At 45.0% G+C, this 72,089-nt stretch overlaps 1 protein-coding gene and 1 non-coding gene across 2 annotated transcripts; one reads left to right on the top strand and one right to left on the bottom strand.

Moving 5' to 3' along the window:
- Positions 1–30,459: 30,459 nt before the first annotated feature.
- On the top strand, positions 30,460–46,110 carry LOC149346463 (uncharacterized). Its single transcript, XM_089541342.1, has 5 exons — positions 30,460–30,573; positions 34,178–34,317; positions 34,467–34,528; positions 44,438–44,521; positions 45,962–46,110. The coding sequence occupies exons 1-5, from the start codon at positions 30,460–30,462 to the stop codon at positions 46,108–46,110; spliced, it is 549 nt and encodes a 182-aa protein (XP_089397468.1).
- On the bottom strand, positions 43,146–43,217 carry TRNAT-GGU (transfer RNA threonine (anticodon GGU)). The gene has a single exon. It is a non-coding gene; the product is annotated as a tRNA-Thr (tRNA).
- Positions 46,111–72,089: the final 25,979 nt, after the last annotated feature.

Genomic DNA, 72,089 nt, shown 5'->3' with positions numbered 1-72,089 from the left:
GATGTAGGATTTGTCGAGATGCTTACCCAGCACAAGCTTTGGTGTATAGAGCAAGTCACGAGTCAGTTCCTCCACGTCCACTTCAAGCGACCGCAACCTCTCCGGAGACGATACTCCTTCAAGAAAAAGAAAATCGGTATGCCAAACGAGCACCTCTCCCACCGTGTGGCACCTACCCCCCTGGCGTCCTTGCGCGAAGGGAACAGGTCTTGTTTCGAAGATCGCGCCTCCGTATCGCCCTCACCCCCTTTATCGCCTGTATCGCCCTCATGCCCCTTTCGGTGACTCCTGCCCCTTCTGTCCCGCTGATGTCTGCTAGGCGGACACTAAACACTTGCTTCGGTCCTGCCTCTCTTTTTGTGCTATCGGGCAGAAACAGCTGTTCCGGTGCGGACCACCCCAGACCGTTCACCGGATGTAGAATGAATTTTTGGTTCGCACTACCGGACTTCCATCGAGAGTCCAGCGTGTATCTGTATTTGCAAATAACACTTTATGCCAGCAGGCGCACTATAGCAATAAAAAAAAATATAGCCTCCAAAAGATTGAATACCGTCGTGATCCGCGCACGCATAGCGGCAGCTTTCAAATGAGGACATTTTCGAAAGAAACCCTTCGGCGATCAATAGCGCGAGCCATCCATATAGACAGGGGTCTGGTGGCAAGAATTCTTTTTCGCTGTGCGTACCATCATAGGGTCGCGCATTTCCGTCTTCTCAGTGATAATGCCACCAAACCTGTGTTTTTACCTCGTGCGTGTCGCACCGAATTGACACACCAATTTTGGCTTAAAATCATCGCAAAATGCCACCAGAAGAGGTCGAGACACCCAGTCAAGATATCAAGTAATTTGTAATAAGGGAGTAATTACTCACTGGCATCCACCCGAGCGCAGCCATACGGCTACAAAGGAAAGCTATACAGCTTTCTCAGAAACTTCGTAGTTAAAGAAAAATTCGTCCTGGTCCGGGGTTCGAACCCAGGACCACCGCTACACCGGAGCAGTCGCTCTACCAATTGAGCTAACCAGGACGGCAAGCTTATGGCAGGGCAAGAGCGAATTGATCAATAACTCGAAGTTGGAACAGTGTTGGTCAAATGTTTTAGGGGAATCCCCCAAGGTGGAGTAGATTTGTAATAAGGGAGTAATTACTCTCGCCCTGCCATAAGCTTGCCGTCCTGGTTAGCTCAATTGGTAGAGCGACTGCTCCGGTGTAGCGGTGGTCCTGGGTTCGAACCCCGGACCCGGACGAATTTTTTTTTAACTACGAAGTTTCTGAGAAAGCTGTGCTGCGCTCGGGTAGATGCCAAGGAGTAATTACTCCGTTATTACAAATCTACTCCATCTTGGGGGATTCCCCTAAAACATTTGACCATCAAGCAATTTGTGTACTACTAATGCTTGGTTCTAAAAAAAAAGATAAGAACAAACAATTTTAGGCACGTGATTTCGACTCAACTTCACGTGTTCAAAGTACAGGAACGATTTATTGCGCAGAAAACACATGAGAACTGTAGTTTTAGAGAGATGTGTTGTCTAATAGACTAAATGTTTTCGACTAGCAGCCACCAGGTGTCGTTTAACCTCTAGCTGTGGGATTTTACCTTTAGGTGAACGGAACACGCTTTAGCTTAAGAGCAGGTCACAGCCTATAGGCCCCAGCACTGAAGGCACTGCGTTATTTCCCTACAAGCTTTATTTTTTTTGAAATTATCTTTTTTCTCCTTCTCTTTACGCGGTGTCTCAACTGTCTAAATATGTATTTTCTGGACGCAGAAGACGACTTCGAGTGGGAAGAAATGTTATTTCAAAGTGATGACAACAACTGTGCAGTTATTAAAGTGAATCTAATCTATGAAGGTATGTGAATTCATTCAGTCAATGAATGTTTGTTTTGCTTTTTTGTGCAGATAAAAAAAAGCTGCTCTGAGGCGAACTTGACTGGGTCCCCACCCCCTTCACATTGCGCTGTTCGACGCCGCACTAGATAAATAGCTTACAAAAGTACAAATTAATCCCACCAGATGCGATTTCTACGTAAATGATAGATAATGATTCATGCAACAATGTTAAAAGTACACCAAACACACACTCACGTAAATGTGTCATCCGGGATAAGAAGAAACGCGAAGACAAATGAAAATCATAACCACAGTCCTAGTTGATGACTTCTTGCATACTACTTAGTACAGTTATTAACAAGTTCGACAGTTTTGAACGCTATGAAACTGGTTGATGAAGTAATGTTTCACATTAGATTTCGTCGCTTTTTGTGGGTCTATTTCTTTTGCGTCAGTTCATTCAGAAATCTCGGAAGGCGATTTTCTACGGTATCGAACCCACGTTTTATTCTGAGGATTGGCACGTGCCATGTCCCGTAATTTCTCAGTGCATGCGCCCCTATCAAGGAGGCTTCTCAACTTACATACAGGTAAGAATGCAGTATTATTGATTTTGAACTACGCTTCCATCTCATGGAAAGGTTCAAGTCACATAACTTTAGGTCATCAGAGGGTTCCGCTTAAGTTAAGTACAACTTAGCGAGCTATGGCAAGAAAAGTAACAGGTGTAACGTTAAGAGGTTGGCAGCGGGCGGAGTGGGTGAGGGAACAAACGCGAGTTAAGGACATCCTGTCCGAAATCACATGGAAGAAATGGGCTTGGGCAGAGCATGTGATGGTAAGTCAAGATAACTGATGGTCCTTAAGGGTAACGGACTGTATTCGAAGAGAAGGCAAGCGTAGCAGGGGGCGGCAGCAAATTAGTTGAGCGGATGAGATTAAGAAGGCTGCTGGGATAGGGGGGGGGGGGCTTCAGTGATCACAGGACAGGGTTAATTGCAGAGGCATGGAAAGACCTTTGCCTTTTAATGGGTAAAAGTGTTTCTGTACTTTATTTCTTGCGTTGTTTTCTCCCGAGTCGCGCTGTTTTGCTCTCGTATTCTGGTTCAATGTGAACTGAAGATAAAAGAGGGGAGTCGATGCGACCAGTGAGCCTGTGCGCCCTCGGTAGGGCTTAACAGCGGTAGCAGATCTCAGAAAAAAAACATGATCGTTGTCGCTGTGCTAGTAGCAAGCGTGAAGCATTTTCTTGGTTTGAAAAAAAAGCGCTACGGGAATTGCGCTCGTTATTGTCAGACACTCTACTGGAATAAAGAAAATCCTACACCGCAAAAGTTCCCTGACAGGCTAAGGTAAAATTTAGTAAATTCTTTACTGTCAGTTTTCTCTCAACTGTTTACTCACAAATAAACTGCATTGCCCAGGGCGCATTATGAAGGAGTATTGAAACCTCTGAAAAAAACACATCGCTGCTGCAACACACTTGATCATTGTAGAGTCGTTACCCCTCTCCTACGATTCCCACAAACAATGAATTAGCAGAAAGGCTCGTCTGGCCCTGAACTCTTGAATTTTGCAGGCTTGTTGGAGTGGATTAGTAAAGGGGCTGTTTTAAGTAAATATCTTTGTTATTCTCCTCGAGTTAGTTCACTCTCGTCGAGTTATGGAATTCCGCCAACATTCTCTCACGGAGTTCTCTTCGACGAGAGAACACCGCTTGCCATTTCAGTTCACTTTTCATTTTAGTGCAGTTTTATACTCGTTGGTACCGTCACATCGCTAACATTATTTGGCCTTTTAAAATTAGACTTATGATATTTTTTTAATGTGATTCTCATCAAATAAGAAGCACAGCGGAAAGTTGGGAGAGTTTTTGTACGTTCATGATGATGAAAATAGCGCAAAGAAAACGCGAAGGAATACAGCTCTTCTCTGCGCTCTTCTTTCCGTCCTTCGCCTTTCTTTCGCGCTAGTTTTTCATCATGATGAAATAATAACTCTGAAACTGGAACAAAATACATCGAAGCATTAAACGCCCCAGAATTGTTCTCACTATTCATTCACCAATGAGGTTTGAGCCGACACAGCTTATTTGCACAATTTTCCTATTTATTCATTCAACCATAAAACGTATGGGACACCCTTCACTACCGACGCCGTTATTTATTGTAGTGCGTGTCGTCCACATCGGCGCCTGTCCATGTCTTTTGTGTCATCTTCCTCCCACGAACTTTTGTATGTTGGCTCCTGCAAGGCCTCTGTGATTACAGCTAACCGCTTGTGGCGTCCGTGCCGAAGAAAGAGACCGAAGAGATCTTTCCTGCATACCATCGAAGACAGACGTGGCCGTGCCCCCTGTTCTTCCCGAGGCCGTGACGGTGCGGCGATCAATGTTACTTGAAAGTTCCATAACAAATTAGAAAACTCGATGAAAGATGCACAGCTTTATGCGGGCTCAAGTACGGCTTCCAATTTCCTATAGGCCTACCGATGTGAAATCAAGGGGCCGACATACATGGTTTATTCCCTTTCTTCAAATGCTTTTTCTATAGCTCCGTCATCAATCAAAGTGTACGAATCACGTGTACACACTTTCGGTCAAGCAACCCTACCCGCAAAGCCTGTCGAAAACTGTACGTTCGGTGACATAGCTAGGCTATCATAATAACGGCGTTATCAAGGCGAGATATCAAGTTTGAACAATTCTTTCAGAGTATTGGATGCTTATTCACGGCAGCGTAACTACTTTCGATATTACAGCGCTGGTCGCAGCTGTCTTCCTGCGCACACTTTTTCTTTCACGACCGCCAGCCGCATGTCTAGAGAACTGCGACTATTACGCGCGTAAAATACAGCTCCATTATATACGCATGGTGACACCTGATAGGTCGGCAGAAAAAATTTCAACTTAGCGCTTTCGTAACCACGCCAAATTTTGCGTCGTGATGACAAAGTCCACGCCAATTGTGGCGACGGAGGCGGCCCGCCAAGCTGTCACCTCCGCGTTCTCAGTACTACTCTTGAACGCAGCGACCACTCGTGTCGCCCTGAGCTTTAATCGCTGAAACGACGCCACTCCGCCCGCGTAAGGCACATTTCTCAGTTCTAGAACACTATAAGTGGCGTAGTCTGGCTGATGACAATTTTAAGCGGGCACTAGTGGGATGTCTCTTTGTGTTGCAGGAGGGAAAGGTATCGTACGATTAATAATCACACGGCATGAAGGTCAGGGTGGGCACGAAACTTCCACTGAACAGTTTTCACGTTCCTTCACACTTTTTTTCTTTTTCTTATTTTTGTACAAAGCGTGCCAGTTTGGTCGTTTTTACACTTACTCTACTCTTGTTTTACTCGACTTTCAATCTACTTTCGTCTACTGTACTTACTCTACTTTTATTCCTCTTATAGGCATTCTAGCGGCAAACTGTCTTCCTCCACTGGCTATGAAGAACCCTGAAATAGCTTAGGCAGGCCGCTAAAACGCAATTCATCTTTTTAAAGCTACACCGATGCATAAAATGTAACTTTGTGTTGTGCATTCTAAACATGGTTCACTGATGGCTTCCTTGCAGATTTACATTGGTACGAACTTCGCATGAAGAATGCATCCATATCAAAAAAAGAAGTGGACGGGAAGTGTTTGCGTGATTTCATCTCTCGTGCTGAAAAATTCAGAATAGTCTACGAGAGCCCATGCCAAGAATTATTGGAGCCGAAAGAGAAGTTTTTACTTTTAAACATATCAAGCTCAATTCCCATTCAGTTTAAGATCCAAATATCAAAATACATTTGACTTCAGTCTTCTTCATTTATTTTTTCAAGTTTGGTGCCCTGTAATTAGGAAATAAGCCTGGTTGAGGTTTCGTTATTAAGTTAAGGTACGAGTAACGTTCCTGGATCTAAGAATGTATTTTTTGCTGAAACATTGAAACCACACAGTGGTACTTAAGTTGGAATTCTTCCATTGAAACTCAGAACCCTGCTAAAGCAATAACCAGTACAGATTACACATGTAGTTTTCTCCTACAACAAAATGTGTTAATATCGATGCGTGCGTATGACTTGTTATTGCCTGTATGCCTTAAAATAGTTCAAGGTTTGAGGGCCTTATTTGAGGAGAAGTTGCGCACATATAGTAAATAATTTAAAATTTTTGGGATTGCATCTGCTGAGGTTCACGAGGCAAAAGGCGTCTATATAGCGCCTGACATGGCGACACGACGTTCGCGCATGCAGAGCAGCAAAGAGAATAAACTAGAGATCCTGAAACAAGATAAATGTTAAACATCAAACATAAAACTACAGACAGCCGAACAGGCACAATCTCCGAATCAAAGAAGAAAGAACAAAAACAAACACAGCAGCAGTGCAAGCTAAATAGATAGAGAACGTACAAGTGATCAAGGTGTGACTCAGCAATAAAACTTCAAGTGAAAGCCGGTTATGATAACTTGCGATGTCAGCCAACTCGTTTTGGTTTCTCGTTTTGGCTTTCGGTACCACGATTAACGCTGTCAAGACATAGTTGTGCAAGCAGACTTGAAGTTATTATGCAGCTTTTAACAAAAGAGCTTCTTTCATTCGCCTTTTAAAAGAGTAGCGTGTTTTACATTCTTTGGCGATCGCAAATATTTCTGGAGACATTTTCACAAATAATGGTAGCTGGTAGTCTGTTGACTGCTCTCATTACCTTTTTATAGCCCTTTTATTCAGGTGTGTATTAATGAGTTGCGAGGTCGACCTCGTCAACTGCGTGTGAACAAAATAAACGCATTATAATTGTGAAAACAGGAAATCATTCTCAGTTTAACGCAGTCATCCATGTCCTCATCTCACAGTTTACTCATGTAATGGCATCCCAGTGTTTCTTCTCCTAAAATATTACTAGGGAGCAATGATATAACAAGATCTTTCACAATGGGACATAGTGCATCCCTGTCCTTCCTAAAAATCCGCCTTCCATGACGCTCTCTGTTGGCAAGGGGAGATTTTTTTCACGTAGCTGTTGGGGTCATATTTCTGGGAATGTTTCTGAATTGATCGCACAACATCCGTCTTTGTATTCAGTCTGATATCGCTTACCCTTGTATGGTGCTGTGCCGCAATATGTTCTTTTTGGATATACTACAGTTAAATCTTGGAAAGGCTATTGTCGCGACACCTTACACAAATATTCATGTGGAGTATGAACCCTACGTTGCACTGAGTTATATTTACATTGGTGTAACTCTCCAGTGGTAGTGAAGCGATGGCGTAGGCAGTGCATCCGCCTCGCATGCAAGAAGATCGGGGTTCGAAACCCAGTGCCACGCAGTTCCCCACTAGATTACAAAACTCCCAGTGTCGGTGGAATTGAGAGAGAGAGGGAAAGGAATTTTAATAAGGAAAAGTTGGAGAGCTCGGCTGATGGTGGCATAGCCCTGGCCTGCTACTCCACAGAGGTGAAAGGGAAGGGGTGGAAAAGGAAAGTGCGAATGAAGGTTGATGATGGCATAATACAATGAGTTTCATGGGTGATGTCTACAAACACACACACAGACACAGACACACACACACACACACGCACGCACGCACGCACGCACGCACACACACACACACGCACGCACGCACGCACGCACACGCACGCACGCACACACACACACACACGCACGCACACGCACACACGCGCACACGCGCACACGCGCGCACGCACAACACTGGCTGACACTCATCGCGGTTAGTAGACGCACATAAAACTGGTGTCTGCAACACAAACACCGACACATGTCATTAACCATGTTGGTAGTGCACAGGCGGTCATAGACGAGTATCCAGGCCTGTTTTACACAATAAGTTGAGCACGGCCTTTGTCACACGCCACCAATCAGAACGTCTCGCCCTGGCGCCCAGAAGAGTTTCCTCAGAGAGAGGGTGAGAGTCCAGTTGTGTCACGGTCGCCTCCAATGTTCTTCTTTCAGCAGTATAGTTCGAGCACTCGCAAAGAAGGTGTCCAATAGTCTCTGGAGTGTGGCACTGTACGCAATTTGGGTTACTTTCGATGCCGATGTTGTGAAGATAGTGTTTGGTGTAGGCAACGCCAAGCCGTAACCGGTGGAGTAGCATAACCAAGCCTGGGATGCGGCCTGACCTCAGTGACCAGCACTGACAAGGCATTCTCTCAACAGAGCAGGATTTGGCCACCTGGTGAAGTGCCTGGCCACAACCTTCTATGAACAGACCAATTAACCCGAGGCCCTCAGTCACGAGCTGCTGACGCACCAAAGCGGCGGTCAGACCTGTGACGTAGCGGAGACTGCTACGAATCTCTAGCTCCAGACAGGCCGCCATTGGAAACTAAATCTAGCAACGTTTAATGCTAGAAGCTTATCCAGTGAGGCTAGCCTGGAAGTGCTATTCGGGGAACTAGAGGGCATTAAATGTGCTATCATAGGGCTTAGTGAGGATAGGATGAAAGATTTGGCGTATACAGTGCTAAGGGGCATGCACGTATTGGAATATCTCGGATTTGCGAACAGACCAGACATACGTGTGAGATTTCTCATCAATGAGGATATAGCTGGCATTGTAACGGAGTTGTAAAGTATTAAACAGAGGCTGTCAGCTATGGTAATTAAGCTTAATAAGAACTACAAACTGAAGGTGCTGCCGACTTAGGCGGCCTACATCCAGCCATGAAGACCAGACCTTAGAAAACTTCTGTGAAGACGTCAAATTGGCAGTGAAGCAAAATCGCAGTCCACTGTACTGATGAGCGACTTCAACACGAAGGAAGACAAGAAACAATCTGGAGACACGGCGCTAGGCGTCTGTGACATAGATTTTATGAATAGCAGGGTGTAGTTATTAGCATAGTTCGCAGAGCGAAATAATTTACGGATAATTAATACCTTCTTCCACGAAGAGAGAACAGAAAGTGGACAAGGAACGGTCCCAGTGCTGGCACCATGAATAAAACAGACGTCATGCTATGCGCTCACCCTGGCATCGTGCAGGATGTGGAGGTCCTCGAAAAGGTACATTGTAGTGGCCACAGGTATTTACTAAGGTAATGGCTAATAGAGTCAAGACAACCTTAGACTTCAATCAACCAAACGATCAGGCAGGCTTTTGTAAAGGATACTCTACAATAGAATATGTTCACACTATCAATCAGGTTCTAGAGAAATGCGCATATTATATCCAATTCCTATATCTAGCATTCGCTTATTGCGAGAACGCATTTGACTCAGTGGAAACTTCAGCAGTCGTGCAGGCATTGAGGAATCAGGGTGTGGAAGAGCGTTATGTGAAAGTATTGGAAGATATCTATAACCACAGCTGAGCCACCATAGTCCTTCATAATGACGGCAATGTATTTAAAATAATGAAGGGTGTGAGGCAGGGCGAACGCCAATCCTAATTATCGTATGTTTACAGGAGGTACTCAAAAGCCTAGATTGGGAAAACTTGCCTCGATCCAAGAAATCACTATTCCGAGAGTAGTCAGCTCTACTGCACGCTCCGAAGTTGCGCAGAAAAAATCCTCTAACAATCCTGTGTCTGTTTTCTGCCGCAATTCAGTGAGTTCTAAAATTTTGATGTGATATCACATGTTTGAAGGATAGGTGGCACTTTTTTTGTGCAATATAAAGAAGTGATAGTGACTAAATGTTTGAAGTGCAGCACTCACACACGGCTGTAAACTAAGGGCCTAACCTGTAAGTGCGTTGTTAACTATGTTATTTTAGTGCGTAGCCCTTAGGCGCCCGCTTCTGCGTTTCGCGGCGTCGCCGTTCCCGTCGCCGTAGCGGCTGTCCATTGTAACCAGCAGTAGAAACCCTTTAAGCTGCGAAAGCAATGGAGCGGGAGCTTGGAAATGAGAAAGTAAAAGCGCAACCTCCTCCCCTTCTCAGCAACCGGCACGCCAGTGGGGATCGCAGCTGTGCATAGCAACCGCAACATCACACAGTAGAGGCAGAACGAACGCGCGCGCGTGGGCGGTGGCAGCTGCACCACCGCTCTTTCGCCAGCCGTCTCGTTGCAGTCAAGTGAGTGAGACACATGGCTCCGAAGTGGCCCAGTGATTCCGCGCCAAGCGCTTCGGGGAAGCGGCAGTGGGTTGATCACAAGGCTTTTGCCAAGCACACTTTAGAATTTCCAAAGTTTCTTCGGTATTTTTATCGGGAAGGGAAGTGCGCAGTACCTGTCTCCCACAGCTGCGAAACCAATAGAGCGGGGGCTGGGAAAGCAGAGGGTAAAATTTGTAAATTGGTTTTTGAAGAAAAGAAATGCGCAGTATCTGTCTCAAACGTCTAGGTGGACACCTGAACCAGATAAAAGGCGCATAACTGCCCTCTTGGAACGGTGGGCACCTGAATCGTGCTTTAAGCTACGTGGTGGTAGTGAAAGATGTGCGCTGCATGCTTTGTGATTGACAACTTTGGGCCAGAAACGCTGCCACCTGGCAGGGTGGCAGGGAGAGTGGGGACTTTAATGCGGGTATAAAGACAAGCGGCAATTTCTTACCACTTATGCGGGAGATCAAGCCGTTCTTCTAGCTCGGAATGGCTCCCACAGCGGTGACAATCTAGCGAAAGGCTTGCGCAGACCTAGTATTTGAGAACCAGGCATTGGTGCAGCAAGTCGAGCATATATCCATTTATTTTTCCGTCCACAAAGCTTCCTTCATGACAATCAAGAACTGTTAGTGGAGTGTTTCTTAAAGAAGGAGTACGTGGGAAAAATAACAAGTTGTCTGTAATTGTACATATATGTCTTGCTCGAATTCTTTCCCTAAATCCATCGAAATGCTGAAACTCTTGATGAGCTGCGCTCAAACTTCGCATTAGGAAGCAACGTAATCATCAGCAATTTTGCTGTCACGCATCAACGCGCCACGGCTGCGCACTGCTCAGAGCAGTCCGATGATGAGTGCGTTAGAAAAGCCAGTGCAATAACTTAAGAAATCTCTGCCAGAGGAACATGCAAACGAAAAAAAAGAATAAATACCATTATTTCACCCACCCCAAACATGTGTCCTTGAACCTCGTGTTTCCCCGTAGTAACTGTCCTAGGACGTTTTTCGATATTTGTCGACATAGCTAGCGACCACGAAGCTGTTTCAAGTGGCTAACGATCCATCACGAGCCAAGCCACTTATGCTTATGAAACCGCTGTGTTCGCTCGCTGCTCAGCTCTCTCAGCTGGTCATGCTAACAGAAACGACATGAGAGCAGTATACTTTCACGCTCTCTGCACGTTCTCGGGGCGTGTACAATGGGGTGGATCGCATCTGTTGCTTGCAAAAAGAGGTATGCCATTTTCTGAATGTATATGCAAAGGCAGTCACATACGCCGCTATCGGTGCCATAGAAAACTCCAGCGGGAAAAGCACGATAGTTGAAAGGCGATTGAAACCCTAAGTGGCGCAGAGAGGGAGCTCTTTAGTTAAAAGCAAAGATTTTAGCCGGTGTCTATATTCGCTAGCATGCTACTCTGAGTAGGGGAGGGTAAATCTAAATACGTATTTTTAAACCCACAAGCGTTAGGGAGCAGAACCCTATTAGCATCAGATATGAAAGTAGCCTGTTCGAGGAGGTCACTGAGCAAATATTCTTGGGTGTATGGTTTAGCAGTGATCTGTAGTGGAGCGCCCATGGTAGTTGCCTTAAGTTCGACTTAGTACATGTCATTGGTTGTCTCCAGTTGGTTGTCATTGGTTGTCTCCAATCCAGCACTTGATTCCATCTTGGATGAAGCAGACACTATATTATTCTCTATTTTAGAATAAATTATGGTATTTAGTCTGGGGTACGAAAACTGCTTCTAATAAAAAAAAGTGATTACTTTACAGAAGAAAGTGTTACGAATATGCGAAAATTACCATGGCGAAAAAAGGGAACTAAGAACGCATCCACTTTTTTATAAAGTACAATATGCTGAGGGCAGATAAGGTATACTACTTTAAGTTGCTACAATGGATACATAAAAATAGTTTTTATGTCACATCCACAGGCAGAGTAAACTTGTACCCTATCAGAGACCCGAAAATAAAGATGCCGAGGGTAACTACAAATTATGGTCGTCAAGCACTGTCTTTTCAAGTTACGGAAATTCTCAACAGAGGAGATATAAATATAAATTAGAGTAAACCCTTTTCCGCTTTCAAAAATGAATGTAAGGGAGTTCTTCTCTGTAGCGATGTCGCCTATACCGATTAATAAAATTTCTGATGCAAGCATGTTGTAGTCCATTTGTTTTCGCAATTAGTGATTTTGTGTTCGCGCCTGTGTACTCTTATTTGTGCTTATATGTCCATAATGCCTTGTTTTTCAGTAGGCTAGAATAAGCCCTATGTAGAACTTCGTTATTTGATGTAGTTTCATGTATAAGTCTTGGTCTCTGTTTCTTATTTATATACTAATCGTATATTTACGATGCCAATTCTCGCCAAGCGCTTGTTTTTTTTTTTTTTTTTTTGCTGAGTGTGTATGTATTTTGCACTGTATAATGCTTACTTTTGTGGCTACTTTTCTTTGATTTCGTTTTATGTCCTTTTCAACGATACTGTTTTGTACGGGCCCACCGGACTTTTGTAATTTAATTGTTTGTTTGTCAAGTAGTACGGGGCTGAGGCGATGTTAGGCAACATTGTGTCTTTAGCCTCAGCCCCTTCTTAGACAAACGTCTAAGCAAGAAATAAAAGAAAGAAAGAAAGAAAGAAAGAAAGAAAGAAAGAAAGAAAGAAAGAAAGAAAGAAAGAAAGAAAGAAAGAAAGCCTAGAAGAGTAAAGATGGAAGAAGGGCGATAGAAAAGAGTGCGGCCATTGAAAAGGTTTGCAACGCAATAGTTCGCTGCATGATCGCTTCTTTGAACGAGACCGAAGTCAATTTATGAGCATGTACAGCAGGGTGATGGATCGTTCGGAAATTTATAGTTTGTCTAAAACACCAATAACGTTTGTGGAAGAGGGCAATGAATTATACCCAATGAAACATGAAACGAAAACGTCGTATCCTAGCCCTTTTTTGAATTTATTAGAGCCGTCGCTTTTTTGCTGGATATTTAGAAGGGACGTGTAAGACACTGGGAAAATGAACCTCATGAGATAACGAACATTTATTTTTTTTTGATAGTTTCTAACTAAAGCCTGAACAGTTTCTACGTGATTACCAGAATGTCAGCATTTATGGGGAGTCAGTATTATTTTCTACTTTTCCGCAAGCGTTGCCTTCATAATCTGTTTAGACTCCGTATTATCCACGCAGTTTCTCACTGGGCCATGATGGAAACATATGGAGGTAGTGCAATTGTCATATAGAATGTTCACTATTTTGTGTTTTCTTTGTTTCTTATACTCTAGCAGTCGTAAAGCATTGTGTCTACCAGCAGAGGTTCGAAATAATTTGCTTAAAAGGTTTTTTTAACATCAGAGTCAATGCAGACGAATCAAGGGATTTGATCACAATTTCCTCCACCTGGTCCCCTCTGACTTTTTTTCTCATAACTCAGCACGACAAGAGATCGCAAGCGAAATTTCCATTTCTTCTCTGTGTTTAGAAGGGGATGCGGAAAACTTTAGATGCCTACGTTATGGACCACCTGGCAAGATATTTTTTGCTTGCTTTTAGTTGCCACCTTAATAGGCTTGATTGTCCCTTCCGTGCTATCCCTGCGTGAATCTGTTCTCTATAGAGAGCTCGCGTTGTACTCCTAGGTACTCGTGAAACGCATTTCTCGCGTCGTACATGTCGTGTCTGTTATTTGATTTTTTTTCATTTTTTTTCGAGCAAGTACATACCTTCTTGAAGGAACGAAACAGCGCAACTAAAACGAAGGACCAAGAAAAAGAGAGACACGAAACGCGCTGGTCCTTGTTTTTCGCTTTTCGCTTTTCGAACACGCGCTTTTTCTTGGTCATTCGTTTTAGTTGCGCTGTTTCGTTCCTTAAGGATGCAATACCAACTCGCCCACTATGCTATGTTGCTACATACCTTCACCAGAAATGAACCAACTCGCCCACTAAACACAGACGAGATCCCGTTGGAAAATGGATCATTGGTAGGTTGCTTTAAAAAGTGACGATAGCACTGCCCAAACACTGGTTTTTCATCCCTGCGAGAAGAAGAGTTTCTAGGTAATCTAATGCATACTACTGAGACTCTTTCACCACGCTCAACCCCGATCAAATGTGTGTTCTTGTCTAGTGAGCAAAAAAAGCAGGGAAATTAGGGGCTCGTTATGGCTGAAAAAGAGAGGTTGACTGAAAAAGAGAGATGCTTATGGGAGGTTTAGGCTCAAAAGTTGATCAGAAAGCCTAAGAGAAAACAACTATATACCTTCAGTGGGATTCGATATCGTGGCCTGCGTACGTCGCGTACGGTCTCCAGCAATGTTCTCTGCCTCTCTACAGTCTCCATCTGGCTGTACAAACTGAGCTATGGCACATCTGTCCAATTTCTACTTTAGGGGCCATTTTGTTGCATGCAGGCTAACAATGAGAGGGTTCGCAGCATTAATAGCGCAACATACGATGTTAGCACTATTACTACCACCGAAAATACAAGATTAGCCGGCCGCGGGACAGACAGAAGTCATGTTGTAGACACTACGGCTTAATGCGCTTAATTTTATTCTTTTTTCTGTTATATTTCAAGCATTTAATGAGTACGCGAGAAATTTCTCACTGATAGGTACAAGCAATTAAAAAAAGACGGCAGGCTTAACTTGGTTAAGCCTGGAGAATGCGAAGCATCATCGTGTCGCGTAATTTGGAGGCGCACAACCACAGCGACGGCGCGAGGTGGGCCCCCGTTTCTCCACTGTCGTGACGTCATCAAGTCACGTGGTGTGACGTCATGTATCACGTGATTTGGAGGCGCACAAGCACAGCGACGGCGCGGGGTGGGCCCCCGTTTCTCCATTGTCGTGACGTCATCGTGTCACGTGGTGTGACGTCATGTATCACGTGATTTGGAGGCGCACAACCACAGCGACGGCGCGAGGTGGGCCCCCGTTTCTCCACTGCTGTGACGTAATCGTGTCACGTGGTGTGGCATCATCGTGTCACGTGATTTGGAGGCGCACAACCACAGCGACGGCGCGAGGTGGGCTCCCGTTTCTCCACTGTGGTGTGACGTCATGTATCACGTGATTTGGAGGCGCATAACCACGGTGAAGGGCTGAAGTGGTAGCTAAAGTAGTATGCTTCGCATAAAAAAATGCACACCAATAACTACAGCGCCTAGATGAAAGGAATACTCAGAGACACCATCAGCGCTCTTTTTTGTCCCGGCGTGCTTTTTCATTCTATGTCTGGCGCCGCGCTGTATCCATGGAATGTCGTCGCCAGCTCGCCATACAACTCAAAATTCCACTACGCTTTCCATGGTTGCGATGACACGTCACGCTTACTTTTGTATCTCAAAGAGCCCTTCATCTCAATACGAATATCTGCTGAAGAGCATAAAGACAGATTTGGTTCTCGCAGCTTTATGCCGCTGGTAGCGTCAGACTATTCTAGCAAAGCTGCAACTCTAAACGTTCAATTTCATACCACGTCGCATTTAAGGTAATACAAGTCGTTCTATGCCCGCCGCTAGGGACGAGGGCAGCGTGGGCTAATACTCTTAAGGTTACGTTACGCGAACAATAAACGCCCCCGAAAGTAGAAGATTGTAAAGCTTCCGCCAAAGCTCAGTTGCTTGAGCACACTGACAGTACTGAGGTTGTTGTTTCGGATGCCTAAGACGGCATGTAAATTTTCTTTATTCTACTTTTATTCATTTGTCTTTCAAGCATAAAATTATTCCACTGCGAATTTCTCCTTTATACACGACACAAATAAAAAAAATTGCCGACAATTACAATCCTTCCTAATGCGAAATTTTGGCGCAGCTCATCAGCGGTTTCAGCTTTTCAATATATTGAGGCAAAGAATTCGAGCAAGCCATGTATGTACAATTGCAGACTGCTTGTTATATTTAACACATTTTCTTTCTTGAAGAAACACTCCCCTAACCGTTCTCGGTTGTCATGAAGGAAGCTTTGTGGACGGAAAAACATGTGGATTTATGCTGGACTTGCTGCACAAAAGCCTGGTTCTCAAAGACGACGTCTATACAAGTATTTCGCGAGGTTGTCAATGCCGCGGAAATGATGTTCTTCAGCATACCTGGTAAGAAATTCCTGTTAGTCTTTATATGTAATCCGCACCCACCCTGACACCCTGGCAGGTGGCAGTTAATTGTTGATCGGGAGGGTTCGCTCACAGTTGTCAGCGCTAACGCATGCAGCACACATCTCTCTCTCATCACCCCGAGTACCCATAAGCGCGATTCAGACGTCCGCTGAGCCAAGGAGCCAGTTATGCACACTTCCTTTCCTTAAAATGATACATCGTTGTCAATGCCAACGCAAGCACCGCCCATCTGTCACTGCCGCGAGGCAGCTTAAAGTACGATTGAGGTGTCCACTGTTCCAAGAGGGCAGTTATGCGCAGTTCCTTTGCTTTCAAAGCCCCCGCTTCGTTGGTTTCGCAGCTTAAAGCGAGACTAAGGCGTCCACTGCTGGCTACAACGGGCAACGGCGACGGCCACGGCGATGCCGCGAAACGGAGAAAGGGGCGCAAAGAGCTGCACTGTAAAACAATTTCCGCACACTTTCTTCATTTCAGTGACTGCTGGCTGCTTTGTATATTCATTCCTGGATAAAGTCGAGATTCGGTTTGCGTTGTGTAGTTTCCGTAAGCCTAGCAAAGCATCTTAAGACGGTATAAAAGACTTCATTTAGGCGACTCTTCGAAATCAAAATGAAAGGATAAAACAAATCTGGAGACATCGATCCGCAGCTCTTAGGCGACCTTGTTTAGAAAAATAGGACGTCGTATGTTCGCATAAAAAGATTGAGGGAAATAGTCCGAGCTTTGTGACAAATATACTGCTGTACTACAATAGCACTAACAAACCGAACACCCGTAGATTAGATGATAAGGGAAAGCTCATCTAAAACGTGACATGTATACCGGCAAGATTTGTTCCTTTACTTATGCCGAAGGTAACGCTCGCTTCAAATATCAATCTTCAATTGTTCATTGGAGAATAAATGTCACATGCTACAAGCTTGGAACCTACGCCAACTGCTCTTGCTCCGCTTAAGTGAAGCTGGCAGGATCAAAACATATATCGTGTTCTATTAAAACTATTAACAAGTGGTTTCAGCGTCAACGCAGCAGGATGCACAGAAGGAGGCAGCAGAGAAAAACGCAGCGTTTGTGCAAAAGATGTATCGAAGTCAAGTGACACAAATTCCACGAAGAAGCTAAACGAGTATGACGCACAAGATGTTCAAATGCATTCGAAATCTCCTAAGGTGCCTTGTATGTACAGGCCCGTCGAATGTGCACATCTGTCACCGTGTATGAAACGCCCCGAGGCGTTTCATACACGGCGTTTCATTCCAAAATTCTTTTAGTGACTTTATGCAGAGCGTGCGTGAGGCAAATATGACGTCTTCTTCCCGCAATAACTTCTCGGAAGCCAGCTGTGGTTTTGAGCAATTGAATGAAAGAGAAAACAATGACGCTGAACTCGCTCACAAAATAAAGGCTCGGCAATATGTGCAATGTGCTTCTGAACGTATACGTTTTACTTGGCGTGCTTACACGGTGGCTCCAGATGTGAGATCACATACTTGAAACTAAGGTCTGCTCCGGGGAAAGATAACGATACGGAGGCGCCACAAGCCAATCACCTTGGGAATATTGAAATCGCATTCTGTACGCATGCCTGGCAAAAAGAGAGCGGCCTTGAGTCTATTTAAATGCGTTCCTATTTCTGCTCGGCTGCTCATCATGCGGCATTCGTCACAGTGCCTTGCACATGTCATGACATCCTTTTGGGCACACAACCAACCTCTTTCCAGCGCGATTTGTGCACGGACGCCTTAACGGACGAGACCGACTTCATGACAAGGTAGGAAAACTCAGCCTTTCGGCTAAACAAAGTTGACCCCAATAAAACAAGGCTTTCAATGCAGCGCTTCTATATGTTATACCACAGAAAATGTTCGTTCATCACTCGTTTTAAAAATGTCTATTTTACCCAAATTACATTTCCAATCATGAATTTCATGTCCAAATCAGAGACGATTTGAATGTGTGGGCAACGAGAGAGATAGCTGGAAGTCTTTTTTGATGCCGTTAAATTTGGGGTTTGAGAATTACTTGAAATTTTTATCATAAGCGTAGGGGATATTTTTCAATTCATTCCCTCAAGTAATCAAATGTGTATGTTAAACCTTATCGGAAACGTGTCCAATTTATTCTCAAGTTTTTGTACAGTTCTCCAATAACTGGAACGAAGCTCGAATAAGGGATGCCTTATTTTTTTTCGACGTCTGTTTCAAATATAAGGGCTCGCTCAAACACCGCACCTCATGATGGTATGATCGCTGTGGTCCGGAAGGAGAGCTCAGCACTGCGACGCGCTCGTTCAAGTTGCGCCGTTCATCCTTGTCACACATGTGGACTTCAACATTTGGCACGGAAAAGGGCACAGCCAGGTTCAGCAAACCCTGCCTTCGTGCCTCTTATCGGGCACCATGACTCAAGGTTTCAACCCTGTCGTAATTTGAAATTTCATCAGTCATCAACAGGGTCGAAGGTAATTTTCCTGTGCGTATGAATTATCGGTCTAGCATCGTGCCAATATTTTAATCATGTCCAACTTGTGAGAAGAATAAAAGAAGGGAACTGAGCATTTTCTGAGTACGGCCTATTTGTTGAACAACTTTCAGTATAGAATATTTCCGGACTGGACGTTTCTGTAGATATTTTATATGTTTCGCAAGTGCTGTCATGAGAAGGAGATGCGCATTCATATAGGCTTATAAAGAAGAATTAATAGAACAACAGTGAAGTTACCTACTCCTCGTACCATCCTGCACTCCTCCATTTAGCCTCGGCCAAGGCTGTTGCAGGTGGCTGAGCGTGATGAGTTCTGAAATTCGCCAAGACACAAAGGCAACAGCAAATTTGTGGACAACAAAGATCATAGCCGGAGCACTGCACATGCGCTTAGCCACTTGGTACATAGTAACGCTAATCCTGAAAACTTAAACCACAGACCTGTGGAAACGGCGGCTAATGGTAACGATGAAGCCAAAAATTTGTTAGAGCAAGAAAACGCTGTTAATTGTTTGCCAAATGTACTCAGGGCGTACTAATGCGACGGTCGCTCTGAGCAACCATTCCAGCTTCAACCGGCTACCGTTTGAATCTTCGCTCATGCCCACCGATTGCGAAAAGATCTGCAGCAGAGGGTGACATTTGTAGCTGAGGGTGTAGCACCGCTGGCCGAGCAGCATACGCGACCTAGGGAGGTCGTGGGTTCAGAACCCAATGGCTGTAGATGGTTGGTTTTTCTTGTTATGCTAGTTTTTCTTGTAATTTAAAATCAGCAAACTTGGAAGCAGCTATCACTTACGCTACTAATTTCTTGTTGCTAGCACCACCAATAAAACATCCCTCTAAGTATTCATTGCTTTCCGCCACTGATGGCCTCCTTCGCATATTCGGCACTAAGGAAAGTAAAAACTCGAGTCGCATTGCGCAACACCAACACGGTTGTGAAATTTGTGGGCATAGGCGTAACGAAAGTATATGCAAGACGTATTTTAAGCATGTTTTGTAGTCACAATAAGCGGCTAGGAGACAGCTGCAGAAATTCATTTTCACCTGCACATTGTATTGTGTCAGTCGCGCATGTGCTATTTTACACGGGTCCTGTCCAGCGTGATATCTGTAACCCGTGGCCGTTATCATGCAGCCGCTTGTAGGCTATTACATACCAGCAAGCAATCTCGAATAAACGTTCTTCTTCTTGTTTTTTCTACGTTGCGTGTTCGTTGTTGGACGCCGGAACACACACGTCCTTATTACGACCAGTTCGATAGACGCAGAACAACCCGTTTCCTCAAGTCGTGACAAAAATCTTCATTAAGCGATCCAGAATCGCCTTACCGATTAGGGAATTTTGCTTTTAAAATCGAGAATGTACCCGCGAATTTTTTTTCCTCTCTTTTAGCAAGAGGTTGACGCTCCCTTCTGGTATCAACCTTCCTGTGTGAACCAGGGACAAACTCCTACAGGCTGCAAGCATCATAGTAGCGTCAAGTACTCCCCCTTTGAAAGCACACATCAGTATATGGAGCTCTAAGTCAGGTGCCTGATAGCACCCAATTTTTGCAGCTCTTTAAGCACCACCCACGGGTGGTGACAGGTTGATTTCAAAATCTTGGACAGATAGAAGATGTGAAGAAGCATCCGGTAGCGTCACCAGAGTGCGAAGGTCTGATTAGGAAGAATCATTCTGCCCACTTCGTTTGGGAAGCGCTGCGTCAGAATAGTCGCCTAGTTTTTGGTGACATTCAGACGAAGCGCGGAGATAATTGCGACAAAGTCTCGCCACTAGCCAGTGGGAATATCTGTACTATTCGAGATACTAAACCTCTTTTCTGAGTATTTATTCGAGTCATCCGAGCCCCGAGTTACGTACAAGAACCATGCACTAGGAACATGCTGCTTTAGTTCACTTCTTTCTCTTCTCAACGCCAGCACCAGTGTGCCGCTCGTTCATCACCGCTCTGGCTAACTATTGTAACGAAACACACCATTCTGTTTAATTCACTTCTGTTTCGAAAAGCGCAGAGTTGATTTCCGGTTAAGACGGTCAAATTTTTATTAGGGCAAGTACTGAGCTACCAATTCCAATGTCTTGAGCAACTCTGAGCGCGAACTTCTGAGCAGCAGCGACCGTTTTCAACCAAGAATGAGACTTAAGAAAATGCCAAAAGGTTTGCGAACTTGCAATTATTTAACTGAGAACAAATGATAGTCGACGACATATATTCTGCCGTCAAACATTAAGTACAGCAAAAAATATCGCGACTTGAAGACTTCACTTCAAATTTAGGCATCTATGGAGAACCATAGGTTTCCTCAGACGTTTCGCTACGCACCAAGGATCTACTGTATTTAACGGCTGGCCACGGTGATCACAATGAAACAGTTATCCCTTTTAGAGGACGGCCAAACTGCACGTAATGGGCAGGCATAAAATAAATAAAATGTATCTGGCTGCGTCCGTGTGCACTTTTGCGGTCACAGTTCAGAAATAACGATCGAGCAGTAGTATCTGTAGCGAGCACGCCAAATGAACAATCTCCGAAGCACACACATAATCGCAACGGCTAAGCGAAGTAAGTTTTCTTACGCCACTCGTTGGAAATTTCAGTGAACGATATTTCTAGGGCTATTGTTATTATTCAAAATCTTGAAACTCAGCGCAACAGCGTGGTGTTATTAAATCATCCGGCAATTCCCCTGTAATTCTCTTTATTTATAGGACGTACGGTTTGCTTCGTTCATACGAATATGATAACAAGCTCCTTATTCCCCCTACTCTTGTCTGTTCAAATACTTAAAGAGAGGCTCTCTCCTGTCAGGTTGTTGCCACAGGCAGCATATGATGTTTATCCCACAGATAGTGCCCTCGCAGTGAGGTTACGATCCCCACGGCCTCTGAGCAAATCCAGGCCGTTTTATATCTGAAGCTACCGATGAATTTGGAGCTGGTCAATACTCTGAGTTTACGTCACATGCAAGAAAAATATCCCACAAAGTCGTAGATAGGAAAGAAACCGCCAGAGCCAAGTTGAAAGACCAAAGTACGTGACGTAAGGGGTATAAGGTTCGGGACTGGAACAGGGCATGCAATTGTGTTTCATTCTATTTCCAAATAAATTACGTTTCAAGTACGATGCGGTTACATTAAAAATTTATATTCACGGACACATCAAATAAAAACTATCGCGCTGCGCAATCCTTGATTTATGTGACTATTGGCTTCCCTCCTGCGTTCTGCTCAAGGAGTCGAGAAAAGGCGACTTGCGGAATGCCCACTCGGCCCAGCAAAATATGTGAGCAGAGATTTTAAAAATGCAGTCGAGCTGTCTTACAGTAGCTTTGGGAAAAGAATGAAATAAGAAACATCTCCGAAATTCATTTTCAGTTCTCACTAATGTTTTACAGCCTCACCAAGGCAGATACAGAGGGGAACAAGACCGACCCTGGCTGCATACCAGAGCTTATTGAGTGAAATCTAGTAAAAGAAATATAAAACAACCAATCCTCAGATCTCGAGACTTTTCCTACAAATACAGCGCACGAAGCTGCCTTACGCCACCTGCTCCGAAATTAGGTGCATAATATCCCTCTAAACTTATTAAAAGAATATCGATGCTTCATGGCGCAACGGAAACGAAATATAGATAAATGATAAACGGCTGGAAAAAATCTGGAGAAATCTTTTTAATCAATTATCAGAAGTCATACATAGCGCATATAGCTCCTCTACTTTCCGTGTAAACAGAAGGAGCCGAAAACATCATTTCAATTTTGAATGCAGGTTGTTTAGGAGACATCGCCGGCACATTTAAAACCCTATTGGTGCACGCGAATTTTATTCCTATCATTCCGCGAAAGGTTGCGTCAGCCTTCCATTACCGTTTTCTTTGTGGATTGGTGGTTGAATTCCACACGCTCCAAGCATCGTTTTGACGTCAACTGCGACCACAGCACGTAAACCAAAGCCAACAATATGAAATATCACCTTTACCACGATCATTAAAAACTATGAAAAGGCACAAGCAGCATCACAAGCAGCCGAGGCACAGACATCAGAGGAAAAAATCTGGCGTAGAAAAGGCGTATCATCAGCATGGGACACCGACGCAGCAGACAATAATGAGCAGTACGCCCAATTTGCTAAAATTCCATGGCAAAGCTCCTAAGACGCTCCCTGACATTACTCCCGTCACTTAAAAAATGCATTACCGTGTCTGTAACGCCACTACGCACTAGTTTAATTATTTTCCAGTATTGTTGCGAAGGCTGCGTGACAAAATGGCAATACCTTCTTCGCTCAGTCTTTCGTTAAAAAACAGTAATGTTCGTTAGCACCAGGCTGATATAAAAAAAAAATATTACACTAAAGGCGCGCAAAAAGTAAACGCTCTACTAACATTCTTATGCAATGCTGGAGCAAGCTCCATTTCGTGAGCCAAGATAGGGACTCCAGATGTGAGGCTAAGATCTTGATGTTTGCCGTTTTGCTGTGGTGCAGTACCAAAACTATGGAGACGCTTAAGACACCTCTAGAATGGAATGCGATTGAATAATATTCACACTCGTTGCAGCTTCTGTTCGAAGTTGTAAGGGTGTCTGGGCCAGTTTCTTAGCAATTGTCGGTCCACCAAGCGTCATACTCGGTTTTCTAGCTGCTGTGTTTGATACCTTCTGATGGTACCGACATAAGCATATAACATTTTTTCTTAGTTTTGAATTCTATCGCATGTCTAGGTTGCTGCTTAGAAACTTGGCTGCTGACAACCCTACGCCAGTTTGTGATAACATCACCTCTCTCTACTCGTCAGCAATTCTGGTGACACCGGACACCCCCAGAGTTAAAACGTGAGAACTACTCTATAGCAATCGCTTTAATTTTACTGTATTCCTTCTCTTCCTAATCATAAAAAGGAAGACTACGCATGCCTAGACAAAAAATTAACTTAATAAGAGTAAAAGTGCATCCTGTTCTTACTTCACAAAGAAATAAAACACTCGATGCCTGGGAACAAGCGAGCTTCTGCTATTCACTACAAAGTGGCATCCATCACCGCAGCTTGGTCATGTGTGGAATTTCTCATGCGCATACGCCCAGCTTCCTTCCAGCGCGATTTGAATATACAAACCTGAACGTGCGGGAATGACTTCGTAACCAATAAGAAAATTTAAATCTGAACATTTCGGCTAATGAAAAGAACCAAAAAATGCGTATTTGATTACGCCTCTTATATGTGATCTTTTAGGACATCTAAAAATGCGCGTCCATCCAGGAACTTTACTGGTGCGCGCTCGAGTTCTTCAAGAGGCAGGCCTGTCTGCCAACAATGACTCTACTTTGCACGTGTGGGTAACGAAAAAAATTTACGCCCGAAGCTTATGTGACTTTGTACACGCAACCGGGCTTCATACGTTTTTGTAACATATTCTACCGTTAGTCATTAACACGTTTCATGCCGCGCGGCACACTCAGCGTCACAAATAAATCAATAAATAAAAATGCGCCTCCTAACCACGTTCACAAGAAGTCAGATTAGCTGAAACTCATTTCATCCCGTATGTCCGAACAAAAGCGCATTTAACAATTCCTATCGAACCATGGGGGATGAATTGTGGGGTTTTATTATTTATATTGCCCGTTACCTTAGTGAATGTATTCTAGGGAATAGAGAACCAGGTAAACTCATGCGGTCGCCTTCCTTGTGGAGTAAGACACTCTTAGCGTTCCTGAAAACATCGGGTAATTTTGAGGATATCGGCTATTGCACAACTGCTCCGTAGAGGACCCCTCGGTTAGTTTAACAATTTTATTTACATTGATAACGATATTGTGCAATTTTCACTTGGTACGTACATTACATTTTACAATAGTTCCGAAGCACGCATTCCTGGATTTCTCAACGCAGTAGTATGCCGCGGTCTTTCGTTGCCTGTCGTATACGTCGGCGTAATAGATGGGTGTGTTATCATGGGAAGAACTCGAAGGGTGGTTGCCGTTAAAGGTGGAAGGTATCACATGCGTGGAGAAATGCGTTACCGGTTTGCACAGGAACCTTGATGAAGGTAGTCGCCGCAGAAGAAAGAGGGTATCGGGAGAGCGGAGAAATTCTCGAAAGGAGGATGGTCACCCTGAAAAGAGGAGGGTACGCGGAGAGCGTAAAAAAGCGCAGCCGGTCGGCAATTTCCACGGAGAACACAAGAAGGGTAGTTAGCCTGGAATCAAGACGAAGGTTACAGTCACGACGCAACTGGCGTACGTCGTGGTAAAAAGTGCGAGGAGTGCCGCCGAAGGGGAGCAGGGGAATGCGCCGACAAAAGGGGAAAGACTGAAAACAGCGCTGTGTGCAAGTGTCGTGCTTCTCCTCCTGTGTCGTGCTTCTCGATAGCGTGAAAGTTATGTATTGCCTAAAGAGTAAGTTTTGGCGGGAGGATTGTCTATTGGCTCAGGATGGAGTTTTGGCGGGAATGTAATCACAGGGGTGCGCGCGAAGGAGAGCACGAGAGGTTGCTTGTGAGGAAGCCGGACAGATCGATCGTGTGCGGGTGGTGGTGGTCCCGGGGCCGAGAGCGTGGAGTTGGAGACGCCAGTTATTTGAACAACGGCCGGACGGATTGGTCCTGTGGTGGCCGGCGGTGGTCCGGAGTCGTGGATGTTTGAGGCTTTACTATTAGTTAAAGCAGACAGGCCGGAATCTTTCGGCGTATGTGAATAAGTTGTGTATAAACAATTTCTTCATAGAAACCTTCCTAGTGCCTCACCATCCGAAGACCTGCACACCTGTCTGAACTCACCAATCGCGAAGTACGGCCCCCAGGGTCACTCACGAGACCCGCCCTCTACCACTCCGCAACAACATCAGGACAACAACATCAACAGAGAGAGGGGAAAAAATTCGTGACTGTAGAAAGGCGTAACTAGAGGATGGTTGCAACGCTAGCTGTCCTGAAGGTGTTTACTGTGGAAGGATGGTGGAGTGGCGAGAGCTGGGAAACCCCCAACCGGAGGATGATTACCGCGGAAGGGGCTAGGGTATGACGAAAGTGTTAGAAGGCGCACCTGATGTGTGGTTGCGAAAGGGCCCTAACCTGCCGGGTAATTACCCTAGGAAAACAAGGGTGTGCCGGGGGAGGAGGGTACGGAGAAAGGAGAAGGTTAAGAAGGGAGTCTAGGAACTCGCACCATGGGAGCCATCCCGGACGTTGTTCACATCACAAGAGGAGGAATAGTATGGCAAGAGCTAGGAAATCTGATAAACCATTTTGGATAAAAACAAGATTATAATATACAGTACTTGGTGCAAAATCTCCTGGAAATTTTTTCCTTCATTAGAGACGGTGAATAATTCCTAGAGCACACAGGTGCTTGTCAAAGACGCTTTGATGCATTTAGCCACTATGACACTGACAATGTGAAGCAGACACCGAAGGCAACATTTGAAACTGTGTCCGCTGCCTCCACGCTCGCAGCAGGAGCTCGAGCCAAGCACCGCATTTGTTACCATGCCGAAAGTTTCATGACATTTTCAGGCTGGCATGCCAACCATTTAGTGCACCTACGTAGATGTACGTGTTCGGCATTCGACATTATGGCTATAGGATGGGTCGGCGAAAATAATGGATTTGAAATAGTTGAGATGAACAAAGAGTATGATCTGTCTTTTTCTCTACGCGAAGCTACCGCGGTGTTTCACGACTACCTACAAAGTACGCATAGAGACAGCGAACCCACTTTATGAACAAGGAAAAGGCAAGAGCAAGGCAAACAACTGAGCACTCTATAACAATTTTCTGAAAAATACGCATGCGGCGTTCCGCTGTAGAAATGAAAATGGAACTCAAGCTGCCGCAGCAACTTTGGGCACTAAGTGACACCTGATTGACCCCAAATAGGAAGCTGCCTGATTTCGGAGCACCTAAAGAAAGAGCATTGCCATTGCCTGCTCTCGAATCCTGAGGTGTACTGTGTTTTTCTGGGCATTATGATCAACAACGAATGTCATTGAAGCCCGTGACGTCAAATTAAATCCTGATCGTGACGTTCTGTGACACATATACAACCTGACATTCTCTGCTTCGCTCGCGATACTATAGCGAAGTGACTAGGAGCGGGGAACACAGCAGCACGCGCAAGGGTGAAGTTCCCGCTTAGACATATGTCTGAGTCATGTTTACGGGCTAGGCCGTGTTAGAGTCTTCCTGTGTACGTCTCCCAGTGTTTAGGTCGCCCACCAGAACGGTATCGCACCAAACTGTCTCGAAACATGTCATTCTGCAGTACGTTTCTCGCTCGCTAAACGCTTCTGCTTTCAATTGAAACATGCACCCTTCCTTTATACGACCGGTCCGAATGTTCACGCTGGCAAAACAAAACTAATTTGCACCAACCATGCCGGATACTCGCCATTGTGTGGTACCTTTATTGTTCACTAGGCATTGCTTCTTTTGTCTGCCTCCGTGTCCCAGTATTCAAGCTAGACCACCGAAAACAGTTAGTCCGGACGCTAAGCTACCGTGAATCATTGCATTTGAAAACATAGAAAAGTATATGACACGACATTTCCATAAGGGTCGGCCGTAAATACAAGCGAAGCGTAAGTGAAGGGTGAACGCAAGTATAAGGATACAAGCATACGACATACGATCTAGCATACTGTAATACCTGAGCTCAGCTAGTACCGATATACACCTGGACAGACCATGCTTGTGACCTAAAAGGCTTGACCATTTTCCTTCTCTCCCTTCATAACCGCTCTACAGCCATTCACAATATTATCAGCCATAAAAGAAGTCTCTATTTCCCGTAAATACCATAACAACTAAGGTAAACTTCTATACAGATTCCAGGAATGCAATTTGCCACATGCAATGCCGGCTACTGAAAATTTACCTTCATGACGATCTAACAGAATGTAATAACCACAATCCTAATTTAGTACCGCCTTCAGTTGGATTCGTGATCATGTTGGACTCGTGTGGAATGAGTTGGTTCTTAAACTTGGCAGCGAAATTAACATCCTAACGCCATTGATCCCGTGGTCAATTCCAAAGTGTATAGCAGCTTACTCAAAATCTAAGCTGTGTGCACGACATCCTCGTTATATGATTCCTGAGAAAACTGCAGACAAAAAACGCAGAGCATTCGGATATTGTTTTAGCGAAGAGACGGCGCCAGAAAAATATGTTCATCGCGGGAACAGAACAACTTTTTCTTGATGCAACATGCAACGTGTTGGAATATCTGCTCAGCCTTCCTCACAATCCAATGAAACTCCTTCTTTTGGCTTGGCCGCAACATTTCTGTACCGATTTCGTTTGCCACCCACATTTAACAATTGCTAACTTCATTTCAATCACCACATTCCTGCCTATGATGTGGTTGACAAGAGCGACCGTATTCATATCATCGGCGCAATATTCTACACTCTACAAAGAAAACCAGTTCTATACCCGCTTGAGTCGACAGTGTCCTAAAAATCAAAGCGTTTTGGCTTTCTACTTACCCCGTTTTTCATTTTTCGTCGGAATTAATCTTCCTTGCATTAGTTTTTCCTCTCTCTTTCCTCTGTTTTGCGCCATTGCCGCCGGCGTCCTCAAGCACGCCGCCGTGGGCCCACCCGCAAGAATGCACCTACCAGCTTCAAGCCCAGCACCTCAAGCGTACAAGGCAGATACGCTCACCGCTAGGCCATGGCTACAGTAGCTTAGTGGCTGCAGCTTTCACTCTTATATATTACCTCTGAAATGCATGCATATATTCTGAGGCATGAAGCCATCTAACGCTGTATTATTTGCGCTACTAACCTATGACCATTCAATAATATTTTTTTCTAGTGCGACTCCTCCACGATATTTTGTTTGCATGCCGAATGTTGCAGTAAAATTTGTCAGAAATTTTTCTATTGTAGTTCAGTGCTTTCATTACGAAAGCAGGACCTCAGATAAGGATTTCTCGGCAGATGAGTTTTTTCAGGAACATTTTGGTGGTCTGCTATTTCGTACATAAAATGTGTTGCCAAAAGTTAATAATAATCTTGAGCGTAACGACTTCTTAACGGGAACAATTTCATATCTCAGCCATTCGCACGAGCACAGAAGCTCTTCGGCGCCAGTTCCATAAAATTCACCTCATAAGACAAACACTTTTCGTTATTCATAGCCGCATTGCTTATACTTACGTTATCATAAAGATAGTGCCTCAAATAAGTGAGAAAAAAGGTGTAGCATTGAATAAAGTTATAACTTGCCTTTCACTCTGAACTACGACACAGTGATGAAGAACATGAGAAAAATGTTTCCTGCCGGAGAATCAAGGTGATTAGGAATATAGAGATTGTTTTAAATCTCAGTGTTGACAATTCTGGCGATCATGGCGACTTGGATGCGCAAGCAGTGCTTAATGCATAGATCTACATTCCATAGAAGGAAGATGTGTTGCAAAAGCTTCCTTTCGTGGACACGTCGGTTTTTGTGACAGCAATGAATAGGGGAACGAAAACCATGTATTTTTTGTTGAAATGTATCCAAAGGAAATCCAGAGGAAAACAAAACAGGTGGATGAACTCGCCAAATGAGAAAGGATTTTCACCAACATGCGGTGGGTTGTTTTTCCGGCCGAGTTTTCTGAATGCTTTCGTTTCCTTGCTTACTCTCATTCAAGCCATTTTGCTTTGTTAACATGTTTTTTATTAGAAAACATGGTTTAAATGAGGAGTCAACAGCGACGGTCTTTGTTCATGACTTATTTTATGAATTGAAGCGTGTTTTGTTTTCGACTTATTTTTTTTAAGCCCATTTCTCCACTGTAGACGTTACAGTACCCGAGAGCGGGTTGCTATCAAGACATAGCATGCATAAAATTCCCACACAAAGTCGAAGGCTAATGCTCGACAAATAGAATCCATAGAACACGTAATCGATCGCCAACAGTTATCGCTCATCGCAACAGAACGCAACCCATCAAAGCGCCGTCACCTCGAGCGAGAATCTCTAGACAACGGCTCACACAGTGATACGCAACAACCGACATCTTACCCTTTGTGTACGGCGGGTCACAGACAGAAATTCTTAAGGCTGTATAAGCCTCCTTTGCACTGACTGCTTGTGAACAATGGCTTTGTATTGCTCCTGAACTTTCAGTTTTTTTGTTAACTTTGGACAGTGAGAGTTTACTGCGTTTTCGACAGGAAGCTTAGAACTATATGCAATGGCGCACCTTTTCTTTATTTATGAATGATGCCCCTGTCCTCGCTAGGTGTTCGCAGGAATATTTGCGAAAGGTACACAGCGTCCGAGAAAGAACAAAGGTGCTATTGCTGCCTCCCACTTGTTAAGTTTTTAGGAGTGCCCACAAACATAAATTATCAACAAAGATTTTGCACCACTCATAGCTGTCGTAGTAGCCACCTTGTTTAGCGATCGGTTTGTTTTCTCTAGGAGGATGTACGCCGTTTAATGAAAAAATCATGGCCTAGCAGAAATTTCGGAAGTATAACATCAATCATAGTACCTAACGTACAGCTGCTGCAAAATTGCTCACCAAGCGCACCACTTGAAATTTCATCCAAAGTTACCGGCTTTTAGAAGCCAAGAATCAATGACCTTAAAGATGAATTGAAAGAAGATAAGCGAAACTCCACGGTGGAAATTGTACGTGTACGGCTTTCAAAATTTCTTAATGCGTTAGACCGAAGAGGCGCAATCATTCTTAGGGTGTGAAAACATAACTTTTAGCGACAGAATAATGGAGCTCTGCCCGCAAGCTGATTGAAAAGGAAACGTTCGTCGTTTAAATAATTAATAAAAACAAACAAAACATCTCATGAACTTCAAAGAAAACAAAAGGAATTTTCTATGCATTGAAAAATGATTAGGCAGCTCAGTTCTAGCACGTATTTGCCGCTGTTCCTTTATAAGCTGGTTGAATCTGCAGCCCAGCCATTACAGCTAAGGCTCTCATAATGAACGCAGCGAAGCCACTATATGCCTTGCCGCCTTTTTTCATTGTTATTGTTCTCATTTTTATGCAAAATGGAATGGCTAGTAGGTGGTGTGAGCCGGAAGACCTGTTCAAGGTAATGTTCATATTTCTTCTTGCTTACTGTGAGGAATCAGCATTCTTCTGTTTAAGAGTAGAAAAGAAGCTGTGGCGCAAGTCGTAAGAAATTCGCCACTAATCTTCAGAATGAACCAAGATGGCATCAGCGGCCATCTTGGCGAGAGTACTCAGCGAAATGCACGATGCATAGGAAATGACGCCTAAGTAGCTCCAACTACGATTTGGTTAAAAACGCTGGTGATTCCTAAAAAATGGCTGAGGCTTAGCTAAGGTTAAGCCTACTCAGATGCGAAGCATATTGATGGCTAGGCTTGGTAATACATGGCTTTCCTTGGTTGAATACTTGGTCATTTTAATACAACCACTAGAAGTGTAGCAAGGATTGCCGTGGCAGCTATATACGGGATCATCGGTGAATTCAATGCAGAGTGTACAACCGCTGCCCCAGCACCGGCTACAACAGCATTCTTGGCACCCGGAGAGCAAGGCAAGCTCAGCTTTATACCGCTGTTGTAGCGTCACGTGGTCAGCTGCAGCGCCTCTGATGTGGAGCCTCCACCGCCGCGGCCGACCGCGCGAGCCGGCAGCCCATCTCTCCTCTGCTGTGATGTCATGTTGTCACGTGGTCAGCCGCCGCGCCTCTGATGTGGAGCCTCCACCGCCGCGGCCGACCGCGCGAGCCGGCAGCCCATCTCTCCTCTGCTGTGACGTCATGTTGTCACGTGGTCACGCTAAAGGTCAATGGTGGCTCCACCGCGGCGCTCGACGGGCTGTAGTGTAGCTCTAGTAATATGCTTCGCATAAAATATGGAAGGGTCCAAAGAGACTACTTGCGGATTCCTGCTCCCAAATTACATTCTTATTTTTTTTTCGCTGCTTATTGTCACGTACTAGAAGAAGACGAAGCAGGCAGTGGCATGGGCATTAAGGCTCACGCAAGGTGCGAAACCATTAAATCGTGTCATCACCGTCTGTCATATCATTGGCTCATCGTCGACTTGCCGTAAAGTATCATTTCTGGTGAGGTGCGGGGCACTTTATCATCCTGGTCTCGGTACTTCGGCGCTGTGCGCCTGTCCTGGTCGTCTGCCGCGTGTTCCTAGTCCATGCTACCTGGCATGTTCCAAAGCCTGCCAGACTATAACTGACCTCGCCGTTCACTCAGCCCCGGCCTTAATACACGAGAAACTTACGACACCGCAGGGACCAAATCGTATGACCACATTGACCGGAGAATTGACATTGTTTCACTTTATCTGAAAAATCTGATGAAAAATTCATGAAGGGGAAGATAAGGCAAAGAATTTGTATATAACACTAAGTAGTCTGCATACAGTCAGATTTTAAGGGAAATCTAACGCGGTAAATCATTAATGTCAAAGAAATGGCACATTTCTGCACTTATGAGCCGAAAATTAATTTTTTCGTTTTATTGAACAAATTGACTCAGTTTTTATTAAGCAGACGAATCATCCCATGCGTTATGCTCTATAGCTTGAATAGTGAAGAAATACTCCAGCTGAATAAGCCAGTGTTGAATGGGCATAAAGGCGGCTCAGATACCTCTGGGTTTCAGCAAGTGCCTAGAACACAGTATGAATTATTTGAAATAGCACATACGAAATCGGTGAAGCTACGCACGATTCATGCACTGGGCTTTACATTTAGCGCTTTAACACATTATTTGTGACTTTTATAAGGGTTCACATTTTGCGTCTTTGAGACGTGATTGTCTTTTCTATCCTTTCAGCGCTGTTGAGCTTTGTGTTGCCCCCTTTGAATTTGGTGAAGATTCGCTTTATTTTTTCGCGAGAATGCGCATCCATTTTCCTTTTTTTATGGTTAATGCTTTGGCGACGCTCACAGTTTCTTCGTTATTATGTGATATTAAGGTTAGTCGCTGTTTATGAATGGTGCACATTTCGATGATGGTTTCTTGCAATTTCACGTTTCCTAGCTGTTGTTTTCTAGTACGAGTTCGTGACTCAGAAAGAGTGCGGGTAGAAAAAAGTTTAAGAGAAATGTGTAAAGCTAATCGCAGTGAGATCAAAGCATGATACTACTGATATGTGCGTTTTTTTCTCTTGACGTGGAACGGGGGCAATGTAGGACGCCGCCGCAAGGGCTAAGGTGGAACTGATACCACATTAGGCTCCCTCGTGTGCACTCACAATGCGCCGGCGCTTTCTTTTTTCTCGTTAGACGATAAGGAATGAATTTCTCAATATAAGACGGCGAAGACGAAGTTCCCAGTACAAAATGGCACGCAGTCATACGAAGAATATTCAGCTTGAGGACATCATCATCATCATCAGAGAGATCAATCTACAGGCGGACGACGCCATCCCCGCCTGTGCTTTGGATGCGGTGCCGACCCAGCACTGAAGGAACACTAAACGGCTGGGAAGTAGCTTCTTCGGCTTTAGACTGTCGCGTAGGCTTCTTCTGTTGCTGCGGCACCGGATCTGTGGTGACAGCAGTGCCAGCGACATTAAACCGTTTCGAACATTGGCGAGTACTGTCGCCGGTGACGAATTTGCTGCTTCGGCGCAGCGATAGCTCCCTCGCTGAGAAATGCTTCGACAGTTTACACGCCGCCCGCCCCCGCCCCCCCCCCCCCCCCCCCCCGCCCACCAGCCGCCCAGCTTTGGAGCCACTTTCAAGTTTTCTGTAAAAGTTTCGAGATCATATGTTCAATTAAAAATCGCAATCTGGCATGTATACATCTAAAACCCGTAAAATATTCCTCTTTATAATGCTTCGTCGATAGCATTCGAGGGCATGTTTATGGCGTCGCTCGTCCAGGCATGTCCCTACGCTTCTGCGTGCCCTTTAATAAATGTTACGTATGGTTTGTTTGTGTACAGGTTCTTTTTTGCTTTTAGAGCGCAGCTCTTTGGCGTCCGTTCCTGGGTTTCGCGTCGTCGTCGGCGTTGTCGTAGGCCTCGTAACCGGCTCCGCCCCCCTTTCATCCCCCCAGCGCTAGCAGCGACCGACTGATACCGCTGGATGCCGCTGACGCCGCTAGAGAGTCAAGATAACGTGACTGCATAGAACACCGTCGCCGCCATGCAGAAAGAGGAGGAAAGGGTCTCCCCCCCCCCCCCCCCCCCTGTTCTTGTGTGGCGGATAGGGTGCTCTTCAGTTGCCGACGCGCCGGTTATTTCACGTAGGCCCCGGCACGTCGACGAATACGTGACCACCTTCCCACGGCTAGACCTGGTTCTTAGCGCTGCGGAAGCGAGGGTATCATATTGTTTGTGTCGGCATCGGCGGCGTTGTGATAGCGCATACATGTGTTGCTCGATTTCTTTGCCTCAATCTATCGATAAGGTGAAACAGCTTATTTGCTGCGCTCAAATTTCTCATTAGGAAGTAACGTAATCGTCGGTAATTTTTTCTCACTCTACTCAACTAAACGCTTGCGTTTGATTCAGCTCAGAAAAACAAGGCCAGCTGGTCTTTGCTAGTCGTGACACTTGTAAAACTACTTGTTAAAATAGCTCACAGTACGGAAATTTTCGAGAACTAGTCTGCTTTCAATGCATCTATATTTCTTCACTTTAAAGTTCTACAGACTTTCTGCGAAATATCGCGCTACCTAAGTTCTATCATTCCAGTTCGTGAACACAACTGAGAAAATATGGGTGTACAACTCCTCTGAGCTGCGCAATGTTTGCAAAGTGGACGTGATGGACCACATAAACAAGAGGAGATACGACTATTACTTCAATCGAACGATTTACACGACTGATGGGAGGTATGTTTTTATATCTTTCTTTATTTATTTACGTAAAAATACTGCAGGCAGCAATGCTGCCCAAGTAGGACAGGGTTACATACGCTCTAGTAGCAATTCAGCTAAGACGAAGTGTGTCCCATAAAAGTTCACGTTTTGCTTTCTTTCAGAAACTCAACTACACCTCTCTGGGGTCTGGTATTTAATAACAGAATGCTCGTGGGACCGCTAAGTAGGTTGGCATGCTGCAATTTCTTCTATCTTTTGATTCCTTGCGTGTCAGTTTTAAAACGTCTTGAGGTTTATCTATCGGAAAATTTTACATGGTGAATCTGTTTTTGTGAACTCGGTATTAAATGGGTTTTTTCTGTACAATTACGCTGCTAGGCACTAGATTAGACGCAGCTAAAACTGTATTCGCCAGATAACCCAGCGCCATATGATTTTACACGTGCTGGTAAAGCGCACTTCCGGAGAGTGAGCAACGTAAACTAACCAAATATCGAATCCTACAAAATGTGTTTCGTGCCCATTGCACTATATTTTTTTTAGTGCAAAAACCCTATTCAGTCCGATAGGTAAACGCCGAGTAGGATATTGCGATGTTTTTGGTTTGGTCCACCACTGTCGACGGTACCAGCACCCCACGAGATCGTTTATACTCCTAGGGCCCCTGCATGGCCTATACACCAACTATGTCCCTGCTGTTTTCCTCCGAAATAATTGTTTTGTAGCGAGAGCTACAATGGCCACGCACTTGAAATTTCGCTGTGGCGGTGCTCCGAGGAGGCACAGAGACCGACCTTGAGCCATTGCCTTGCAACCGCCTTGGCTGCAGGACGCCACGCGCTCGCCGCGCCATCTGGCATGACCTCACACAGCGCGCCTCGCCGCGGAGCCCCCGCGGTGGTTGGTATGACGTCACACCGCTTACCTCGTCGTTGCGCTCGCCACCGCTCGCTTCGCTAGCTGTCTCGCATGCCAGATATCATGCAGGAGGATTGAAAAGGAGAGCTCGCGTGTGCCGCAACCACAGTTGAGGCGGCAGTCAGGATATACATAGCTTTCACTACGTATATCCTGGCATACCCGAGCAAAGCCACTGCAAATTTTATTTACTAATACTACTTCCTCCGACACAGCGTCGCCCGGACGCTGCGCTGGCCCCGTTCCCGGTTCGCGATAGCCATCGGAGTCGGAATCCCGCGAGCAACCGCCGAGCAGCGATAGACGTGCGCTGCTCGTGGTGTGTCTTTTCATGCGGTTGTATTTGAGGCGGTGTTGCCGCAATTGCTTACGCTTGTCCTGCTCGATGTACCTGCGTTAAAACCATACCTTTTACAGCACGATAAACAGCAGGATAAGGTGACATTAAAAAGTAAAGTAACAAGACACACCGACGTTTATCCAATTCTGCTTCCGTTTGTTTAGAAAATTTAGCAAAAATTCAATGTCATTGTTATAATGAAATGCTAATTTGGTATGCGAGAATCTATACATTATTTTTCCCTTGAGCTCGCATCTCTGACAGTACGCCAGAAGAGGGCGATTAACTTTCCTTCTTGTGCAACACTGGCGCTGGTGAACTCTTACAGCTTAATATGGGGCTGCAAAGAGAGGGTTTGGTCGCTAGAGTAAAATAATAGTTTGTTTAACTTTTAGTGGTCAGTAGCGGAGCCTGTAGTTCACCTTGCTTAGGCGCATTGTATCATGTCAGTTATTTTCACTGCTAAATCTCTGTTTGTGGATATCCAAGCATGACATGCTCCATGGATGCCCTCGACCCTGTGTGACACTCCCGCAGAAAGGTATCGCACAACTTTCATTATCCTCACGTTGGAAGGACTCACGTATGATCACGTTATTGCCCCGCGTAGGGCCCTCGTATTCTTTCCTGCAGCCTTCGTTATCGGGTTCGACGCGGGGTCGTAAGACGCCGCTAAAGGCTTCAAAAAGGCACTCGCACACTGCAGCTACTGGAGACGTAAGTGCTGGGAAGCCTTTATAAATTTTGCTTCTACCTGGGCTTAGCGTTGATCCGACCCGTCGTTGCATTCGCACTGTAGCGAAAAATCGCAAGGAGGTTCCGAGTTTTATAACAACAAAAATTACTGCTCACAATGGCCTATTTGCATGAACGAGCTCGGTTTCTGGCTTGTTTTGATTGTAGTATTCAACGACGCAAAGAATGCGTAGTTTTCGGCTGCTTCGAATTCAAAAAGAGATGAACAAGCAATGACTACAAGAAGTGCACCAAAGCGTTGGTGCCACTTTTAAATATTCTACTAGCACTCTCGTCAGGGCATGTCTTCCAAAAAGCCATGTCATTTTATTAAAAGAAAATTTATAGAATTAAATTTCAGGAAAACCATTTATAATATCCTCACACAAAACAATAAAATTTTAAGCTTGCTGTCGCTAAACTTCTAGTTTCAAGCAACATGCATAAATATCATATTTGTTCTATTTTATCTTGACTCCTGGGGCATTAAGGATATGTTAGAAGGGAAAAAATGTACTGATGTTGAACATGCCCAACACCACGGCGCTTATTTTTCGCGTCATAAATAAACGCACAATGACGTAGGCTGAGACTGCGCTACACGGGTCAGAGATCAGCGGCGGTGATATGTCGGGCAGAATACCAGAGTGCTGTTTTTCTCCTTTCCTGGGAATATCTAATACACGCGCGGCCCGCCTCGTGCATAGTACACTACGGTTTAAAATAGAACGGTTGACAAGTTCGCAGCTTTCAAAATGCAAGGCGTCCCTTGCAGTTATTTATTAATTTACCTTTCGGTGGTGATTTACTTGTGGTCTGTTTACTCATACTGTGATAAAAATAACAGGAAATAAATTACGGTAATTTTCTACAATACTTCGTTATTTTTCGCTGAGTATTTTGTTACCAAAAAGTGCGGGTATTTTGTCGACTTAATACAATAATTGCTATTGTTTTGAAATAACAGAAATGTATACTTGATAAAATTACGACCATAAAGTCTTCAGGCATCTATTTACGTATCCTAATCTCAGTGCCTGCCGACACATCGCTGAGTACTATAATTACGCAAGTGTTATCGCGTTCTCGTGAGGCTGTTTGTATATTCTTCTTTTTTATACACCACACGTTAATTCAGTCAAATTAGTCCCATAATTCTAGCACGAAACGAGTTAACCCACAGGCCAAAACTTTATCAGGGGTGCTACGCTGGAAGGCCCGAGTTTGCTGAAACTCGGAATCTTCCCGAGCTCTGGCGACGCCCTCGGATGAGTTAACTAATGGTAGCAAGACAAAATCCCACCCCCGTCACGCCTCCAACTTCATTGGGTCATCTGGATATATTCCGTGCTTTATCATCACATCGGCGCCACCTCATGGGCTTCTTGGGCGGTCTACAAAGAACGGGTCACGTGAGCCAACCGCCGGTGCACTTTTCATTTGTGTGTCGCTCCACCAAGTGCATTGCGTGTGCAATTAGACAAACAAGGTTTGTTGAAATTTATAATGCACTTAGTACATCTTTATAAGCATTTTATAGTGTGCAAGATTTGGATTTAAAGCTCTCTAGAGTGATTCATGCATTATTAAATTTTGCTTTGTACCGCGAGGGAACGCTACCAACGCTACGGTCCCGTCATCAGCTGATTTGCCAAAGGCGACGAGGCACATGTGCAACGCTGTGAAGGCTACGGAAGTAGGCCGCAAAAAAAAAAATAAAGACAGGTATATTACTCCGCGCTGTTCTGTGGCCGTGTGGTCTAACGCGTCGCTCCGGAGAGCCGACAGGCAATGGGAGTGCGTGGGTTCAAATCCCGCATGGTGAAACTTATTTTTTCGCAGATTTTTTTTTCATCGCAAGTTGAATTTCGCATGACCTCAATGAGAAAACTCGTTTTGTTCAGAATCGCTTGAATATTATGCCGTGTTCTGAAATGAACTGCATGCATCTGTTCATTTGATGCATACCGCGTTAATGTGAGCTGTCCGAAATTCGTTGTCAATAAGCTCGCACCGGCTTTTGGTCAGCAGTGGCGGTTTTCTTCCCGATTCTGCAGCACTGTGACTATACTTTTTAGATGCAGGCGAGAGGTTTGTGCGAAAGATGACATTCATTCGTCGGGTTTAATTAATTAGCAGTTGCCCCATTAAAAAGTGGCCGTCTGCAACTTTCGATTTCGCCGTTGCCGAGGAGCGCACTTTTTTTTTAGCCTCTCGTAAGGTACCTGGCATGTTATGAATTGTTCTGTGCAACCGGTTAGCGGCTGATCCAGTCTTCGCCAAAATAGTCTGGGACCGACTTTGGCACTGTGCTGTAGAATAGCCCAAAGGACTTGGCGACAAAAATTATTTTTTACTGATCGCAAAGTTCAGAAGCAAGATGTCTGTTAATTTAGAATGCTGGTTTATCATGCAAGAGCGCAGAAATCATGTTCTAGGCTTCTTAATCGCCTATTTTCTCACTGTATATGTGTCACATTCTTGTGCATATCTGCAATTCTTTTGTTTTTGTTAAGATATCTCTCGTTCTTAAGCAAAGCGCGTTTTCCTTTGTCATTGAAGAGAGCTCTATAACTTGGCTATTATATGCGGCAAAAGAGCAGTATATTTAAACCGATTGGTCAAATTATTTTTACACACACCACCTCGATAAGGCCTGTTTTCCCATGCTCAGTGTTAAATTTTGAACGTAGTGTTGATTCACACAGTGACAGAAAATAGTACTGCCTCAAGAGTCAGCTTGGCTCGATTTCCCTGCTCTCCTAGAAGAGCAGAAGCTGCTCAGGCAGGATTTTCATGCAGCCAGGTAAAAAAAGTTCCAAACTGTGGGAGCGTCAACTACGAATGCAGAAAAAGTTGTACAACGCTAGGAAAAAAATATTTCGAAAGAGCAAACAATAAATGAGACAGGACAATAAAGAATGCTGACCCCGCAGTGTTTGAGAGAAATGGTTTATTCTGGAAGCAGCCAGTGGCATGGATCACAGTGCATACAAATTAAAGGACACGTGCAGGGATGTACACCAACACACAATCATTCAAGTGCTCCAAAATTGAAAAAAAAAGTGGAGCCATCGAACAACGCTATTTGATAAAACGAAAACCTCAAATTTTCATCACTGGAATCACTCAAATCAAATCACTCAAATGTTCATCACTGGGATCAGTGCTCGACTCATCAGAGGAGGAGTTGCACGAGTCAGAAATGCTGAAGACAACCGGTTCAATTTCAGCGTCAACAATCATATCGCGTTGCCATGCTTCAGCCTCAACTTGCTCCACATGAACACAACAGTTTTGCCAGTTTTCCTGGCTTACAGACGCCAGTGCTTCCGGCAGGAGCTTTTCCACTTCAGCCAAAGTGAAACGTTTATTGCGACTATGAATATTGCATAAGAATGCAATCTGCCAAGTGACACAAAAGCTACCGTTTAAAAACCCATTGAAATGCATGCATGAAATAGCTGGAAAAATCCATGCACATATTACATGCGCAAACATGAGGTAAAACAAAAAATTATCTACACTGTGTGTAAAACTGCTCAGTTACTGATAAACGGAAGCGGTTTTTGAGGTTTAATGCCCCAAAGTAACTCAAGCGATGAGGCATGCCATGGTGAAGGGCTGCCAATAACTTCAACCATATGGTGTTCCTTAACATCCACTGACACTGCACAGTACACGGACCACTATCACTAATCAATGGTAGAATATTCTATTAACCATGACATGCATGAAAGCAAAAACAGAGCATTCTTACAACCATTGTGTTCAATGCATAATGTGCCTTCCTCGTGAAATAGTTGGCCTTCACCATGTCAGGGCTGGACTTCGAAGGGGCCTTTACGCCAATGTAGGTCCCGTGGACGCATCCCACGACGTCTGTGATGCCGCCGCGCAGAAGGAAATGCTCCTTAACATACGCACGCTCGGCCGCAGTTGTGGGGAAAGCGAGCCACCGCTTCTGCACAGCCGCGTCGATAAACGCGTCAGAGACGTCCCTGACACAGCGGCTCACAGTGCTTTGGTGGCGTCCAATAAAGCGGTCTGAGCCGACGCTCCCCTGGAAGCTCCCAGTCACGAAGAACCGGAGGGCGCAGAGGATTTGCTCTTCGACCGAAAGCGAATGAGGCCCGGCACGCACTCTCCGCAGGCGTGGGTCGTCGCCTAACTCTTTACACAACCATCGTACCGATGTTTTGGAGAGGCGAAAATGTCGCTGGAATTCGCCGTCGGCCATGGCAGTAAACGGGTCCAGCCAGCCGTACTGGCATTTGCCGTCAGAGGAAGCGATGACCCAGGCTGCTGCTGCTGCCGCCATGACAGTCCCGAGATGAATTCGGGGCACTTCACCGTTCACGAGTTTAGCTCCGAGTTCACCTGTCAATCAAAACCATTGGTCACGCCCCCGGCGTGCCGTACATAAATTATAGGCGTACGCGCTATGGGTGGGCCACTCCCAACATCCCTGCCAGCTACAGGTATGCTGCGCGGCTGTGCTGATTGCTGACAGACATCGACGATGTTGACCATCGAAGTATAACAGGCAAAATGGACGTCTTCGCTGATTAATCTAAGCTCCTCTGCGAAGGACACGCAACGCGGCGACAGCCGCCAATTTCTTCGCTCGCATACCAAGATTGCACAACATTATAGCCTGCTGCAACCACGTAAGACACAGCACAACGCTGACGGCGCGTCACACCCGCTTGCAAGGCGTCAAACACGGAGCACGACGACGAAACTGTGCTTGGAGCACGTCCTACTCCAACATCACATCCCAGGTGTTTGGCTTGGCCGCCCTTTCATCGGTGATAAAGCTCAGCATCAATGTGTCAAAACATCCGGGATCGACAAACGGTCGCTGCTCCAGACCCAGTGCAATAAAGAGTTCGTAATTTCCAGCACGCAAGCACTGCGCACTTCACAACCGTAACACCTTTCTCTGTTATAAGTCCGATTCCATTATTACAAACAGGATCCCTCACCTGCCCGAACGATATTATTGCGATGTCACTGCGGTATACAACGGCGATCGACGTTAGTGACGAAACCAGTCCTCAAAACCTTGAAGTGCGCGACGTAAACAAATACTACGCAGATACGCGCGCCACCACCTTCACAGCTTTTAGTCAGCGTCTGATGACATAGGATGAGTTGTGTCGCTTGGTAGCACGATCTTCGCATCCGCAGTGCACTAAAGAGGCGTCACACAGAACAGGCATTTGTAATGAATCATTGAATACAGCCAAACAGCAATTTTTTTCTCACACCGCATCACAGCCGCTCGCACGGACAATTTCTACCGCTGAGATTCGCCAAAAGCGTACTAAAAGCAATGGTTGGCCATAGCGGGGTGCGGCAGCGGCCGTAGCAGCGGAGAACTCCACCTGAGGTCACTGCAGAGAGCAGCAGTGACGCGGGGATGCAGTGCATTCAGTTTTTTGCTTTTGTGTATTATGCAAGCCGGAAGATGCATGACTGTTATATTTTGATATACGACAGAATAAAATATATTATCGCAATGGCCGAAAAATAAGACAGATTCAGCGTGTAGTAGTTGCCCAGTCATTGCAGTCGAAGGTAGCGCTACCGGCGGCGTATCAACGCAGGAGCTCTCTCGTTTTCGGCAAGGTGGGCTGCCGCTCTAGTTCGTATGCAAGCCACGCTGCAAGCAATGGCCTCACTATCGCCACTAGCGGCAGAAAGCGTCAAATCTTTGTTAATTTCCTAAAGCTATGCTTTTCAACAACGCTTCATTGGATTCAGATTTTAAAAATACATTTGGAAATGAACAAAACGTTTATAATATTATCTGTTGCCTTTTAACGTATTCGAGAGAAGAGAAAGGGTTGGTACAAGAGTGCACCTAGTGCGCACTGTTCGTCTTCGGAAATAGAGAGACAGATAGAGCCTGAAAGAGAAGACACGCCTTATGCACGCCTTTGACGCGCCCGAAAAGGCGTGTCAAACAGCTTGCGGCGAGTGTGCAGATAGATAGCAGAGAAGTCACGATTTCGCGATTGCTGGTATGGCACTGATAACTTCAGGTAGCGCTGCAGCCTGGTATTGCGCAGTGTATTGTGTTTGAAGTGTGAAAGAGGCGCGCAGGGTGCGCTTGTATCGCCTTTACCTGGCTTTATCTCTACATTTTATTCTCCGCTGCGTGGGCACGTTCCGCGCTATCTTCGTTCACTGACTGCCGTCATCGCGAACTCGGATGAAACTCGGGCGAGCGCCAAACTCGGGCCTTCCGGCATAGCGCCCCAGGCTGCGTAAATTCATTTTCGCTTTCTTATCTTGTGTGCCTGCACGCCAGGTTTGAAGGCGTTATTCCTGTAAGTCTTTTGTAATAAAAAATTCGATTGATAGTAAGCGCTTCGTTTGTGTATATTTATTGCATAGTCCTTGTTTCTTCGCTCTGTTGAAATATGGTAAATCCGCATTTGACATATAAATATCGAACTCTACAGAAGCAGGGGAAGATTAGGCTTCGGAAGATTCTTAGGAAGATTAAGAATAGCGCCGCACCGACACCTTGGTACGCGGCTCAAATCCCGAGCCGAAAAGGGCAGTCCCCCCCCCCCCCCCCCATGTGCGAGCGAGCGCAGCAATCACGCCATCCGTGGCGCTCCAGTCGCTGCGGCGCCGGCGCCGTCTCTTGTTAGTTAAGGTAACTAACTATGGTAGGTAAATATGAGAGAAGCCAACAGCCACAGAAACCAAGAAGCACAGGGGATTTTTTAATTAATTAATTTTTTTGTGGTGTTGATCTAGTAAGAATATTACTCAATATGTTGTCGCTTAAAGCTAATTGATTAGAAGAGCAGAAGAAAAAACAACCACATGCCGCCGGTGGGATCCGAACCCACGACCTCCGAATTACCCGTCCGGTGCTCTACCTCTGAGCTACGGCGACGGCTGTCAAACCTTCTGCTTTCACGGGTATTTATGTATACAAATAACCTAACCTTGAGAGTGTTCATCAGCGCCACCCAGGTAAAGTGCATCGCGGGGAAGCCAATCACAGGGGACAAGCGGGGCAGGTCCCCACAATAGGTGACGGATAGTGATACGTGACGCCAGTGTTGAATCTTTCTTTCTCTGTTTCCTTTTGGCCGGTGGCACATACAAAATTTACATTTTTTCATCTTGTATGTTCATTCAATGAGGCAAACACTCTTCTTCAAAATTAACGCGCGTTGCCGAAGCTTTTTGTTGGAAAGCAGAGCAGGAAACCAGATATCACTTTTATCATTGACCTCAGTATAAGCATTTTCGGAAGACATGGTTTATGAAGTGTTCAGAGAGGAACTTGAATGCGAGCTTTTTCTGCAGCCGCAGCCTTGCCCCATACTCGAATGCAAAGGCATGATGCTACTTGCGAATACAATGTAAACGGACGAAGAGAGTGAACAAGATGCAAATGTTCACGGGAACTACACATTCACTTCCAGTCAACATCACCTTAATGAACAGCGTGTTCGTTTTCTTCGCATAAAAAAAACTTTCAGGAGACACTTAAGCTCTGCCTTGATTCACCTAACGGTAATAGGTTGATGGCTATATATGCGGTATCAGTCATTCTCTAAATTCACAGACGCCTGGAAATACTCATACTACCGTTGGCATGGTGGTAAAGCGGTTAAGCGATGCGCCGCTGCCCTGCGACTGCAGCTGCTGCCACCGGTGGGGCTTCTGAGATACAAATTGCTCTGCCCGAGCAACCTCTCGCCACCAGTCATTAATTTAACTGCTACCTGCCACGGTGGGCATGTTGTGATGACGCCATCAGCTCTCGAGGAAAACGTGACACAATCACGTGATCGGCCCATTTTTGTCTACCACAGAAGGTTTCGTGGGGCCGACCAGAATATGTTCGTACAGGTTAGCCATAGGCGGCCTTTTTGCTTTTTCGTTCGAAACGCCGGTGACGACAACACCATATTTTCAGCACAACGATAGCCTTAACGCTATCGTGTTGAAATATTAGGACCGTGCGTATTATGAAGATCATAGTGCAGAGAATTAATACAACGTTCATTGATTAACTAAAGATTGCTTCCTAGCTTCAAAACTCCTTATATTGTAATCAGTGCTGGACTGAAACCATCCGTTATTTCCCTTTTTCATATCAAGGTACTGGGGCCAACACCACGGAGGAATTGCTATATCAAAACGAAAACAGCACCTGCGGGGTCTTCGACGTCGCTTTCGCAGGCGGTATATATTTTACTTGCTTGACAGTTCACTACGCATATAACAAAGAGTTTTCAGTGACGACAGAATGGCAGACTAACTATCGAATGTGAACCTTTCTTACTGGAACAGGGTAACCAAGAATCGATTTTTACATATATTCTTTTTTTAGTAGCAGATTCGTTTCTGCGTCAAGATTACAGGAGGCATTCACTTGTAAGCATGCATCAGCACCTAAATTAGGTCACTCGGGAAATAAAATAAATTGGATTGATTATTTGATGCGGCTCGGTTTAACAAGCTGAACAGAGGTTACTAGACAAAAAAGACCCAGATCATGAGTGGTTGCAGCGAAAATACAATATTATATGTCTGCTTTTTTTTTCCTGCGGCATACGTTAGCCTGTTAAAGAAGACGCTTTGTTTCTTTGCTGTCCTCATACAATAACTCCATAGCTGCGGCCTTTCAGGCCGCAGTGAAAACATGTCGAGGAGCTCAGCACAATAAAAAGGGCATGAAACTGAGGTACACAATCTATTGACGGATTTTTTTTTGGGAGCCGGCAAGCCACCATACAAGAAAAAAAAACAGAATACACAAGCCTGTTGCTACTCCAGGCATGAAACACATCCTCTTATTTTTTTTTAGTGTTGGGATGCCCTCGACAATTACAAAACTTACGTCTCACTAAGATAGTGTACACTAAGGCTGGTTTGCATAAATCAAACAAATTTCCATAAATTCATAAAGAGTAAGAGATCCACCATGAAACAAAAGGATGATGTGTTTCTTTGCAATCAGTCCGTAAATTGTCAGCACTAATCGAATAATCAAAGCAGTGCGATCATTAAAAAAGGGAAGGATATTGCCGAGCTCCAAATTGCCTAACTCAGTTCGAGCTCCTTGTTTGGCTGGACGTGCTCACCTTCGTTTTTATTGCATTGTCCAATCAGGAGCAGACAGCAGCCTTTGTACCACAAAACACATCTGCTCATCAAACTGAGATAGTTGAAGGGGGGACGCTGCACCGCTACATTCTTTAGATGGCGTCCGTTGGTAAAGAATTTTCAATGTTTTCGTTATCAGCGTAGTAGTAAAGCAACAATGTTAGCATGTTCCAGCTCTTATTTCACGTCTAGAAGTACTGACGTGGGAATATATGATGGTAATGACCTACTAAACTGACTGGCATTCGTTACTTTGCGCGTGATACCTTCAAGAGCTATTTTCATGCTCTCCTTGGCAGGTGGGCAGACGTGCCCACAAGAAGACAGCTGCATTTTCAAGTACTGTGAACTATTAAAAGAAGTAAGAAGGGCTTATCGTTCCGTTTACTTTTCTGTTCGGAACAGCTATATACCTTTTATTTACTAATACTATGAATAAGGTGGGTTATTCTCAGTGTCTGTTTTCTTTTTTTCGAGGATAACACTCAATATTAACGATTTCTATTTTATTTTTAGAGTACTTTGGCTGGTACGAGATCCGAGTGCGGAATTCTTCTTTAGAACAAGGGCCAAGCGAGGACTGTGTGGAGCATTTCACCAATCGTACCCAACGAAGAAATCAAACAGTTTTTACAGGGTGCGCTCAAATGCTTTTCCCCTGCTAAGAATTTCTTTTACCTGACCATGGAATCTGACATGCAACAACAATACCACATTGTTTGGGATCGCCTTGTAGCTGGAGTCTTCTAAATAAGTGAAATAAAATATTTAAATTCTCTGATAATGCTACAGTTTGACCGCGATTTAAAATCTCAAGCCGAACATATGTACGATTTTTAGCTAGAACTCAGTATTGGCTGCTTATCGCTGGCGGTTCTTCTGGAAACATGTAGTGTTATTCACCTGACCAGCACGACAATTTGCAGCCTGGCTATCAAGTGAGCAAGCTGGGTAAGATGGGATTGGGGCTGAAAGCAACAGGCGCTGTTAATATCTGATTAGGTGAATATGTGACTGGGCAGGAGAGAAAGCAGTTGAGTGGGCTGACGGGACAATAGAACATCAGGATGGGAGAGCGTCGCAAAAGAGTCAGGGGCGGTGAAGCTGCTTATGCTTAGCAACCAGCCTTTGAGGATAATTACCGACATGCTAGCTAATCGACCACTACATTATTAAAACGCTGTGCCAAGTTAGGGAACGCGTGATGCAAAGCATGTTGCGGCGTTTTGCATAGAGTGCACAAGAACAATTGGCTGCCATGTGGCGATAATCACCATGACCAGATTAACGAATGTAGTCATTTTCACGCGATAAAACAAAACGACTTACAGGTTTCTGCTGCACTCAAGCTTTCAGACAGCCATGGAGAGGCCCAGGAATCCTTTTTTTGAATCAGTGCTCATAATAAGCAGGCCTCATTACCTTTTTATGTTATGTCATTGTGATCAATACCACAGTTAACTGCTCGTATTCGCAAAGAAGGAGCACCAATGAGACATCATTCTATTTCTCGGGTCATGTATTCCTTCAATGCAGTTTCTTCACATCCTCTTGAAAACCAAGGAATATCTGATGCTTATACTGCTCTCGGTGTATCGGATACTTGAATTACAAGTATAGGTTTCGCACAATGATAAGCGTTGGAATAACTTGTCGAGTTTCGACGAAACTACATTTTCACGGTGGCTATGCCAGCGCCAAAAGGCGACAGACAGGAAGACATTTTAAGGGCCAGACGCTAATCCCATTAGGCGTTTCTTATGGTGCTGCCCCAATTGCGCTGCTGTAAAGGGCATTTCGGATGCATGCTAGGATGCAACGAATTTTTCTTAAAGCACGAACACGAAATAAAATTTTGCGTCCAGTAAATGACTTCAGAGCCTGCATTTCAAAAATAAACACAAAGATAAGAAGCAGAGATATACTTGTAAAACGACTATATTACCTATATCATGCCTTGTCAAAAATATGTTATGAAGTATATACTAATATACTTTGAGTTTAATATATGATGTACAGGTGCGTCTCGAAGCGCAGGTCGGAGGCCGTTGATCAAAGACGCGTCATGGCAGGCACACTCCCAGGAGTCAATCAGGAACCAGCACAGCCATTCGTCCACCTCGTCGTCCCACCGCGTGAGCGGGTGCCGGTCGTTCCCATTGCAGTTACCTCCCCGCCGAAAAGCAGCCATCCTGGCGACTTACGGGGACGAAAGAATGGTCGGGTCATAGTAGGGCTTAAGACACTCTACGTGTACAGTTTCACGCCGCTGGCAACGATGATCCGGAGAGGGATCAAGGGGCTCAGCTATGTAATTCACGGGATAAGTTTGTTGCAGAACGCGGTAAAGGCCGCGAATAGCGGGAAAGCAGTTTCGTGGCGAGGCCGGGAGTGGAGGAAGGCACCTAGAGCCAAACGTGTGCCCCGGAGGGATATGACGCGGGGGTGTCCGAGGAGTCCCGACGGTGCTTCTGTTGCCGCTGGAGCTGTGTGGCGAAAGAGCTCTGAAGTTGTCGACATTCTTCTGCATAAATGTGAGCTTCGGAAAGGGATGCGGTCTCGGAAGGCTCAGGGCGAGAGGGAAGGATGGTGTCCATGGTGGATGTAGACTCTCGGCCAGATAAGAGGAAGAAAGGTGAGAACCACGTCGTTGTCTGCGTAGCCGTATTATACGCGTAGGTACTTTGTCCTAGTTAGAGTGAGCGGTATCAACGTACATAGCGAGAATGTTACATAGTGTGCGGTTGAACCGCTCAGCCATGCCGTTGGTTTGGGGGTGATAGGCGCTGGTACAGAGCTGAACGATTTCGGATTCATTTAGCAGCGCCGCGACGTCTTCCGATAGAAAAACACTGCCAGGGTCACTGAGCAGTTGTTTTGGAGCTCCGTGACGAAGAAAAAGACGTTGCAGGATGAAAGAAGCAACATCCTGTGCGGTAGCAGATTGGAGAGTGGGTTAGATGGTCAACCGCCACGTTGACCCAGCGGTTGTTAGCCGAACTGGTTGAAAGTCGACCGCAAAGATCAATGCCGACACGGTCAAAGCGGTGGGCAGGGCAGGGTAACGGCTGCAATGGAGCGGGGTCGTAGCGGGGAGGGTTCTTGCGACGTTGGCAGGCTGTACATGACCGAATGTACTGACGTATGAAGCGGTACATACCGCGCAAATAATATCGCAGACGCAGGCGAGCATACCTTTTCAATACACCGGCATGGCCACATTGTGCGTCTGCATGGAAACAGGCGCAAATCGCAGTACGGAGGTGGCTAGGAATAACCAACAGCCACTTCCGCCCGTCGGAGAGGTAGTTACGCCGGTTAAGAGGCCATCACGAACGTTAAAATGGTGGGCTCGGCGACGAAGGGTCCGGGATGAAGGAGGTGGCGAGGAATTAGAGAGGAAGGTGAGGAGCGAGTTTATGCAAGGATCCTGCAGATGATGGGAGAGCATATCAGGGACACCCAACGACGAGATATCATAGGCACACACGAGGGCAGGGGTGGAATCGCAAGAGAGTGGGGAACGGGAAAGTGCGTCGGCGTCACAGTGCTTGCACCCAGTGCGATAAATGACGTGAATACGCTCTGTCCCACGGGCCTGGGAGAAATTACTACCAGACGTTTGTCGTCGTTAAAAGCAAAGATGCGGCGAGAGCTTGTGACAGCAGCAGCAACGGCGGAAGCAGAGATGCACAGGAAGCACGGCGGAAGTAGCGGTATACGTTGGCCCAGTCGGTCTTCGGGTCACCGGACGGCGTCATGCTACGCAAGGTCACGCTGAGCTGAGGCTGCTAATTGAAAGACGGCGGTGTCCTCGACAGAGATCTCGTGCTTCGGCCATCCGGCGGGGGAGTTCGAGGACTGCGGCGTGACTGCGGGATACTGCTTTCTCGCGGAGGCAACGCACAGAAAACTTGCGGCAGTGGTCAAGGTGACGCATCTGTGTTTGATGATTCTGTCTTCCCTTCTCATCTCCGGAGCTGTGAGAGAGCGAGAGAGCATCAGCACCGCCCCTGCCGTGGGTGGTACCGCCAGCGTCATCAATTGCCCATCCGACTGGACAACGTTCTTCAAACTAAATTCCCCAGTCAGGGATCTGGGGAATACGAACCGCATTTAACGGGATGTTGTTTTGTGATCGGAGCACTCACTTCTCGACTGTAAATATGTAAAATAAACCCTTCTGTATAGTTTCCTCGATAACGCAGTGCGACACTGTCATTCGGAGCCGGGACCTACGGGGCTGAACGAGTCAGTCATCTCCAGCACCCGTCCGTCTCCAACACCAACTAGTTTACCAATACGTACGTCTCTACTACCGTTAGCCCTTTTACTTGTCACCCACATAAACTAGAACCACAACACCTGTGCCAGTGCATCGTCTTCCTCACTTGCCGGGCTCGTCTGCTCTCATGCTGCCTTCGGAAAACTTCCTGGCTGACGGATTGAGAGCAATCTTCGGGATAATCTCGCCCACACAAGGCAATGGAAAAAAAGCAGCACCGACGTCGTCTGTTTGTTTCATCAACGTCCTTTTTCACTTTCTGTTGCTCAATTATAAAAAATGCGGTCATCTGAAACATTATGCTCCGACTCAGTTCTCCCTCAAAGCACATTTGTTTATTTCGAGAAAATCAACTAGCTCATAAAATGGAAACTTTGCGTTTATTATTCCCTGTAGGGGCTTTGTATTACCTCTTGGAAAGGAAGCCTCCCTAGTTTCCTCAGCTTTTCTGAAAATATTAAAGAGAGATGTTGGTTTAGCGATCGTTAAAAGTCACATATAGCTTCTGCCGAAACCTAGAAGTTGGGTACACTAAACAGCTCTCAGCCAGTTATTAAAACTGAGGAACCGAAAAGAAAATTATTAAAAAAACCTACCTGCTACTTCTCATGGATTCTAAGGCATTGTGAATCCGCTGAAAGGAAAAAAGAAATTTGAATTGTAATTATATTTTCACGAAAATGAACATTACCTTAAGAAAATTATAAATTTTTATGAAAAAGGGACACATTTAGGTACAAATATGTACAACAAAATAGCGGTAGTATTGCTCTGGTTAAACCTGGAGGATTGCGAAATCAACGAGGAGAGAGAGCCGATGGAGAGCGGGCGGCGGCCCTGGCACGCTAGCTATGCGGCGCTACTGGGCATGCGCAACTAAAGACTTTATGCGCAACTGGCGAGTGTGGCGGCGCTACCTCTGAGTCACCTTCGCAGCGATGGCGGATGCGCGCCAGCTGTGCGCCTGTGACGTCACTGCTTCTCGCGCATGCGCAGTATGGCCTTTCCTCAGCTCCGCGAAATGGCTCGGAGACTCGCGTAGTGTTGCTTTCTAAACTAAAATTCAGAACCTAAACCGCAGAAGAAATGCTTTTCGTTTTGGTACTGTTCGCACTAGGCATTCAATAGAAGGGCCGGCTGAGCAGCTCCCTGTGAGGCCGGCAATGTCATTCTGTCAACGTCACAGAGCCCGTTGAGACAAGAAAGAAATTACAATATGGCTTTTGCACACCACACTTTCGTTGGTTGGCGCCTGCATGGCAGACACTGATAACATGTAATTCACTTTAAGATACAAGAGGATTTTTGTTTAACTTTTGCCTCCTTAGCTATGTCTACTACTTTCGCTTACAGAATTACGCATATTGAAAGCTTGGAAAGCCTCTGTTTTCAAATCGAAGAGAGCATACTTTTCTGCCGGTGCACAACTCTGTGCGCGGTGTCGCGGAATATTGTGGGCGGCTGTTCCCGACACCAGCAGCGCAACGTCAGCGAACGACGCTAACGAAATACATTAGGAATATTAAAATCATCCTCGGAAATGAGCCTTATGCTTTTTTACATGCTTATTGCAGTTGCGAACTAGCCAGAAGTCCCAGAACAGGAAGTACACAGAATGGGGGAAGCAAAATAACTATGCTTATACATGCATTAAGTATATGGCGATGATGGGAATTATATTCAGTGGGTTGTGCCCCCGTGCCGTCCCAGTATGTATTAGAAAGCTATCACAAAGGGGTAATCTGGAGTAAAAGCACAACGCTCTTAATAAAATAAAAATCAGTGTCCTTCCGATTGGATGATACAATTGATGACACAATCGAGAGACACCAATCGAGTCCTTGAGATCACGACTTTCTCGCTTCTGCTCTTAAGATTAAACCCACTGCTTTCTTTTCAAGGCGAAAGCCTTTAATGCCTCATACTGTCGTTAGCAGTCGTGTCGGCAGATATGTCGGCATATGTGTCCGCTTTTCGGTTACGTGTCTTATATGGGCACGTGCCAATCATTACTTAATCGATAATTAATCGATGGCATTCGAATGATATCGGAACACGATTTAAGGCATTCTATGGTAATTGCATAATAATTAATGACTAATTGAGTAATAATAGTTAAGCAAATAGCCTAATTAATTTTTCTGGTCAGACCAGATATATAAATAAAGCCGAGTAGGAAATTGGTCGAGTTGGGGAATCGAACCAGGGTCTCCACAGTTCGAGACGAGCATGCTAACCACTCCGCCATGCCAGCTCGATGGTTTTGAATGAACAAAGGCGCGCCTAGTGAATACGGTGTCTTCGTTCACTGCCATCTTCTTCCCTTCCCTTACGACAAGGTTCAGGTGTCCACAGAGATATGCGAGGCAGATACATTTCCCTTCCTCAAAAACGAATTTACCGACGAGCAAGGCGTAGAGCCGAACGGGCGATGGCGTTCTGTGGACTCCCTGCCAGCGCTGCAAGACGCTGTCGCGTTCCACTCTTAAAGGCGAAGCTTAACATCTTAACTACACATCAGTGACACAACCAGCAACACCCCGCTTAAGGCTCTCGCCTCACCGCACTGTAGGTCAACAAAGTGCCCCCTGAATTTTTATTGCAGATAAGCTCTACTTAATTCAGTATAAGCTGTATATTCACTTAGTAATTTGTAGTTCTTTAATTAGTACTGCCAGGTTAAACCAGTTAATGGGGTTATTTCTTTTGTTAAAAAAAGTTGACCCGCCGCTGTGGCTTGGCCTTGCGCTACTGAACCTGAGACATAGGGTGCAAGTCCGGCCGCCGCTGCACTTCTGCAAAAAATTAAAAATACACGAATGCTGTGAATTTTCAGCACGAGTAAAATATCGCTAGTGGACAAATAAGACCAGAAACCTCCATTACGATGTCCCTCAGAGCGCATGTGTAGATTTGGCACTTCAAGCTCCTGAACTTACAATGCGTGGGCCTGGGCCTTTGTTACATGAAAAAAGCCTTCTAAAAGTGGCATTATTACTTTTATAGGTCCGACTTTTAAAGCGGGACCCGCAAATCTTCCACTTTTGAAGTGCGCTGCCACCAGTCAACCTAGATAAATGCTCTAAAGCATTATCCTCCCCCTTTCCTTAATACTAGACTCTCTTCTTGGTCCCGCCGGTGTTACATGGCCTTTCTTCTGAAACTGTTTGCGTCTGCCGTTGTATTCAAGAGCTCGTGTCCTTAAATTTGCTCTCCTAGTGGCCCGCTAGTCGATAAACTCAAGATAGAGCGAGTCCGATAGCGGGCGGCAGGGTTTGTAACTGCGAACTACAATTATAATGTCAGAAGCCTTGAGCTACGAGAAGCATTTCGAAAGAAACTGGCATGGCACAGGAGAAACGTTGTCAGAATAGTAATCGTGCATGACATTGGCAATCATGGTTTTGTTTGGTTTATTAGGGTTTAACGTCCCAAAGCAACTCATGCTTTGAGAGACGCTGTAGTGAAGGGCTCCGGAAGTTTCGACCATCTAGGGTTCTTTTACGCGCACTAACATCACACAGTACACAGACCCCTAGAATTTCGCCTTCACCGAAATTCATCCGCCGCGGACCGGATCGAACCCGCGTCTTTCGGGCCAGCAGCCGAGCGCCATAACCACTGAGCCACCGCGGCGGGGCACATTGCCAATAATGCTAGGAATTATTACAAACGTCTAGTTAAAGAATCATCTGTACATTTCAAGTGGAAGGAAGAATGACAAGTAACTTATAGTGTACTACATTCGCATAATTATACTCAAATACTCAATTTTCCCTATGATATATGATCGCAATCTCTTGCCTAATGAAATATTCGATATTAGGATTTTCGCGTTTACTTTAAATATGTAGTGGTTTCATATTTAAAATTGCCGATGTTGGTGCAATTTCTTCTGTGTATAAAAAGGTGCAGTATTTATTGAAGGGTTATTAACACCTCTCTTCATGCTTATTACGTTCTTGCGTTCATTGCTTTATGTTAGCACGCTGATAGCTGCACCTCATCTACATATGCCACTAGTGCTGTTAAAACCTCATATCTTTATTGTGTTTTGCTTTGCTGTGTTGACTGATTTCTGGTGTTATAATTACATGAGCAGTAATGCCCTTCGTGGCCCTGTCGCTAGCTTAAGTAAATAAGTAAATAGATTATAAGTTTCCTCGCATAATTCCGCGTTGCATTCTGTCCTCTTGTTTTCACTTCGACAAGGACAATATTGCTTTCTTTGTTTCGCGAGCGTGCTCTTACGTAATGTGTTTGTTTGTATCGCTCACTGTGTGTATGAATGATTTATTCCTGATCAGTGCTTGGTAATACTTCATTATTGTTCTTTCATGCTTTAATTACGTGATGCTTACATATTCGCAAACATCTGAACTGAATCAAATGTCATTCTCCTTTTATGTCGAATTTAAAAAAAATTACGCAACACAAGATCGTGAGAAATTTTAACATGCCCTTGAATGACGTCACCTGCACACAGACAAACATTTCAAACTGGTGACGAGAGAACCGTGATTGTTCCATCGAAAGTTTTAGGATTATAAGCTAGTGACTTCTATCCCAGATCACCCTGTTCATCCCAAAATATAATACGAAGTAAAAGGACCTTAGTGCTTAAGTTGAGAACCAATGACCAGACATCTTTTAGAAGCATCTAGTGGGGTACTGCTTCAGTAGTCCAGCTGTTTAAGCATTTGCCTTATACCTAAAAGCTGCGCTGTTATATCAAGAGTGCAACTGTATAGATACATGTATTTCAACATCATATTTTTCAACGGGCCTCGTGCCCTGCTTCATTAGCGTGTAATGCTTAAATGTATTGGCCGTTGGCCTCCTGTCGTTGTTAGAAAAAAACTCGTTTGCTATGGGACTCTTTGGTAAAGTGACATCCTGCCAGTAAAATAAATTCGATACCAGCATCTCCAATCCTGAACGTTTTTTTGACTGTTAGCATTTGTATGCAGGCGCACACAGGTACTTTACTATTATAACACCAAATCTTACATTGCGTGAGATTCGTGAAGCCTCAAATTACAATGGCTCTTCATTTACCGATTTCCTACTTGTTTTATGCACATGAATACCTCGGGTCGAAAGTTTTGAAACCACACGAACTGGAGTGGGAAGGTTACATCACCCTTGATGCTTTAAGGTATGTCACCACCTTTTTCAAAATTTTTTTAAATTTTGAGCATTAAATTTTTATTTCACGTTTACCTTATAAAGCACTGTTTTAAATGATATTCAAAAGCAAAAAAGAGTGAAAAAAGTTATGCTGGCATTTATTATTCACAAAAAATTGCCCAAAATTGGCTGTTACGCAAACATTCATAACTAGCGAATGGAGAGCAGGAATTGTAAACTTTTTGGCACAGAGTTAGCCAACTAACCATACTGTGCAACGAACTAGGATCTTTGCCATCCAATAATTGGGAAAAAAGTTATAGCAAAAATGGCAAAGAAAACAAAAAAATGTGTCATTTTTGCCTGCCTTCCTTCACGTAAAACATGATTATATCAAAACTCACCATTCGATTTCATTTATCCTAGTTCATTGCACAGGCTAGTAACAAAGGAACGAGCATGCAAAGTTTCATTGAAAAATATTTATTAATTTCTATGTTATCATTGTTTGCGCAACACAAAAGTGCAAGAAATGAAGTTTTGAGAAAAACAAGATTAAAGTTTTTCAATCCTTGTAGAAACACGATCTCATGCCCTAGGAAGTTAAAATCCTCCAGGTTCATAGCTAGGGCCCTCCTTAGCTGACACGAGCTCTCTTTTGGCATTTGTTGCTGCCCGTCTTTTCTTGCGGAGATGTTTTGCCTCACCCATTGATTGACTTTGGGCCTTCTTCACACGGTAATGGTCACTGGTGAAACATGCTACGAGAGTGTGGTGGCCAGATTCGATGCCTACTTCCCTCAAAATATCTGCTGTACTTCTGTTGCCATCATTCAAGGACGAATCTGGTAGCATTCAAAGCGATAGCGCCAAGCGCGCGCAAAGTAAACAACGTAGATGCTTGTAGCGTCATGCATCCCCCTTGCAGAAATTTAAAGCAATGTTTAAAAAAAAGGAAGATTTACAAATTGCCTTCGAATAATCTTTTATATATGAAACTACTAAAAAAACAGAAAATTTTCAATATACGCCGTTGATTATCGCTGAGGTATCATTTTCTGTTACCAAAACACATTAGTTTCGGTTTCAGAACTGTTCACCACCTGTTCGAAAGTTAGCTATAACTTTTGAACAAAATAAGATACAAACATTATTCTTGCTGCAAAACATTTTTGAATGTTTGGGGATTCCTGAAATACAAAAAAGAAAAAATGTCATTTTTACAAAAAAACGCCTTTTCAAAGGTGGTGACATACCTTAAACTGTGCCCGGTAAGAACACCTTTTTTCTCATTTTGTAGCTTTCGATATTCAGAATCATAAACGTTTCATGCATGTGAGAAACAAACCAGAAGAGCCGAAGACTTTAACTCTTCCTCTACAACAAACTGATCGGCGATTCGGTGCTGTGTGATTCGGCATATAGCAGGAGGGGTCTTTAAATTCAGCCGAGAGGTTCGTACACACTGTCAATGTTTCTGAGCATTGCCTTCTCCTGTGAATCTTCGTAACTGGTCCCGTTAAAATGGGAGTGCGGAATAAGTCGAGGGAATCCCGACGTTATCTGGCCTCAGAACAACAAATGCATTCTCTAAGCAACTGGAAGTTCGCAGATAATACGAAGGGGTGGGGAGTTGAAAAGGAAGAAAAGCGAATGACTGCCTCCGGAAACCGCCGGCCCTCGCACAGCCCGCTGTGGATCATTTTAATTTGTGAATCACCGAGATCTTTGCATCGACCGCGCTGACTGGGAATTTTGTTGTATTAACGTTTATCAAACTGTGAAGTGATGCCTGCCGGCGTTGTGGAAGGTAGGTATACCCAGCCATCTCCTCTGACGTCTGCTGCAGCAGGGCAAGAAAATTTCAGGCAAATGAAAAAAAAATTATGTAGTGAGCTCGCAAGATTCAGAGTTTTCAAACATTGGGGGAAGCCTACGGCTATGAAATAAGAAATATTGAGAAAAGGCCTGCAATGTCCCACACCCTGTCTCTATACGAGTTCCACCGTATCTAGTGACGGAGCCGTCTGGAAGCAGATTGCAGGTGGAAATACCTTTATTATTCTGCAGCCACGCGGCGGGATGACTGTAAGCTCACGTCCACATTGTGAACATGTTGAATAATTATAGCAAATGCGTGGACTATGTCGCAACTTCTAGATGATTTTGCAGATTATAGTTGTAGACGACCTGCCAGATGTATGCCACAGAAGAAGGCGGCCGTTCAATTATTGATTGGTGGTGAGACATTGCTCGGGAAGAGCACCGTCAGTTTCATAAGACGCCCAGATGGTAGCAGCTGACACCGTCGAAGAGTCGCGCATCGCTTAATTACTGCATCACTGCGCCAGGTGTGGTGTGAGGACTTGCATTTAACTGTGTATGGGGACAAATAACCTTGTATGGCAATGTTGCGAAAGCAACGCTACGCTAGTCGCTGAGCCATTTCGCGGAGCTCTGGAAAGGCTAAGCGGCGCATGCGCGAGGATCGGGTGACGTCACACGGCGCACCGCTGGCGCTCTGGGGCCGCCGCCGGAGCCGCCACCGCCCCCATGCGGTCTTCATCGCCTCGCCGACAGTCTCTGTCTCCCTCTCTCCCTCTCTCTTCCTTTCCTCAAATACAATTTTCATTTTCTTCATTACGGCCCTCTTTCCCTTTCTTCTTTCACTCCCACTACTTCCCTTCCTGTACGATGCAGTTCGGGTGCCCACCGAGATGACAGAAAATTACGGCGGAATTTCCTTTCCTCATAAAACCTTGGGTTCAAAGGGCAAGGCATCGCGCCCGGGTGGTGGTGTTCCGTGGACACCCTGGCCACACTGCAACACGCTGTCGCGTTCGCTACTAAAGGCGAAGCTTAAGCGTCATTTATTAGCAGTTAATTATTAGTTAGTCATTAATCAGTAATTTGTCATTACTCAGTAATTCATAATTATTTATGTGTGACGTCATCAAGTGCTGGCGTCACGAGTGCCAAAGAAGCAGTAAAGTGATGCGGAATACGCTTTCGCCTCTGCGCACTTTAGATAGTCTAAGTGCAACTGAATTTTTTTACAATTACACGCGCCGTGCAGCGAGGCGGGCCGCTCACCTTCGCGATGCGCTATTACCTCAGTTTGCTGTAAGCCCGCTACCACACGCTACTAAGGCAGTCCTCGCGGGCAGCGAGCCAGGCGCTCGTACAGGGCAGGCCAGTTTCTGATCCGTCCGTTCTAGGACAGGTGCGAGCAGGCAGACCGGACGAGGCGTGGCAGGTTCGCGTCGAAGAGGTGATTTTGCCTGACGGTTCCAGGAGCAGCACTTCGACTGTCATCTCTGATGCCTTTACGCGTCACTTTTCGTAACTGTTTGTTTCTGGCGCCGGACGGCGGGGCTCAGCCTCCTTCGCTGACGGCGTCCGTAATTATTTCGGACAGCTGCCACAGGTGCCGAGTGACCACGGCACACAGCTTAGCGCCCCTCTTACCTCCGAGGAGCTTTTCGAGACAGTCAGAGGCATGAAGACCGCCTGAGCTCCAGGCCCTGACGGCATTCCCACCGGCTTCTATGCCAGGTTCTACACCGTCCTGGAGGAACACCTCCTCCGGATGGTGAAGCCTTTGTCAGGGTCGGCGAGAGGCCGGAGTCTTTTATAGACATTCGTGTAGTGCTCATCTTGAAGCCAGGCGGGTGTCCATGTGACCAGCAGGCGTGGCGCCCGATCACTCTGCTTAATGCAGATTACAAGATCACGGCGTCGCTGCTGGCCAAAAGGTTGAGGAAGGTTTTAGCGGTGCTCGTAAGCCTTGCGCAGACCTGCTGCGTGCCCGGACGCTCTGTTTTATCGTCTCTCGCACTAACGCGTGACTTGTCCACGTTCACTTCGAGAAGGGGAACACCGGGTTGTTTCGTCTCACTCGATCAGCGTAAAGCCTTTTATCGTGTTGAGCACCCTTACCTTTCCCGCGTCCTCGGGACTTTCGGCTTTCCGCCGGCGTTCGTGGAGCGTCTATAACAGCTGCACTCTGGCCTTACAGCTCGTTTGTTGTTTAACGGCTCGTTGAGCGACCCCTTTAGCATAGAACACGGCAGTAGACAGGCCTGTCCCCGGTCGCCAATGTCATTCGTTTTATGTTTAGACCCGCTCCTGCGTCGCATAGCAGCTAGTCCATCGGTGCTCGGTTTCCCTTTGCCGGGCCAAGGACAGTTACGTAGCGTTCTTAAGGCTTTTTTCGAATTACAGCCAGCTGTCCGGTGCCCTACTTAATAGGGGCAAGAGCCAAGCCCTGCGCTTCAGGGCTTTTTCGTCAGGCCTGGTTGGCGATGTAGAGTGGGTCTCTGCGGTTCATGTCCTAGGAGTAGTGTTCCTCTCCTCAGGGGAGGTAGCCCGCGAAACGTGGACAGAGTTGAGATCGACCGCAGAGCAGCGTCTGGCAGTTGCACCGCGTTTTCGCCTGTCGCTGTCGGAACGGGCATTTATCATCAGATGTTCCGTATGCGCGAAGCTCTATTACATCGCTCGCGTCGCATGCCCACCGCGCACTTTAACGCGTCGCTTGGCCACACTTTGTGGCAGTTTTTTCTGGGCGGGAAAGACGAAGACCGTCGTTTGCGCGCTCCTCCGCCTCTCCACGTGCATGGGCGGGTTTAGCCTGCCCAACCTGCGCACAATGGGCAGCGTGCTCGCTGTCCGAGGCGTCCAAGACCTGGTCAACGCCACTGACTACCAAGGGAGAGGTCTTCTCGCCTACCTCCTCGGGACGTAGCGGCGCCTCTTTTTTGATCGCCTTGTAGGCCCTTCAGCCTAACAGCAGCCGGGGTTCTTCCAGTATGTCTGCCGGACGGCCGAGTCTCTCACCGCTACCATGCCCGAAGTCGACGTCTCTCAGACGCATGCTTTCCGCGTTTGCGAGCTTCATGCCATCCAGGAGGCTACACCTGAACAGCTAGAGCGGAGCAGGCGGATGCGGTGGCGAGACTTGACGTGTCCCACGCTTCCACCAGACGTCCGCGACTTTGGCTGGCAGCGAGGCTGGAGGGAGTCCGCGTCGCAGGGTGGGGCATCGCACCCTCTTCGCGATGTCGCGACTTACGTCGCGTATGTTTTTTGTTTCTCTCGACGCTCGCACCAGGGCGCGCGATACGCTTGTGCGGCTATTACTGTGTGTAGGCGCCTTTGTTTTGAGGCGCCAGAGAGGCGCCGCTTCCTTACAGGGCCGACCCCAGCGGGTCATGTTCCCAATTTTGCAGCGAGTGCGAGCACGCCTATTCCAGAAGGCGTGCTTAGAAAGGGTGGCGCTGCCGGAAGAAGAGTTCCTGGGACGGTGGAGCACTCGCTTTATCGTCGCAAGCAGGGACCGTGTGACGGTGCGGCTCCTGCCATATTGAGTCTCGCGCGTCAATGTAGCGCGCGATGTTTGTGCGCGGAATTGGTGTGTGGTCTTCCTCCCGCGTGCTTCCCCCACGCGTATGGGCCCTCTTGAACTGTTTTACTTTGGACACTTTAGTTTTGGACACTTACGTTACTTGTGATTGTATGTGTGCGCATCGGGCGACTACTGTAGCCGTAATGTGTTTTTCTCTTTTGTAGAGGGCCGGCTGTCCCTTTTATGCTCCTGGGTACAAATAAACTTCTCTTCAGTTGACTTATCATGACCAACATGACTCTCATGGCTCATGGTTTGAAAACCAGGGCTAACCATGCTGGCGCACGATACTTCATGATTACCCCAAGCTGAACTGTCCGTGAATTTTTTTTTTGCATGTCGAAGAAAAGTGATCGCATGGCATAAGGCTAGAAAGTCAGAATTAGCCCCAGAATAGCAATTAGAGTGCAGTGTTTATCACGCGGCTCCGAATATTAACTTTCAGCATAGGGTGGCAAGATATTATTGGCGAATTAAATATAGCATTCGAAAAAATTGCGGGATGAAAAATTTCTTGCTCCGGTGATAAGATTCCGGTGATGTTGATTGCCTGAGGGCACAAAACGGTACTTGAAGATAGATGACAAGTATGCCTAAATAAATGAGAACAGGTCAGCTGATGTAATGAAATCGAGGAGTGTCATAACTTAGAAGTGTCAATGAACTTACCTGCAGTGCATCTTGCAAAATACCAGTGAATGAAAGGAATTAGCTGACAACTCCGGTCCCATATTTTGGCACATGTCGTACTGCTGGCATGTCTTGGATGTGGGGTTGTAGAAATATCTTGACCTTGCTTGATCCCTGTTTTCGTTTGGTCTACAAGGTCCAGGGCGATCTGATAGGCAAACGCCTCCCTCTCCATCTAAGACCGCAAAAAATATGCTTCATTACAGTCATAGGCATAACCTCTTTACCACTTCAACCATTTGACACCTAGAGTATATTTCTCTGCTTCGTTAACATTACGCGGTATAATGGCCCCAGTTTTTTTTTTATTTTTCTCGTGAACATCACGGAAATTTTTAGAGCTAGGAATGTTTTTTGCGCTAATTTTACTCATGTATTTATATACGGCGCTACATGAAATATGCTGCTAATGAACTCTCTCGCATGAAGGAATACTTGACGGGACAAGTAGCTTGTGACCTTATCAAATCATTATCAGTTATTATGGCAAGGCTGATGTCCGTCATTATCACATAATGACCATGAGAAAAAGCTGAGTTAAGTGTGAAGGAGTGTTTGTTTCTGAATTCCGTCATTAGATACGCTTTATGGATGAAGAGGCTACCGAAATTCCATATCATTTACCCTCCACCTGCATTTCAGCCGCTGCAAAAGCACAGACGCCTCTTCCTCATCGACCACCCGTTGCAACTGGCGTGCACTGCGTTTGTACGATGTTCTTCTGGGGTGTGATTGCTCAGAGTTTCAACTGCCGGTTGTAGTGTTATACAAGCATTATACAGATTTAAAGGGTGTCAAGCAGGGAGACATTATCTCGTCAAGTCTATTCACCGCCTGTTTGCAGGACGTGTTCCAAGGCCTATTTTGGAACAGTTGGGGATAAGGTACAGTCTTTGTCAAAAGTAACCAGGCTGCATGGTTTGTTCCTCATTCGTATAGTAAAGCCCTCACGGCTTCCCTAAAGATCAAATAGTTTTTTCAAGGTGAGAACAGGGGTTCTTACCATACAGAGATTTAGAACTCGAGGGCTGGCATAATAGCTTTAATATACGACTGAGAAGAAAAACGTGCAGCCTGGTTACTTTTGACAAAGACTGTACCTATGCTATTTGCTGATGATATTGCCTTGCTAAGTCGCTCGTAAGATGAACTGAAAAGCATGGTGAATGAGTTAGACAGGCAGAGCAGAATGGTAGGTCTTAAAATTAAAATGCAGAAAACGAAAGTAACGTTCAACAGTCTCGCAAGGGAACAGGAGTTCGCAATTGGTAGCGAGGTGCTGGAAGTGGTAAGGGAGTACGTCTACTCAGGGCAGGTAGTGGCCTCTGATCCGGATCATGAGAGAGAAATAAATAGAAGAATAAGTATGAGGTGGGGCGCAAATGGCATGGTTTCTCAGATTATGAATAGGAGTTTACCAATATCCCTGAAGAGAAATGTATATAACGGGCCAGAAACGTGGAGGCTAACAAATACGGTTCAGCTTAAGTTGAGGACAACACAGGGAGCTATGGAAAGAAAATCCTTGGGGTAACATTAAGAGACCGAAAGCGGGCAGAGCGTCTGAGAGAATACGGATTAATGATATCCTTGTCGAAATCAAGAGAAAAAAATGGGCTTCGGCAAGGTATGAAATGCGAAGGCGAGATAACCGCTCGTCCTTAAGGGTGACGGAGCGGTTTCCAAGTGAAGGCAAGCGTATCAGGAGGGGGGGGGGGGGGGGAGCAAAAGAGCAAAAAGTTAGGCGGAGTGATGAGATTAAGAAGTTTGCGTAGTTACGTTGGCCGCTGCTAGCAAAGGATAGTGTTAATTGAAGACAAATGAGAAAGACCTTTGCCCTGCGTAGTCGGGATGATGATGGTTAATATCATACAACTTTCATCTGGGCAATTTCCCGCTTACAGAGATACCTAGGCGCCGCGTGTATTGTTTGAGCTGAACGACAAAGGAAGGATTTTCGTGGCATACAAAGAAGCTATGATATCAATTTAGTCGATAAATCTTTCAATCTTGTTCGGTTTCTTTTAACTCACGATCCAATTTATTTTTCTGGCTACTAGCATAAAACCTAAATTGCGAACGGTTTTGCTGCCGTGTGTTTTATCTATCGGCATTGGGGTTTTTTGCACTATTCCTGCAGAGTGATTGTAGTTTGTGATTGTTATTTTCAACCACTCTATACTTCTGCCAACTGACGGGAGTTCGAGGGCTCAGGTATCCTTTACTATGCATGTTCTAGCTGTTAACCTGAAGGGGAACACATGAAGAAGCGTGTCGGTGCACCATACCCGGTCTCAAAAGGCATACTTGTAGCTTCCATGAGCCTGAAAAGAGCGACATGGTGAAACGCCCTCTGAAGTGCCAGAGAAGCTGCACATGTCAGATTTCAGGTTTGTTCCAGCACTCAGCCAATAACAAGTATATTCGATTATGAAACTACTGTCTCGGTACCACCCTTATATTACAATCATGCATACGGGGCGATGAACAACCACTTTGGTTCGCCTCCAAATTAATCACGTTGACCCTGCACCCGCCTAGGAATTCCCGCTGAGTTCAGAATTCACTTTCTGAGGGTAATATAGTCAAGCTCAGGTGAATTACAAGCTTGAGCAAGACAGTGTTATCCCTTGAACAAGAGCATCGTCTTCTCATATGTGGTTAGTGACCAAAAAAGACCACATTTTTAATTTTTACGTTGACTTCACGAAACCGAACAGCGTCTCGCAGCGCGTGATTTATTGTTTTCCAAGGATAGACAACGTCTTGGAAGTACTTGAGGTACCCCAGCTCTGTACTAAGTAGGACTTGATACCGGCGCAGTGTAAACTTTTGTCACACGATGCCAACACAGAAAAACCTACCTTCGCAACCACGCCAATAAATTCTGGACAAAAAATGTTTGAGTGGGAAATGTAATGTGAACGCAATTTTCCCATATATTTGAAGACTTGACTATAACAACTAATATATCCGCAGCTTTCTCGTCAGCAGGCTTGCATTTTTCGCTATTAAGCTAAACGCTGACGTGAAAAACGTTCCCCATCGGTTTTATATAGTAGTCTTTGTCGTTCTATGCCAGTGACGAAAAACGTTTTACCAAAGACTTTGATACACATCGGAAGAATGGTCCATGGCATGCACATATTTCTATAACAGAAGCTTACCATTTTAAAATGCATAAAATATTTGTCGAAGAACGTTGGACATTACCAGACGGTGTTTTCGAGTTTGCCCACTTCTTATTTAGTCTGTGCAATGCAGAAACATTTGTTCGAACGCCTCTTGGATAATGTACTTGAGTATATGAAAAGGTCTATGGTTTTCGTTTGCCTTGATGGCATTGTTCTCTACAAAAACGACATGAACAACCCATCCTACACATTCACACAGTTGTGCGTTCCTTATTGGACGGTAACCAAAAGTTGAAACGTAGTAAATGTTGCCGCCTAAACAATATGCAGCGCCTAGGACACACCGTCATCGCGTATTGCTTGCCATGCGGCGGCAAAAAAGCGGCATCGAAGCTTACATAACCCCGACTTGTTCAAAATAACTTCGCAGGTTTGTAAACCTCGCTTCCTATATTTCGGCTAAAAGGACGGGGATCGATGTATTTTTAGATATAAAGGTTAGGTGTAACACCGCGTTCTCTGACACTGCCTAACCCTGCTGAAAAAAAGTTCTATGATGCAATAACATCATAGATTATTCATCATAGAATATCGTACAATCTGTATGACATATCATACAGATTACATGATATTCTATGATGAATGATCTATGAGGTTATTGCCTCATAGACCTTTTTTTCAGCAGGGAAGTGCTTTAATGCTCCTTCTTTCATAAAGATATAGCGAAGCGACAGGAAAATATGAGCTCGAGATTGAATGGCTACTTTGCTGACACTGAACGCAACCATTAAAATACATTTTTCGAAATTGTTATGATTGTCATAACTTCTTTCAGCTAGGTTCATTGCTTCTGGAATTAAGGCACAGGTTGGAAAGAGGTGGATATTCAGCGAAACATTTCTTATCCATAAACTGAAGTCATTAAAACCTCCAGGGCTAAAATCATTCAGAGGAAGCTTCCAGCTGTCAGATAATATAGAGTAGACAAAATACGTGAGTTTAAAAAGCGACATTTCGCTACCTGGAGCCACCTAACTTTAACATGAGCTAATGTGCACTATAGTTTGCGTTGACATAAGTAGCATTTTCAAAGCAGTGAAACATGTCCGGAGTCACTATTACAGATCGTGAAGTCGGTCAAAGATGCACGAAATATTGCGCGGCAGATGTAAAACTGCGCGGCTCAAGCAATCGGGATACCTAGAATAACGGAAGTGTTTAGTTATTTCAACTGGTCATTGGTCTTACATAATGCAAACTTCAGTAATTTTAGTGTCTCGGGTAATGCAGAGAGAAATATTTTAGCAGCATTTTTCATGTTGGGCCAAAACCAACGTCGTGATGGTCCGGAAGAAGTAAAATAAACGTACTAGTTTGATTGCTTATCGTAAACGTCTGCCCGTGTACTCCACTCTCTAGGATAACCTGATTGTATATAAATGAATCTTTTAGTGACATCAACTCATGAAAAAACTTCAAAAAAGCTGTAAGAATGAATTGCGTCAAGAATGTTAGTCCTTAAAAAGCTCCGCAGAAACCTCCATCCGGCCTCCGCGAAGTCCCCCGGCTGCAAAGCTCACCTAAGATTCCTACAACGTTAAACAATCTGACATTTCTAGCTCCATGACAAAGGACACCTTTTTCTTCTTATTTCTATCTACAGCGTGAAAAAATATAAGCAAGGCATGTTCATAAAAATGTCCAGTTGCAAGAAGCGGATTTAATCGATAGAATAAAAGGAAACGAACGTACCTTGGTTGCCACATTGCTTCGCGCATTCAAACCGCTTCTCAAAGAGGCCTTCTGAAAGGCAGCCATTCCATAGGATATATTGGCATGTTCTAGCGGTTTCATTGTAGAAATATCTCGGTACTCTTGCCATGCATCGCCCATCGAAATCGTTTGTTGGCATGACGCATTTATTCCTCTTGATCTTAGGAGGAATCTCTGGTCCTGAAAGGAAGCAAGCAACAAAGTCAGTGTCAGTTACGAAGACAACGAAAAAGTGTTTTCCAGTAATAGGCGTGCTGTGTGCCATTACAGTGCAAGCAAAAGGAAATGACAGCATTACATTTACCTGAGGTATTTGGTCCCAAAAATAAGAGGCTGCCAAGTCGTTACTTATTCAATTCGAGTAACGTTCCACAGAAAGCTCGGCGCTTATGAGACCTTAATGCAATCGCTATGCCATAGGAAGCGTTTGTGACAACAGAAATAAAAATCAAGCTACCTGTTACGCAACAATGAAAAGCAAAAGTGGTACATTGGTACAATAACTACAGGGGTCTTAGAGGAGCTAAGAGCATAGGTGCATCTGTCTTTCGAAAAAAAAAATAGGTATCAGAAAATGAAAAACGCAGTAACTGACTCCCTCGACAATACTCGAAAATACTCGAGGATACTCGACAATAGACCACATTCACACTATCAATCAGGTGATAGAGAAATGTGCAGAATATAACCAACCCCTATACATAGCCTTCATTGATTACGAGAAAGCATTTGACTCAGTAGAAACCTTAGCTGCCATATAGGCATTGCGGAATCAGGGTGTGGAAGAGTGTTATGTGAAAATATTGGAAGATATTCATAACGATTGCACAGCTACTATAGTTCTCCATAAAGTCAGCAATAAAATTCCAATACGGAAAGGTGTCAGGCAGGGAGACACGATCTCGCCAATGCTCTTCACTGCCTGCTTACAGGAGGTATTCCAGGGGCTGGAATGGGAACAGTTGGGGATAAGAGTTAATGGAGAATAGCTGAGTAATTTGCGATTCGCTGATGACATTGCCTTGCTAAGCCACTCAGGACAAGAACTGCAAAGCATGAGCAATCAGTTAGACAGGCAGAGCAGAACGGTGGGGCTAATAATTAACATGCAGAAAACCAAAGCCTAGCAAGGTCCTAGCTAGGCCCTAGCAAGGGAACAGCCAGGGAACAGCCTAGCAAGGGAACAGCAGTTCGCATTTGGTAGCGAGGTGCTGGAAGTAGTAAGAGAATATGTCTACTTGCGACAGGTAGTGACCGCAGATCCGGATCATGAGAGGGAATTAACTAGAAGAATAAGAATGGGGTGGTGCGCATATGGCAGGTTCTCTCAGATCATGAATTGTAGCTTACGAATATCCCTGAAGAGAAAAGTATACAACAGCTGTATCCTACCGGTACTCACCTATGGGGCAGAAACGTGGAGGCTAACAAAGAGGGTTCAGCTTAAGTTAAGAACAACGCAGCGAGCTATGGAAAGGAAAATGATAGGTGTAACGTTAAGAGATCGGAAGAGGGCGGAGTGGGTGAGGGAACAAACGCGGGTTAATGACATCTCAGTTGAAATCAAGAGGAAGAAATGGGCTTGGGCAGGGCATGTAATGCGAAGGCAGGATAACCGCTGGTCCTTAAGGATAACGGAGTGGATTCCAAGAGAAAGCAAACGTAGCAGGGGACGGCGAAAGTTAGGTGGGCGGATGAGATTAAGAAGTTTGCGGGGATACAGTGGCGGAAACTGACAAAGTACAGGGTAATTGGAGAGTCATGGGAGAAGCCTTTGCCCTGCAGTGGGTGTAGTCACGCTGATGATGACTTACTCTTGCTGGACACCTCAACTACGGCATAGGGTTAGGGAAGAAAGGGGGCGTGAACGAAGAAATAGAAGAGGTGTCGCAGTGGACGGCTGCGGAATACTACAGCCCCCCTGGACATTTTAGCGCGCACTGGTGTTGCACCACCCACGGCTGTCTTTTCCGTAACGCCACCATCGTAGCGCTGCCGCACTTTCTGGGTTAGAACTTGGGTAGTCTGGCTCAGAAGCCTGGCGCTCTATTCACTGAAACGTCATGACGGGTTTCTTGATTAGTGTTACTGAAGGCCGCCTACATTTATTTCGACGAGAAGACTAAAAGGACAGCGGGAAGAAAAAACAGGCGCCCCTATGAACAACTTAAACCTTTGATGAAGGAACGCTTGTATTCGTTCTGTACAAAAATAAAACACAGAAGATAACGTCTAAAATGTCACTTGCTTCAGCGCACATCTATAAGGCAAAGTCAAAGGCAGAGTAACGATTTTCAGTGGCTTGAACTGACAACGAATGTTTGGCCATCGATGTTTTCTTCCTTTGCCCCATCATGAGAGCTTACACTAACTCGTGAGACACTTAATCATGATGCTTCAAGACGATTACCGTTCGGTGAAGCATAGCAGAACAATATTTGTTAGTTTAATTACTGCGGGGAACCGCGAGAATAAAGGATAGCAAATGCACCAAAGACATGAAATCTATTTTCGGACGCAAGTTCAGACGTTTTCCTGTCTGGCATACGTAGTGTTTGCCACATAAAAGAGGTGTTTTACCAGAATTACAAGCCTTGTTGATCAAAGGCCAACTGTCGCTATGCTAAGGGTCTGCAACCTCGAGGCACAGTGCGAGATGGTGACCACTGCTCGGGAATTTGCAGCTGCTTGTTGTTTGCAGGCGGGCTCCAAAAGTGATCAACTTACTTACATACGTATCGCAAAGACAGACCAAGGAATACGAAATAACTGGATTTGTTAAAAAGCGGTTACTATTATCGTTTCCACTTTCGGGGCACCCAGTAATACCCGCGTTGTCACGTGTAGACAGTAACACATCCCTGAAAGGCACGCTGCGCGGAGCTCCCATGTGGAGATGTACTAGTATTCGCTCAATACAGTTACCTGAAAATGTCCATCAGGAAGTTCATGACTAAGGACAACCATGAACTTTCACTGAGCAATTACTGAGAGATTTCGGTCGAAATCTTCCTGAAGGTCCACTCCTTCTATACTGACATGGAACCACTGTTTTTAAAGCAAAGTTATTTCCAGGGGTAAGGTGGGTGCATTGCATCCAGAAGCGCTGCTGTGCTTGCCACTTATATGTAGGAAAGTTTTAAAGGACAACTCAGCCTCACCTGCTGGATGACAGCGTTACCATTTTTCCGTACAGTGACAATTTCTGGGCGGTCGGGCAAGAATCCGCTAGCGTGATAGTAGCGGTGTACCTATTCAAAGCGCTCAGAGAGCTGAGCAGGGCGTAGAGCTTTGCTTAGTTTGAACAAAAAACAGCTGTGTGCAGTTTTTATAGCGTTCGCTTTTTTGTCACATAGCATGCATTCTTGGAATATGCTCCAAAGATGGTGAAGCCACTTTTCCCCTCCACTTTTAGCTTACAGAATCTCAACTCAACTCTATGCTTCAAACGGTGCCTTTCTAGACTACAAAATACGGCTTAATATTAGGGTGCTTGGGTACGGCGCACAAAACGACGTTTGTAAGCCTTCTATGGGAAGCATTGCTATGACAAGGTTAGCAATAGTCTCGTTATATAGTGCGGCTAGGAAACCCACGTCCTAAGGAGTCGTCAGTAGGTGCCTAATCTCAGTGGGGAAGAGAACGTATGCGAACGGCTTGATTTTGGATGAAACACTTCTTTTCACGGCTGACAAATGCCGAAAGGCTAGTTCAAGAATGTTCCAGAAATAAAGTACACATTTATTATTATTCCCGTCTTCCCTTTTCGTAGCTCTGTTTCTCGCCTATAGTATCTCTTCGACAAAACTCAAAATTCTACCACCTACTCGATGAACAGCAGTATTGTTTAATTCATAACAATATACGAAGAAGCACCTTGGCAATGATCTTACACTAGCCTCTGCTCACCAGACGCTAGAAATATTTACTCGGACTTAAAACATACTAATGTGAAATGCACCCGTACATTCACTAATCGGTACAAGCTGGAAAATGCCATGCCATTTCGGATCCATAACAAGTTTATAATTAAAAATCAATGCTTTAGAAATATTGCTAGTGTTGTAGTATTGCTGTGCACAAAATAATGTGACACACAAGTTTTTGCAGGTCTACACTAACGACACGTACCTGAATGTTCGATTGAAAGCACGTTTTCTTTGCATTGTTGGCTTGCGCTCAGATGGAAGTTGATGAAGACGGTGGCGTGCCGTGCAGAGCGTTCGGGTGTGTTGCAGCGTAACATGAGGCCTTACTGCCTGCGGCGACAGCCTAGTGCTCTCGTGGGAAGCCCATGGAAGCTGATCTATTCGCGCCGCCGCTCGCTTGAAACCCAGTTGCGGCAATATTTAATATATTGCCGCAAAAACGAAAGCTTATTTAGGCAACTTAGCCCAAAAGCAGATGTAATGCGTGGCTATAAGGCTGTCCTGAATATATGAATATACCTATATACGTGAAAGGTGGTCGGCACTATCAAGAAGAAACGCTGGGAAATTTTTTATTATATTTGACTACACTAATTTTGTAGAAAGGAGATATGCCTGGTACGAGCCAAATTCTATAGTTGACTATAAACATCCAGCCGATCTCAGTCGGAATACACGCTCCCTCAGAGGTTATCTAAGCTGATGGTTTAATGTCGGTGTCATGCAAGAAATCCTGATCACGCACTTCATTATGGACGTGTTGTGTTGTATCTATTTATTTCACTATAAACAAAGCCCACGAAGTGCAGCAGAAGCGATGCGGATGTGGAAGGGAGGCATGTATTCACAGGAAAGCATATCAGTATTCTTGACAAATAACGTTCAGTAATCCCCGTCTTTCACGTTTCATGAACTTCGATGAATATCGGTGATATCGATGAATATCGTGACCGGTGCATTAATTCTACGTGCCGCTTTCGCACATTTACACCCGTGACATCACGCATAGCAAATCAGCAACAAAGACACCATCGTTTCAATTTAAACAAAACGTACCACGCTTACTAGAAATTTCAACTCTATACAGTTATGTCTGTACGTTGACAAAGGCACTTTAACGCAACATTTGACTTGGACTCTGCTGTTGAAACCTTAGCCGCAAGATAAAGAAGTAAACGACTCCGTCATCAGACAGTTGTTGGAGATTTTCTTTTTTAGGCGGTGTAGAGCCATTTTTTTTCTGATATGCATCAACCCTTAAACTCCATGAAAAGCATGACATAAAAAGCTGCAATATTAGACACGACATGACGTAATTTGAGGTTTAACTCTAGAAATCGTCAGAAAGATAATAATTATCTTACTCGAAATCACCGCAGCCACTAGAGCCCACCAGCAGGCGTAGACGAAGAGGCCTTGCATTATGTCTGTCTTTTAGGTTCACGTATTGCGGAATGATGTTGCGTTGCCTTATAACTTGTACCGCGGAATTCTAGATTTTTACGAGTAATTGCTTCGACAGCATTATGAAGTATAGGCCAGAAGAAGATCTTTCATAATGTTGGCTTTTGAGCAGAAACAAGAAATAAATTGCATGCAAGCAACTCTACGCTGGTCACTTATATGATTCCTCATTGTAAACAGGCTTTTTCTATACGGTGCTTCACTGACCGAAAATATAAAGCAATGGAAGGGCAAACTACGACCCTTTTCTGACATTATGCTGGCAAAAGCCCAAAGCGTAAACTTTAAAGCTGAATTTTTAAAATTCTATACAGGCCTTGTCAGCTTCACTATGGAAGTATGTCAGCTTCACTTTCGGACTTTTTAGCTTTTGACACTTTTCGAATTCATATACGGGAAGAATGGCACACTTGTTTTTTTTCGTTCGAAGCTAAATTGTACTATTTGAACACCTACGTGTGTGACACAAGCGTCAATGAAGTCAGTTGTAGTGTATTTAGGCCACGTGGTTATGCGATGACTTTAAAACGAAGAAAATTAAGTTTAACATCTCTCTGCAAAACGTTAACTAAATTTATTCTGCTTAGGACGATGCGTGTTCTCAATATACGAGGAAATGACTTTCTTGAGCGTCTTGGCCTAAAAAAACCTTTAAATGTGTTTGTGCCATTACATTTCATTGGAACCTCAATTGCCGAAAGTGCCAGCGAAAGCACCGGTGAAAATATGAGGTGATACGAAAACAGCACCCTGAACTCAGATGCCATATTCAGGTCAAATAATGACCGGTCATCCGCTATTTAGATGTGTAGAGAAGCATACTAACCCTTCC

The sequence above is a fragment of the Amblyomma mixtum genome, chromosome 4 (genome assembly GCF_055824585.1).
Source record: "Amblyomma mixtum isolate Tamu chromosome 4, ASM5582458v1, whole genome shotgun sequence".
NCBI lineage: Eukaryota > Metazoa > Arthropoda > Arachnida > Ixodida > Ixodidae > Amblyomma > Amblyomma mixtum.
Note: the sequence above shows the minus strand (reverse complement) of the source record. Positions and strands in the feature narration are given on the sequence as shown.

What these genes read in the sequence shown, in the direction of transcription:
- LOC149346463 (XM_089541342.1), top strand. Translation starts at nt 30,460, where the DNA reads ATGAACGCAGCGAAGCCACTATATGCCTTGCCGCCTTTTTTCATTGTT. An exon ending in AGCCGGAAGACCTGTTCAAG is followed by an intron (nt 30,574 to 34,177) that starts GTAATGTTCATA and finishes CTATCATTCCAG; the next exon opens with TTCGTGAACACAACTGAGAA. An exon ending in AATGCTCGTGGGACCGCTAA is followed by an intron (nt 34,529 to 44,437) that starts GTAGGTTGGCAT and finishes TTTCATATCAAG; the next exon opens with GTACTGGGGCCAACACCACG.